Source organism: Calidris pugnax, unplaced genomic scaffold (genome assembly GCF_001431845.1).
Source record: "Calidris pugnax isolate Ruff unplaced genomic scaffold, ASM143184v1 scaffold79, whole genome shotgun sequence".
NCBI lineage: Eukaryota > Metazoa > Chordata > Aves > Charadriiformes > Scolopacidae > Calidris > Calidris pugnax.
This window is the reverse complement of record NW_015090817.1, coordinates 503,781-565,154: the sequence shown is the minus strand read 5'-3', so window position 1 is coordinate 565,154 and position 61,374 is coordinate 503,781. Positions and strand designations below refer to the sequence as shown.

Here is a 61,374-nt window from a genome sequence, read left to right as displayed (position 1 = left end):
TCCCTCCCGGGGGTGAGCTGCTGTTGACCCACCCGGGCTCGGTGGGAACGGTGTTCCTCCTCTGCCACAGCAGTCAATGTTTCAAGTGGCCTCATTATATTTTATTAGAGAAGGAGCTCGTTAAGAAACGTGCTCAACCTTCCTGGGAGTGCTGCAACGCTGGCTGTTGGGATGACTCAAGGAAGGAGGAGGGTTTGGATCTGAGCACCCTTGTTGTGTTGCCGCGGCCGGAGCCCCCGAGACCTTCAACTTCAGAGTTTAAAAAAGAAATGTTTTTAAAAATGAATTATTATTGCAAATTCTCTGTAAGCTTTGTGAAGTGAAACCAGGTTTTTGCATTTTTCCACTGTGAGCCCCGAACCAGGTGCTCCTTAAAGTGATCTTTATCATCCCTCTGACCTTAATTGGCTCTGGATCCTTCCAATGTGCCAAGGAGCAGCCGGGATGGAGCTGGAAACCGGTGGCTTTCGAGACGGAGGCGCTGGGTTCAGAGCCACGCGGCCGACACTGGATGTCACCATTGCACAGCACAAACCCAGCCCAAGGTGCTCGGGGCTTCCTTCTCCCTGCTTGAGAGAGAGAGAAAACAAAAAAAAAAGCCTTATTTTACATTTTAGGTTTTTTTTTCTTAGAGTTACGATATCATTCAGGCTTTGTGCTGCTTCTGGCATCTCAGCAGGATGGGGATAATCCTCCTGAAGCCCATTAAAACCAGTTCTGCTCCGGTGGAGTCGCTGGGAGCTCTGCTCCGGGCAGAGCCGAGCGTGGAGTGAATTCCCCGGCGTTGGGGGGAAAAATGGGAGTTTAATTTAGTGACTTGGCAGGTGGATGGCAAAAGTCTTGGTTTGTTCTTAAACTGCGTATGTTGTTGTGTGTGAATTACTCCCTGATTTTTCTGCCTGGGAACCTCTGGCCACGTGTTTTCTGAAATAGCAGAGGGTGGGGGTGTAGGTTGTTAGTAAAAATTGAAATCTTCAGTGAAAATAGTGTGTGAAAGCATCTCTCTTCCCATCTATTAAAAAAAGATAATAATCAGGGGGTTTGATTTTATTTTAATTTGGCAGGGGGTTGAATTTGATGAGTTCTGAAGGTCCCTTCCAACCCCTATGAGTCTGTGATTTATTTATTTTTTGAAGTGCTCCTTACTGTTCGGTGCTTTAAGCTGGTTCCGGCGTGTCCCTAAAGCTGAGATGGAATTAAAGGGGCTGGAATAATGGGATTATCCTCCATCCCTGGGTAATGAAACCAGCCCTTCTCTCTCCTCTCGCCCACACAGAGCAGCGAAAGACGCGTATCGTGATGACCACCCTGCTCCTCACCGAGCAGATCACAAGGGAAGACCACGGCTCGGAGGGAAACTATGTCCTTTATGGCTCCTCCTGCTCCCAAATCACCGAGGAAGCCGAGTACGTGAGAAAGGTATTTCTGCAGCCACCACTCTTCTGTTCCTTCCTTTGCTCCAGCAGGAAAGGGAGGGAGGAAAACTCATGACTGAAGGAGAAACGGGTGACAACACACGCTTGGGAAACCTTTTTTGATTTGCACATGGGTTCCAGAAATGCTATTTACTCCCCAGCAATGATTTAATTATAGCATGTGCCACCTTAGGTTGGGTGAAAGCACTTAAAAACCAGTGAGGTTTTCTCACCCCTCGCTTAAGAGTGTTGCAAGAGTGCATGTCCCCACCCAAAGTCACCGCTCCTGGGTGGCAGAGATGTTTGATGTGAGGAGGAGGATGATGAAGGAGCCTGGCCCTGGGCAGTGTTGATGCTGGGAAGGGCTCTGAGATGCCACCGAGATAAATGTGTCCACATCGGGAAGTGAAAGGGGTGGCTGGTAGAACAGCTGATGAGGAGATTGATGTTGGGCTAATGGTTGCCCTTGACCCACCCGGGCTCGGTGGGAACGGTGTTCCTCCTCTGCCACAGCAGTCAATGTTTCAAGTGGCCTCATTATATTTTATTAGAGAAGGAGCTCGTTAAGAAACGTGCTCAACCTTCCTGGGAGTGCTGCAACGCTGGCTGTTGGGATGACTCAAGGAAGGAGGAGGGTTTGGATCTGAGCACCCTTGTTGTGTTGCCGCGGCCGGAGCCCCCGAGACCTTCAACTTCAGAGTTTAAAAAAGAAATGTTTTTAAAAATGAATTATTATTGCAAATTCTCTGTAAGCTTTGTGAAGTGAAACCAGGTTTTTGCATTTTTCCACTGTGAGCCCCGAACCAGGTGCTCCTTAAAGTGATCTTTATCATCCCTCTGACCTTAATTGGCTCCGGATCCTTCCAATGTGCCAAGGAGCAGCCGGGATGGAGCTGGAAACCGGTGGCTTTCGAGACGGAGGCGCTGGGTTCAGAGCCACGCGGCCGACACTGGATGTCACCATTGCACAGCACAAACCCAGCCCAAGGTGCTCGGGGCTTCCTTCTCCCTGCTTGAGAGAGAGAGAAAACAAAAAAAAAAGCCTTATTTTACATTTTAGGTTTTTTTTTCTTAGAGTTACGATATCATTCAGGCTTTGTGCTGCTTCTGGCATCTCAGCAGGATGGGGATAATCCTCCTGAAGCCCATTAAAACCAGTTCTGCTCCGGTGGAGTCGCTGGGAGCTCTGCTCCGGGCAGAGCCGAGCGTGGAGTGAATTCCCCGGCGTTGGGGGGAAAAATGGGAGTTTAATTTAGTGACTTGGCAGGTGGATGGCAAAAGTCTTGGTTTGTTCTTAAACTGCGTATGTTGTTGTGTGTGAATTACTCCCTGATTTTTCTGCCTGGGAACCTCTGGCCACGTGTTTTCTGAAATAGCAGAGGGTGGGGGTGTAGGTTGTTAGTAAAAATTGAAATCTTCAGTGAAAATAGTGTGTGAAAGCATCTCTCTTCCCATCTATTAAAAAAAGATAATAATCAGGGGGTTTGATTTTATTTTAATTTGGCAGGGGGTTGAATTTGATGAGTTCTGAAGGTCCCTTCCAACCCCTATGAGTCTGTGATTTATTTATTTTTTGAAGTGCTCCTTACTGTTCGGTGCTTTAAGCTGGTTCCGGCGTGTCCCTAAAGCTGAGATGGAATTAAAGGGGCTGGAATAATGGGATTATCCTCCATCCCTGGGTAATGAAACCAGCCCTTCTCTCTCCTCTCGCCCACACAGAGCAGCGAAAGACGCGTATCGTGATGACCACCCTGCTCCTCACCGAGCAGATCACAAGGGAAGACCACGGCTCGGAGGGAAACTATGTCCTTTATGGCTCCTCCTGCTCCCAAATCACCGAGGAAGCCGAGTACGTGAGAAAGGTATTTCTGCAGCCACCACTCTTCTGTTCCTTCCTTTGCTCCAGCAGGAAAGGGAGGGAGGAAAACTCATGACTGAAGGAGAAACGGGTGACAACACACGCTTGGGAAACCTTTTTTGATTTGCACATGGGTTCCAGAAATGCTATTTACTCCCCAGCAATGATTTAATTATAGCATGTGCCACCTTAGGTTGGGTGAAAGCACTTAAAAACCAGTGAGGTTTTCTCACCCCTCGCTTAAGAGTGTTGCAAGAGTGCATGTCCCCACCCAAAGTCACCGCTCCTGGGTGGCAGAGATGTTTGATGTGAGGAGGAGGATGATGAAGGAGCCTGGCCCTGGGCAGTGTTGATGCTGGGAAGGGCTCTGAGATGCCGCAGAGATAAACGTGTCCACAGTGAAAGGGGTGGCTGGTAGCACAGCTGATGAGGAGATTGATGTTGGGCTAATGGTTGCCCTGGGTCCACCAAAGGTTTATCAGAAATTGTGGAAAAAGATGGGAAGCTGGAAAAGAGCAGGGATGAATGTGGCCCTGGGTCCACCAAAGGTTTATCAGAAATTGGCCGTCCAGAAGGAGCTCGTTAAGAAACGTGCTCAACCTTCCTGGGAGTGCTGCAACGCTGGCTGTTGGGATGACTCAAGGAAGGAGGAGGGTTTGGATCTGAGCACCCTTGTTGTGTTGCCGCGGCCGGAGCCCCCGAGACCTTCAACTTCAGAGTTTAAAAAAGAAATGTTTTTAAAAATGAATTATTATTGCAAATTCTCTGTAAGCTTTGTGAAGTGAAACCAGGTTTTTGCATTTTTCCACTGTGAGCCCCGAACCAGGTGCTCCTTAAAGTGATCTTTATCATCCCTCTGACCTTAATTGGCTCCGGATCCTTCCAATGTGCCAAGGAGCAGCCGGGATGGAGCTGGAAACCGGTGGCTTTCGAGACGGAGGCGCTGGGTTCAGAGCCACGCGGCCGACACTGGATGTCACCATTGCACAGCACAAACCCAGCCCAAGGTGCTCGGGGCTTCCTTCTCCCTGCTTGAGAGAGAGAGAAAACAAAAAAAAAAGCCTTATTTTACATTTTAGGTTTTTTTTTCTTAGAGTTACGATATCATTCAGGCTTTGTGCTGCTTCTGGCATCTCAGCAGGATGGGGATAATCCTCCTGAAGCCCATTAAAACCAGTTCTGCTCCGGTGGAGTCGCTGGGAGCTCTGCTCCGGGCAGAGCCGAGCGTGGAGTGAATTCCCCGGCGTTGGGGGGAAAAATGGGAGTTTAATTTAGTGACTTGGCAGGTGGATGGCAAAAGTCTTGGTTTGTTCTTAAACTGCGTATGTTGTTGTGTGTGAATTACTCCCTGATTTTTCTGCCTGGGAACCTCTGGCCACGTGTTTTCTGAAATAGCAGAGGGTGGGGGTGTAGGTTGTTAGTAAAAATTGAAATCTTCAGTGAAAATAGTGTGTGAAAGCATCTCTCTTCCCATCTATTAAAAAAAGATAATAATCAGGGGGTTTGATTTTATTTTAATTTGGCAGGGGGTTGAATTTGATGAGTTCTGAAGGTCCCTTCCAACCCCTATGAGTCTGTGATTTATTTATTTTTTGAAGTGCTCCTTACTGTTCGGTGCTTTAAGCTGGTTCCGGCGTGTCCCTAAAGCTGAGATGGAATTAAAGGGGCTGGAATAATGGGATTATCCTCCATCCCTGGGTAATGAAACCAGCCCTTCTCTCTCCTCTCGCCCACACAGAGCAGCGAAAGACGCGTATCGTGATGACCACCCTGCTCCTCACCGAGCAGATCACAAGGGAAGACCACGGCTCGGAGGGAAACTATGTCCTTTATGGCTCCTCCTGCTCCCAAATCACCGAGGAAGCCGAGTACGTGAGAAAGGTATTTCTGCAGCCACCACTCTTCTGTTCCTTCCTTTGCTCCAGCAGGAAAGGGAGGGAGGAAAACTCATGACTGAAGGAGAAACGGGTGACAACACACGCTTGGGAAACCTTTTTTGATTTGCACATGGGTTCCAGAAATGCTATTTACTCCCCAGCAATGATTTAATTATAGCATGTGCCACCTTAGGTTGGGTGAAAGCACTTAAAAACCAGTGAGGTTTTCTCACCCCTCGCTTAAGAGTGTTGCAAGAGTGCATGTCCCCACCCAAAGTCACCGCTCCTGGGTGGCAGAGATGTTTGATGTGAGGAGGAGGATGATGAAGGAGCCTGGCCCTGGGCAGTGTTGATGCTGGGAAGGGCTCTGAGATGCCACCGAGATAAATGTGTCCACATCGGGAAGTGAAAGGGGTGGCTGGTAGAACAGCTGATGAGGAGATTGATGTTGGGCTAATGGTTGCCCTGGGTCCACCAAAGGTTTATCAGAAATTGGCCGTCCTGTGGAAAAAGATGGGAAGCTGGAAAAGAGCAGGGATGAACGTGTGGTTGGAGCTTCTTTGCTTGCTTGGTTGGAGCTTCTTTGCTTGCTTGGTTGGAGCTTCTTTGCTTGCTTTGCAGACAAAACCAGTGCCTAAGCAGTTAGAAAGGGCAGGATGGACACATTATACTTTAAAAACAATAGGAATAATGTGAGATATGATTCATTAAAGAAAAAAAAAATATATATATATGTATTTAAGGCTGCTGTTCCACCTGCTAGCCAGTTTGAACATCATGCTGGTACCTGAAAGTTTTTATGTGAAGCCATTTGTGATATGGCATGGATGCTGAGTTGAGCTGCACAGCTAGGCTTGGTCCTTGGAAGAGCCAAGGAAACTCTGGAGCAGTGAGAAGCTTTATATGAAGCAGAAATGTTGGTCTGGGGTACCTGGAGGACCAGTATCTCAGGGTGGAAGAATGACTTGTGGGTCAGGCAGATCCTGGGCCATGAAGATGCTGGGAGGGCTGGAGCCCCTCTGCTGGGAGATCAGGCTGAGAGAGGTGGTGGGTTCAGCCTGGAGAAGAGAAGGCTCCAGGGAGACCTCAGAGCCCCTTCCAGTCCCTCAGGGGGCTCCAGGAAAGCTGGGGAGGGACTCTGGATCAGGGAGGGTTTGACACTGAAAGTGGGGGGATTGAGATGAGATGTGGGGAAGAACTTGTTTGGTGTGAGGGTGGTGAGAGCCTGGCCCAGGTTGCCCAGAGAAGCTGTGGCTGCCCCATCCCTGGAGGGGTTCAAGGCCGAGTTTGATGGGGCTTGGAGCAACCTGGTCTGGGGGGAGGTGTCCCTGCCCAGGGCAGGGGGTGGCACTGGATGGTCTTTGAGGTCTCTTCCAACCCAAACCATTCTGTGATCCTGGAGGTGTCACTCAACAAAGCAAGGGCGCCTTGGAGATCACAATGTGCAGTAGTTTGAAATAGTTTTGAGTTGTTCCTTTCCTGAATTCCAGAGGAAATGCAGGAATAATAGAATTTAATGAATGGATTTAATTTGTTCTCGTCTGTAATGAGAGAAGACCACAAACTTTTGATTTAAGTGAAAAGAAATAAGATTTCTTCATTCCCTTTGTAATGACATTTATGAAGTTGCAGTTTCTTTCCGCATCCTGGAATGAGGTTGAAGAAAAGCCTCTGCAGTGAAAAGAAAAGTGATTTATGGTGTAAAACCCTTTTAAAAAGGTACAGAGTGCCCTTTGTTTGGGGTAGTTTATTTTTAACAAATGAACTTGGCGTAACGGACGCGGGGCCCTATACACGGCCAGCACGTTCTGGCAGAAATCAGAGTAGTGGCTGCCCCATCCCTGGAGGGGTTCAAGGCCGAGTTGGATGGGGCTTGGAGCAACCTGGTCTGGTGGGAGGTGTCCCTGCCCAGGGCAGGGGGTGGCACTGGATGGTCTTTGAGGTCTCTTCCAACCCAAACCATTCTGTGATCCTGGAGGTGTCACTCAACAAAGCAAGGGCGCCTTGGAGATCACAATGTGCAGTAGTTTGAAATAGTTTTGAGTTGTTCCTTTCCTGAATTCCAGAGGAAATGCAGGAATAATAGAATTTAATGAATGGATTTAATTTGTTCTCGTCTGTAATGAGAGAAGACCACAAACTTTTGATTTAAGTGAAAAGAAATAAGATTTCTTCATTCCCTTTGTAATGACATTTATGAAGTTGCAGTTTCTTTCCGCATCCTGGAATGAGGTTGAAGAAAAGCCTCTGTAGTGAAAAGAAAAGTGATTTATGGTGTAAAACCCTTTTAAAAAGGTACAGAGTGCCCTTTGTTTGGGGTAGTTTATTTTTAACAAATGAACTTGGCGTAACGGACGCGGGGCCCTATACATGGCCAGCACGTTCTGCCAGAAATCGGAGCCGTTGTAGGTCGTGTTCCTTGCATGTCCCAGCTCTCAAACCTGAACACCTCGGAGAGTTGGAGAAAAAATGGTTTAAGCAACTTAAAATCACTTTAAACACGTGGTTTTGTGCAAAGAGGCAGCCCCTGGGAAGCAAGGAGATTTGGAAATTGGAATTATTCAAACAGTTAAAATAGGCTGGAGCGAGGAGGAGTTCTTTTAAGGGGAAATGTTGGGTTGTGATATCGTAAAAGCTAATTAATCTGTGGAATAACCACTCCAGGGAGTGGGAGAGAGTTATTCATCGGAATCGCCCCGCAAATCATTTCCCATGTAAAGCCCTGGAGAGTGGAACACACAGAACATTTCAATCCCAGTTCTCCGGAGAGACCTTTATAAGAAACCAGATCTTCTAGAGTCAGTTTGATCACTCAAGCTGTTTTTCTGTTATTTTTATAATTAATTTCCATCCTTTAGCAGCATCCTCAAGTCTCAGGCAATAGAGAGGAGGCAGAGAGCTGGAGCCGCAGCCCCGTTGCGACCACCATGAAGGAGACAGAAGAGCAGCTGCTGGTGGTGAGCAGGGAGAATCAAGTGCTGAAGATCAAGGTGCGTTTGTGGTTTTTGGTTTTTTTTGTTGTTTATTTTTTAAGGTTTCAGCTGAATCTGTGTGCCTGGCTGCCCAGTTAGAGTCAGGTCCCAGCTGGTGCAGCCCCATCCCGTGCTGGAGCCTTTCCTTTGGGAAAGAGGCCGATTCTGCTGCGCTTTCCTGGCTGCTGCAAAACTCTGGTGTTCCAGCAGGCAACAAAATTGATGTCAAAAATCTGCGTTTTGGGGACACATCCCATTTGGGGCTAGAGAGACAGCAGGGTGGGCTCTCTCGGTAGTTGACATCTTGTAGAGAGGGCTTATTCTTCAGCAGGTGGTTATAAAATCACACAATATATACCATTACTCTTTCTAGCTGGAAGCCACACGAGAAGCAGGTGTCCAGGCTCTCCGATCCGCTTCCCAGAAACTCTATGAGAGTTACCAGGCTCGCTCAGAAGAACTGAAAAAAAGCCAGGAGAGTGAGAAGAAGCAAATACAGGTACAAATCTTTCCATGACCATCCTGTTCATCAAAATATTTCTGTGGGCTATGCCCCTCTGTGCTGCAAACTCAACCTAGGACCTGCTGAGCGTCTTCTGGTAGCCCAGTGGAGAAGTAAAATAGGGGAATTAAAAATATTTTGGTTTTATTCCTGATTGTTGGTCGACTGTGGGCTGAACATGAGCCAGCAGTGTGCCCAGGTGGCCAAGAAAGCCACCAGCATCCTGGCTTGTATCAGGAACAGCGTGGGGAGTAGGACCCGAGAGGTGATTGTCCCCCTGTACTGGGCACTGGTGAGGCCTCACCTTGAGTACTGTGTCCAGTTTTGGGCCCCCTACCATAAAAAAGACATTGAGGTGCTGGAGCAGGTCCAGAGAAGGGCGACAAAGATGGTGAGGGGTCTGGAGAATAAGTCTTATGAGGAGAGGCTGAGGGAGCTGGGGGTGTTCAGCCTGGAGAAGAGGAGGCTGAGGGGAGACCTTCTTGCTCTCTACAACTCCCTGAAAGGAGGGTGTAGAGAGGTGGGGGTCGGTCTCTTCTCCCAAGTCACAGGCGACAGGACAAGAGGAAATGGCCTCAAGTTGCGCCAGGGGAGGTTCAGGCTGGATATTAGGAAAAATTTTTTTACTGAAAGGGTTCTCAGGCATTGGAATGGGCTGCCCAGGGAGGTGGTTGAGGCCCCATCCCTGGAGGTGTTCAAAAGACGGGTTGATGTAGTGCTGGGAGGTATGGTTTAGTGATGATGCTCCTTGTTTGTTGTGTGGGTGTCTATTTTTGTCAGTTGGGTTGACGGTTGGACAAGATGATCTTTAAGGTCCCTTCCAACCTAGAAGATTCTGTGTTTCTGTGATTTTTGGATTGGGTTTGGCTTGGAATTCCTTGAGCCCTATCTCTGTCCATCTGCTGCGTTGCTGTCTCCCAGCACAGCTCCATTAATGCCCTTTTTTTTGGTCCCAGGCCTACAACCTCCAACAGGAAGAGAAGCTCCGGCAAAGCTCGGAAGATGCCAACCACCTTGCTGAAGGCATCAGGGAAAAATGCACCCGCATCACGGAGATGGAGCAACGCCTGCAAAGGATGGAGGAGGTATGTCCATCCCTTCCTCCTGTCTGTCTGTCTGGGCACCAGGAGTTGGCACAGGCTCTTGGGAAGGGAAGTCATTTGCTTTCAGGGTTTGGGGAATCACAACAGTTGGGAATTGGGACTAAAAAGGACCAAATTGAGAACCTTGAGCTGTAGCAATTTGAGCTCTTTTGCTTATTTTAGAACTTGCTTAAAACCTGTAGAGCATCAGGGGGAAAGAATTTGTCACTGTTGATTTCTACTCCTGAAGACTTGCTCTTTTGCTTTTGCCCATCGGCGTGCTTTGAAATGTAAAATGTAGCCATCCTAGCACTAAAAATTGCTCCTTAACTCTCAGAAAAATGCCACTGTAAGCACCCAAAACCCTGAAGACTTGCTCTTTTGCTTTTGCCCATCGACGTGCTTTGAAATGTAAAATGTAACCATCCTAGTACTAAAAACTGCTCCTTAACTCTCAGAAAAATGCCACTGTAAGCACCCAAAACCCTGGGCAGGCAAATGACTGCGGCAGCCACCCGACGTCTGCCTGCACAGAAACTTGCAGAAAATTTCTTTTTCCTCACTGGGAATTTTCTTCGGTGGTTTTGGTTGAGTTGGAAGACCCCACGTACGGTATTTTCTCCCAGAAATGGCTCCATACATGGTATTTTCTTATTTATGTGCTCAGCTGGGGTGGGAATTCCTCTAGAAGTGCCACTTTAAATCTAAGTTTTCCCTGTCCTGGGATTGCTGCAAATACAGGGTCAATGAATATCTTCCTATCACATGCAAGTAATATTTCTGATACTGAGAGTTTTTATCAGTTTTATTCAGATTTTTGCCCTCTGTGGCCAAGGTTATGAGAGGTGGACGTAACAGTCATGCAGTATCCCCCGGCCACTGGGCATGGAGTCCCACCTAAGAATTTTGGCTAATTTAATTAAAGAAGTGCTGTTTTAATAGAGTTGGACTGTTTCCCATGGTAAATCAGTACTGCCACCCCTTCAGGATTTGATTCCAAGTGGTCAGAGCGGTTGGTATCTCCAGCTGATGGTGACGTGGGTGGTTATTGCTGAATTCTGTCTGTTTTCAGAGTGGAATTGTTGAATGTACAGCCAAAATTATCTTGCTAATCAAACGGTAGGAATCGTAATTCAACTTTTCTATTACTTTGCTTCCTCAGGAAAAGAAAACTCTGATGGAGAAGAAGATGTCCTTTGAAAAGATGCTTCAACAGATGATGTCAAGGAACGAAGATGGCAAACGGTGATTAAATGCATGTGATAAAAGTGGTTTTCTTTCTTTCTGGGGGATTATTTCACGTAAAATACTAAACAATCCCTCACGCAAGTTGCTTCTGGTAGTAAACTTATTCATGATGAAAGCAACTGGTTCAAAACTGGATTTACTGTGGTTGCCTAAAGTCACCAAGACAGATGTTGATGTCCTGCAGCTCTTAGATGGTGATTCTACTCAAATTCCTTGTACTTTTCCTTTCACCTTGTATTCCCTTTCCTGACTTTTATATCCTCAGGAGCACCTAAGCTCTTGTGCTGACTCCGAGGTGGGATGGGAAGGTGGCTGGGTGGGTCAGCGATCCCTTGGGATTGATTCAACCCCGGGGTGCTCTGCTCTTGCCCACAGGTGCCTGGATCTCCAGAGGAAGATCTCCACATTGCAGGAGCAGATCTGCCACCTCCAGGGCGTGATCCAGGCACAGCACCAGGGCCTGAGGGGCGTGATACAGGAGGTCAGAACTGGGAGATGCTGGGCGCTCCTCTTCACTGTGTGTCCCAGAAAGTCCCCCACATCCCAGGCTGCATCCCCCCCAGCGTGGCCAGTAGGGCAAGACAGGGATCCTGCCCCTCTGCTCTGGGGAGATGCCTTTCCTGACTTTTATATCCTCAGGAGCACCTAAGCTCTTGTGCTGACTCCGAGGTGGGATGGGAAGGTGGCTGGGTGGGTCAGCGATCCCTTGGGATTGATTCAACCCCGGGGTGCTCTGCTCTTGCCCACAGGTGCCTGGATCTCCAGAGGAAGATCTCCACATTGCAGGAGCAGATCTGCCACCTCCAGGGCGTGATCCAGGCACAGCACCAGGGCCTGAGGGGCGTGATACAGGAGGTCAGAACTGGGAGATGCTGGGCGCTCCTCTTCACTGTGTGTCCCAGAAAGTCCCCCACATCCCAGGCTGCATCCCCCCCAGCGTGGCCAGTAGGGCAAGACAGGGATCCTGCCCCTCTGCTCTGGGGAGATGCCCCCCCAAGTGCTGCCTCCAGCTTTGGGGCCACCAACATCAGAAGGGCATGGACCTGTTGGAGCAGGACCAGAGGAGGCCACAGAGATGATCCATGGATGGAGCCCCTCTGCTGTGAGGACAGGCTGAGAAAGTTTGGGGGGTTCAGCCCAGAGAAGAGAAGGCTCCAGGGAGACTTTAGAGCCCCTTCCAGTCCCTCAAGGGGCTCCAGGAAAGCTGGGGAGGAGACTAAGGATGTGAATGATCTGTGATTCCCCTGGTGTGGTGAGATGTTTCACTCTGTGGTTTTGTTCAACACAGAGATGTTTTTGATATATTAAGGTTCCAAATCTCTTACAAACTTTATTTCCTCCCTCTCAGGCAGAGGAACTGAACAACAAACTCAGAAGCCAAGATGAAAAAATCGAGAACCTGACAGAGAAGCTGACTGTGCTGGAAGCACAGGTAAAGTCCAAAAATAGAAAGATATATTGAAGGGAGAGAGCAAAAGTAGTTCTCTGCAGTCAGGGACCCCTTCACCCTGCTGGGCTTGTGTAAGTAGGACACTGTTGGGGTGATATTTTTTTGCACTGCATCTTTTAATCATTTTCTTCTTAAAAATCCCAACAAAAACTACAAAAAGAATCCACCCAAGCCCCCAAAAAACCTTTCTGGAGGAGCTGGCATCCAGGCTTGTCCCTTGTCTGCCACGTTATGCTGAGAGGGGTTTATTTTATTCTTATTTTTTTCCTTGCAGAATAAAGAGCTGAAGGACAGAGTGGAGTTCTGGTCCGGCCGACCCAAAGCTAAAGTTTCCAGAGCTGTGTGGACAGAGTGAGTTATCTGAGGAGGGTCCATGGGGACAGCTGAGCCCACGGCTCTTGCAGGGAGCAAGCAAACTTTATCCTCCAGTGATTACCTTCTCTATAGAGGAGAGGAAAAACTGAAGCTCTGCTTCCAACTTAGGAGCTGGTGGTGGGATGGTGGTAGCCCAAGGTCCTGACTCCCATGTGGCCATCCATCTGAGATTGGGGCATGCTCAGCGCATCAACCAAGGGTATCTGCAGAAGCCTGGGCATGGTTATAGATGATCTGGAGGAGGAAATTTTTTTGGGGGGATAAAGTCCTTTGCTGGAGTAGATCTGGACACCAGTTTCTGCTCTCAGTCAGCTCCTCCATAGCCAGGGCCATAGTTATAAACCTCTGATTGAATTTGTATGTGGTTGTGGTGGGTTTAAGCCAGGTCTAAGTGATCTCTACCTCCTTGTGCTTCACCCTGCAGCGCCCCAAGAGATGTTGGAGCTTTAGGAGCACCATCCCCTTACGTGATGCTCAGCAGGCTGAGGAAGCAAAAGAGCTAAAGGCACGACTGGACGTTTGTCTCCTACCTTTGTCATAAGGACTTTGTGCTGCAAACTGTGACTCCTCCAGCCTCTTTGTTACTGCGAAGCACCTTCAGCAGGTGTTGCCTCTCTCCGAAACGTGGCACAGGAGGGGCCCTGCGGAGCTGCCCTTGGAAGAATAAACCTGGAAAAGAAGAGGAGAACTGATGAGAGGTGGTGAGCTCAGCCCAGATGGCAAAGGCAGCCCTGGCCGTGCCTGGAGGGCGTTGTGTGGCCGGATGGGCTCAGCCAGACCTGCCCCCGTGCAGAGACTCAGCTTAACGTGACTCTCATTTAGGTTAAGATTATAAAATAAACCTTTGGCTACCTGGCACGTTGGTACAGTTGCCACTTCCTCAGCTGCAGTTGGAGCCACGGTCCTGCCCTTTCAGGTGGTCACACAGTATGTTTCAGGTATGGGACAGAGGGAAGGGCCACTTCCCTGGTCTGGCTTCTAACTCCCGACGTGCAGGCGGAGCAGCCTGTGGAGGAAAAAAAGAGAAATAAAGAACAGTGTTGATACATCAATAAGGCATAAAGGTACTGTTTCAGTTTGTTCCTTTTCTTACCAAACTGGAGGTAAATTCTTCACACATGGTGTCACTCCAGGATGAAGGTGCAAATAAAAGCTTGGCACCCGTTAAACAGCGGGGCGAGGCAGGTTATTCTCACCATTTAAGAGGGTGAGTTTTGTAAATTGTACCTTTTCCTCCTCAAGGAGCTGGTGGCCAGTCCTCTCCCATCCCTCTTTCAGTGGAAACCAGCTCAATTTGAAGTCAGGGTGCCACCACTGAGCTGCCACGGGGCAGGATGGGTGTTGATGCCAGCCTGTAAGATCCCTGCTCCTCCACTTCTTCTCCTCAGCTGCCTAATTAGGCTGTGCCCCAAAAACCAGCTGAGAGGCCAGCTTTAAAAATGTACTTTTATTCTGGAAAATAACAGTGCAGAAACTGAGTCACAGGATACATTCCTCAGCTGTTTTACACAAACCCAGACACCAGTGACACCGGTTTGACAGTATGTTTGAAAGCCACGGGTACTTTGGTACAACAGAGTGACATTAACACCGGGGAAGCAAGCGCCACGCTCCGATCGAGGGGCATCTATCATAATAATAATAATTAATAATAATAACAATTTAAAAAAAGGCTTATTTGTGTTCAAGATAGTTTCAAATCACACTCAGAGCACTAGGCATAGCACAGATCTGTTGAAGACAAACGAAAAACATGCTTTACAGTAGCGGAACAAAAGGAAAACACTTAAAAAGTCATTGATACAGGATGCTTAGTGTTTATCCAGAAGGTGAAATCTACCTTAAGAAAACCAAAAAAAAAGAACCATTTAACTTCCATAAGTAAATTGAGTCAAATACAACAGGCTTCTTTTAATACACAGTTTGTCCATTAAAGCCCTATTTGCACGATGAGGATGGACAACTTGAGGGTCTATTTTCTAAAGTTCTATTTTAACCAGGTAACCGTAGGGAACAAAAGCACGTAGCAAAGAATCATTTCCTCTGTTGCCTTTAACTAGTTCAGATAGAAATAATAATAATACTACTAATAAATCAGAAACAGATCTGCCCAGCATCTAAGAGAACAGGCCCAAGTCAACAGCATCCTCTGGGACAAAAAAAACCCAACACAAAACTTATTCTATAAGGAGTCATGGGGAAAATTTATGTCTAAAATAGAAGAATTAAGATGGGAAAGAAGCTGGGAAAAATTTAGCTTTCTCTTTAAAGATGCCTCAAGCCAGGTCTCCTAGCAGTCAGGTAAAAAAATTATTCATTTTAACAGCTTGACATCAGTTCCAACACTTTTTTTTTTTTCTTTGTAAGAAAGATCAGAGCATGGTCTGAAACTCCTACAGTGTTCACACCCGTATAAAAATAGCAGTCACTTGAGGTTATTTTTACACTTGCTACTTTTCTTCAATTATAGTGCCAAGAATACAAATTTTAAAATAACAGCTCCAGATTGTTATATATATATATATTACTTTTTTTTTTTTTAAACCTTAGGCTGAAAACTTTAATTATATCCGTGGGATTGAAATAGTTCTAGGAGATAAAACTTCTTACCTTGAAAGAGTCCCTACGGAGCAGGTATCAAAGTCATATCTTAAAACAGCTTTTAATAAACATTCTCACATGACCCAGTCCTCGAAAATGTAAACGTATGTATGAGAACCCTTCACATCCAGCATGTTAAAGAAGATGTAGCCTTCAGAAAACAGTTAAGGCAATCAGGTTTTAGAAAATTACCAAGACAACGAGGAAATATTTCAAATTATCTTTTGCTACATCATACCCACTGCCAGTCACAGTCGGCAAATCACCTGTTCTTGCCTTATGTTTCCTCCTTTTAAAAAAAACCAAAAAATAAACACGTTTCAGGCACCTAAACCCCCCTTTTAAATTATTTTTTTAGAGAAGCAAACACCTTCCCTCTTGCAATCGCCTGTAAAAAGCCACAGAAGGCAAAGGCTATAGAAAAGATGAGAGTTAACTTAAGATTGGTACCTGCCAGGGTAGAGCTGGCTCCTGCCAAATGCTTCGATTTGGAAGTGAGTCACTAGAACAAGGGAAAAAAAAAACCCACACGGTACTAGCTGATGACAGATAAAAATACCTCATAAAAAGAAAGCAGCTTAAATGATGGTGAAGCCTAAAATAGATGATGTGCCACACGCTACCTCCTGGCCCCCGGCCGTTTCAAACACTCTGGTGGCTCTGGACATGTATTGCTACGTGTCACCAACACACCCTCTAAGGAGAGGATCTACTTTAGCATCTAAAAACCATGCCCTAAAGAACAGTTATTAATACTCTTCTGGCCTTTTGCAGTTGATGGCATAATTTTCTTCATGGCTGGACAAGATTTAAAATAAAATAATAAACCCAAGCTCACTCACCTCTGTACATCCATGGAGTTGGTACTTCTGTGCAGGGATATTTTTTTTTTTTTTTCCTCATTTTACACCATTTTAGCTGTAGTGGTTTTGCCTTGGCAATAGCTCCTGTCTTTGAAGAGACCCAGTTCAACCATTACACACAAGCTTAAGTAACTTTGCAAACTGGGCTCTCTGGTAAACACTACGTTTAAGAGCATTTCTCTTATCTAAACCTTTAGCACCACTTCTATCCTGCAATTTCCAGCCAGCCCACCCCTCTGCCCATCTCCTGTTTTATTCCCAAGGATGGAAAACAGCGCAGGACCCTACCCTGGCACTGCCCAGCACTTCCCATTGCCCAACTGGTGGCAGGGCTGGCCGAGGCACCACAGCGGCGTAACGTAAAGGCAGGCAGCATAAATTCAATTTCAATGCATGCATCAAAAAAAATCATCATAATAATCCCATTTGACAACAGCACATTTCCCTTCTTGCCCTCCTCTAAAAGGTCTTGATTCTGCTACTCCAACAGAGGCCGGGGAAGGTGAGGCAGGGTGAGCAGAGGATGCTCGAATGGCAAAGTAAAGAGCAGCAGCATCAGTTTAAGGACATTCCCTGCTGACCCTGAGCTGCTTCCCTCCTCCGAGGATGACCCCCAGGCTCTAAAGTCACTAAGTTTGGCAGTTTGGAACCAGAGCAGCAACCCCAAACTGGGAAGAGCAAAAATACCTGCGGATCAGGACGAAGGAGGGACTACGCTGAGCTCTACGCTGGGTACAGGAGGTAACTGGGAGACGCCAAGAGGATGAAGGGAAGGGATTCAACAAGAAGTCGGGTAACTTGAATGGCTGCTGGTGACAAGGAAGGCAAGGAGAGAGAAAACGAAACCAAAATTAATTCTTCTCAGCGTTAAGATCCCCCAAGTCACGCCTCGGAAGGATGGGGAAACACACAGCACTGTTCAGGTCAGGAATTACCCCACACGCTGCCCCACAAAGGCTGCAGAGAGAGCACTGTACTGGAGGGATGCTGGAAAACTGAAATAAGGGATTTCTAAAAGGACACAAAAAGAGAAACCGGTGCCTGGACCGAAATTCAAGACAAAAAGCCCACAGAGTTAGAATAACTGCGCTGACATTTAATTTTCAGTATCACCCCGGATAAAGCATCACAGGACCTTCTCTCCCTCTCCAGCCCTGATGTGGGATATCGAGCAGGCTTGCAAACAAGCTGTATCTGTGCTCAAAATGCTTAACTTCTAATTCAAACAAGTTTAAACCCCATTTCCCAACAGCAGAATGTGGCCTCAAGTCCTAGTGGGATGGATGGGACGAGGCTATATCCTACCAGAGACGTTGAGGGAAAGCAAATCGATTTCCCAGGGTTGTGACCTGGAAGAATCACATCCAAGTGAAATGTTTGGAGCAAGAGGAGAGCAAAGGATGAGAACTGTAGGATACGTGGCTCCAGAGAGGGATACATTCAGGAGCTCCCAGTGCAGCCAGAGGAGCTGTGCCACCACACTGCATCTCACTGGGGTCACAGCAGCCTGTACGGGATGGCACTACCCACCCTAGGGGTGGCTTAGCACCAAAAAATCCATCCCAGAGCTACAGCAGAAGCAGAAGAAAGCCCTTCAAACCAGTAAGGAGGCCCTGGATAGAACAGAGAGAGGGTCTTCCTGCTCATGGGATAGAAAAATTCCTTTCCATACAAGCACGGCTCTGTAAGACTGTGAGTAGCCCCCTGTAGCGTTTGTTCTTTGCTGGAAAGATCATTATTTCCTGGAAATGACACAGAATTTGTGAAGCTTAGCATTACTATCACTTTCAGTTCCTACCAGGGCAGCAAGGAGTGGCCCTGAGTCACCTCTGCAGGGCTGCAGTTGCTCGAGGGGGGAGGTTCGCAAGAGCCGCGACGCTGCAGGAAGACAAAGCGGATGTAGGAGAATGAGAACCTGCTGGTGGGCATGAGAAACCCAAAAAGAAGAGTTCTGAGGAAAAAAAGGAACAAGAGTCAAACTATGACAGAGTTCTTATCTAGTTTTTCGCAGAGAGTTACCCTGATAAACCACAAAGCTGTCAGTAACCATTTAGAATCGCTTACCGTGTTCCTCTTTTCCGAATTTAATAATCCAGAGCTACTAAACCACCTACCAGAAAAGGACGTTTCAACTTCTCTTCCTTTCCTCCAAAGTTCTGATGGTCAAATCCTTTGGGGATAATAGTTTCACGTGCATTAACAGGCTGGGGCTTTGAGCAACCTGGTCTGGTAGGAGGCGTCCCTGCCCATCGGCGTATGGGGCTTTGAGCAACCTGGTCTGGTGGGAGGCATCCCTGCCCGTCGGCGCTGGGGAATGTCGGAGGCTGTATCCTTATGGATCGCAGATAAATCAAGGCAACTGGGCTTCAGTGAGGTGCTTTGAAATAGTGTCAGGCTTGGGATTTCACAAGCGCAGATAAATCAAGGCAACTGGGCTTCAGCGAGGTGCTTTGAAATAATATCAGGCTCCCATCGGCGTTGGGGAATGTCGGAGGCTGTATCCTTATGGAGCGCAGATAAATCAAGGCAACTGGGCTTCAGCGAGGTGCTTTGAAATAATATCAGGCTTGGGATTTCACACACCTTCTGCATCAATCACCTGCCTGCTACTTCCAGCTCTGGAACATCGTTCAGACAAGCAGTATTTCAGCTGCATTGGGGAACAGCTGTGGGTAATTTACTGTTCTTAGCAACTTCTTTCACCCCCTGCTCAACAGAGGATTCGGATTCAACAGCGAAAATCCAAGGCCACAAAACGAGGGATTTTTTTGCAAGCAAGACAGGGAGCTCCTCAGATCATCATCTTCAGGAATTTGAAACACACTACAATCTTTTTTTTTTTTTTAAATTACATGTACATTTCACGCTACATATTAAAAAGCAACACGACTTCAAAGAAAACCCTGAATTTCCAGTCTCTGTATCTCAGGTAACGGAGGAATCTATCTGAGTATCAGCCTATTTACACTTTCTACCTGCAAAATCACCTGTTGGCCACCACAACAGCTTTTCCACCCCTTGAGACTGTTTATAGCCTATAAAAGGACCTGTGTCATACCTGTTGTAGACTATACATTACATATCGCCTTTAGATACAGTCCATCACTTATAGAAACTTCACAGCCTGCAAGTTAGATCTCTAATGGTCATCCCAGCTATTTGGTAACTCACCCAATGGGTCTGCTCCTACAGATGTACCATCTGCCCCATTAAAAACCAAATCATCGAGTAAACATCAGTTTAGGAGCCGGACAGAAAAACCTGATATTTTTTCAGCAGCAAATCTGGTAAATTCTCCATTTTTGGGAAGCACCGAAATGCTTTACAAGCTTGCCATTCACAAAAGTTTGCCATTTTCAATCATCAATCAAAGCTGGAAAGAGCTTGCCATTCACAAAAGTTTGCCATTTTGAATCAATCAAAGCTGGAACTATTTAAATAAATGAAAGCCTGCAATCCTGCCAACCCAACTTAAGCAGCTTGACTCGTAAAGAGATCTGTTCCTTCCCCCCCAAGGCAATCTGTACCCTCCCAAAGGATTTTGAAGTAGCTTAAAGCACAATAAACACCAATAGACCTTTAACTATCACCTGTATCAAAACAGAACGGTTATTCTACCAAAAAAAAAGGACAGGGAAAACTAATAAATATGCTGTAACTTGGCTTAGAAAATGAGCTATGCTTATAAATATAGTATTTATCTTTTTCCTGTATTGGTCTCTGTGATAAGTGACTTGTTATTTCACTAGAAGAAGGTGCATTGCACCCCTCTCCTGCAGCACAGGGTGAGCAACCTACCCTTGGCACCAAGACACCTACAAACTTCTAAAATTCCCTCCTAATCCCTCACATATTCCAGACTCCCATCATTCCAAGTCCCCACCTCACATTTTCTCCACGTCCAGCCTGAGAAAGCTCTCCTCTGGTGAAAACCTAAGTGTCCAGAAGACCCCACAAAGACACAGCACGGGGGACTTTACAGTTCCCTTCCAGGCATCGCCAACAGCCGCAGGTTCTTCCCTATGTCCTACCTGCCATATGCAGTTATCAGAGAAAAAGGAGAAAAAAAAAGTTTTCTTAAGGTAAAGGGGGTTAAAATATTCTTTGCTAATGGTAAGAAGTTATTTCATAAAATATAGTTTATCTCTGTTCCCATACATTATACTCTCTTCTTTATAAACTGTCCCCGCAGCGTGACAATATCCCTCTCCATACTTTTACCCCCCTAATGCTCCAATTCCTGCTTGGATTATTTGCAACACAAGCAATGCTGTGCAATTCCCTGATAATTTTTATATATATTGTTATTTTTTTAAATTAAATGCCCTACTTCCTGCCCCCTAACCCAAACCACACACACGACCCACCACCCCCCCCCCCCCCCCCCCCCCACCACTTCGATTAAATATTATAAAGAAACAGGATTCTGTGGAAAAATGGCCTAGAAAACCACCCACCTCCATTTTAATTTCAGTATCCAGTGTATGCAGACAATAGGGTCTTTCCCTCCTTTTTTTACAAAAATAAAGCTACTTTCCTCTATTCAGTATCCTGAACCCATGAAAAATAAAGATGAGGGCTGGGGGGGAAAAGGAAGGGGGGAAGAAGAGGTGGGAGAGCTTTCCGTGATTGATGGCACCGTATCAGGAAGAATCATTTCAGCACAAGAGCCTCACCGCAACACAGCGCGAAGTTTGAAACCAGTTCTTTGGAGAGAGGAGAAAAAAAAAACAACAAACCGCACAATCCCGATAAAACGAGGGTAACTTTGCTTCCGTGAGGGGCTCCAGAGAGCCCGGTTGGAATGTGGTGGTAGGTCAGAACTGTTTTCCCTTGATTTTCACAGTTTAAGAGGGTGATGTTTAGCAGGCACACTTCTTCTCCTCCGGTTTTGCCGAATCCAGTTTCCCCGAGCTGCCCCCGTTGGCTGTGTCGGAGCCCTGTGTCTTGTCCACACACTGCTCCATACGCTTCATTATCAAGTCCAGGAGCGTGTCCACGGCCTTCTCCACGTTCTGCCCCGTAGCAGCGCTCGTTTCGAAGTAGGGAATGCTGCAGGGAAAAGGAAAAGGGTGGTTGGAGAGGCTTTTAAAGACAACCGAGACTCAATTCTTTCCAACACTCTCCGTGCAACGAAAAAGCAAATAATTCTGGTTTTTTGCGACTCTATTTCCCTGCTGGGCAGAACCCAAACGCCAGTTCCAAGCACAAATTGGGGTGATGACACCAGCACAAAAATGCCCCATTAATTTACAAAGCGTGTCCTGGCATTTTCACTTCAAATTGAGGTAACATCAGAACAAACCTTGGCTGAAAAAGCCTTTCAGAAAGTCTATTTTAAGAAAAACCTAGGTCTGGATTATAGAAAATTACAGAACATACCAGAAAACTTTTTTTGGGGGGCAGGCACTTCAACTATTGCTATTTAGCAGTCCCTGCAAGTGCCATCTCCCTCCCCTCTCAGCACAACTGAGAGGTTTCCATTCTGAAATCCTCTTTGAGTCCAGAATATTGCCTTCCAAATCCTCTTTTTCAGAAGAGAGGATTATCGATTGCTCCAGCACTTCCATCTTATGGAATCTGGCAGGAGCTACCTTCTCCTCAGTATCACTGTTCTCCTCACCTGCCTGCACACAACTCTTATATATTCTTTTAATTCTTTTAATATTTTTAAGTCTGATTTGCTTATCACTCCTTACAGTCTCTCAACCCAATTCTCTTTGAAAATCTAAGAGTATACATTCTTTTTGCCCGTGTAAGGGCACAGCACTCTTTGCTAACTGTATTATACAGCCAATTTATCCAGTTGCAGGAGATTTTGCAGGTATTAGTGAAAAGAAGTGTGGAAGCCAGGCTTATTAGGAAAACAACCATTAACAGCTTTACTACCCATCAGGAAAAAATAGAACAAATTCAGCTGGACCATACACCTAGAACCTGATGAAAATCCACAGGTGTCTCTACTTGAAAACTAACTAGAAAAGCAAATTATAAATATTGTTAGTTATTTACTACATGACAGCGTTCATCTGCCTTTGGTGTACCCTGTCCTGAACTCTCAGGACAAGCCAACATCCCAGCGTTTCGAAGTAGGGAATGCTGCAGGGAAAAGGAAAAAGTTGGTTGGAGAGGCTTTTAAAGACATCCGAGACTCAATTCTTTCCAACACTCTCCGTGCAACGAAAAAGCAAATAATTCTGGTTTTTTGCGACTCTATTTCCCTGCTGGGCAGAACCCAAACGCCAGTTCCAAGCACAAATTGGGGTGATGACACCAGCACAAAAATGCCCCATTAATTTACAAAGCGTGTCCTGGCATTTTCACTTCAAATTGAGGTAACATCAGAACAAACCTTGGCTGAAAAAGCCTTTCAGAAAGTCTATTTTAAGAAAAACCTAGGTCTGGATTATAGAAAATTACAGAACATACCAGAAAACTTTTTTTGGGGGGCAGGCACTTCAACTATTGCTATTTAGCAGTCCCTGCAAGTGCCATCTCCCTCCCCTCTCAGCACAACTGAGAGGTTTCCATTCTGAAATCCTCTTTGAGTCCAGAATATTGCCTTCCAAATCCTCTTTTTCAGAAGAGAGGATTATCGATTGCTCCAGCACTTCCATCTTATGGAATCTGGCAGGAGCTACCTTCTCCTCAGTATCACTGTTCTCCTCACCTGCCTGCACACAACTCTTATATATTCTTTTAATATTTTTAAGTCTGATTTGCTTATCACTCCTTACGGTCTCTCAGCCCAATTCTCTTTGAAAACCTAAGAATACACATTCTTTTTGCCCATGTAAGGGCACAGCACTCTTTGCTAACTATATTATACAGCCAATTTATCCAGTTGCAGGAGGTTCTGCAGGTATTATTAGTGCAAAGAAGTGTGGAAGCCCAGCTTATTAGGAAAACAACCATTAACAGCTTTACTACCCATCAGGAAAAAATAGAACAAATTCAGCTGGACCATACACCTAGAACCTGATGAAAATCCACAGGTGTCTCTACTTGAAAACTAACTAGAAAAGCAAATTCTAAATATTGTTAGTTATTTCCTACATGACAGCGTTCATCTGCCTTTGGTGTACTCTGCCCTGAACTCTCAGGACAAGCAAACATCCCAAGAATGCAGTTTCCCAGTCAGATTTTTCCATTCCAGCTTTACTTTTCATGTTGTGATGTTTTGGCTGAACTACAACAACACTGTGGTTCCTTCTATCTATTTCCTACGCAAACAGGTCGCTCTGAAAGTGTGACAAGTTGGGTATCACTCTAGATGCCTCAACTACACATACCACACAGTTAGAGACTAAATTTAGCTTCTCTCATAATTTGCTTACCCGTATTTGTCTGCCAGATCTTTTGCTTGCCTTTCGTTTACCTCCCTTTGGTCTGATAAATCAGCTTTATTGCCAATTAAGACTATATCTGGGTTCTCACAATATGCATTGGCTTGTAGCTGACCTAGAAACAAAAATAAACAGGAGTTAAGAGAAGGCTGGAAGCACCTTAGAGGCCAAGATTGTTGACAAAATAATTCAAAGCATCTTTTTTGCTCCTCACCTCAAAATATCCTGGACTAACCAGCCAACCACCACATGCCAAACACATTTCCTTGCCATAAATTTACTTGCTAAGGGGAATTTTTCAAAATAGGAAGGAGAAATGGCACCAGAAAATTATCTGCAGTATTTATTTTACCAACATACAACAAGAATTAACCACAACGAGGTGCACTGAACACAGTGCTTTGGAAAGCAGCGGCAGATTGTGGTGATGGGGATTGTTTAGTGGGAGGATGGAATCTCTGATGAAGAAACGTCGCTGCTAGATACGATCTGATGGAGCTGTTTTCACAAAGCTGTCTGGATTCTTACATTATTCTCACTTCAGCTTGTTTGCTGGCAAAACAGCTGGAAACGTCCTGGCCTGTGTTCCTCCAGGACTCTAAATACCCTCAATTAAAAACAAATTTTAAGACCTTAACTTCTGTTTCACTTTTAGTCTACTTGAAGGAAAACCAACACCAGCAAACACTACGCATTTTCAAACCAAACCCTCAAAGCCCAATCTGAATTTTAATTTCAACCTCAAAAGGAGACAGGAAGGAATCACGTGCTGCTTTACAAATAGAAACCACACCATAAAGATAACAGCAATAAGCAAAGCACACTTTCCAAACCCCTGTGTATCACCTAAAACATGGGGTATGGCCAAGGAAGTCCCAAATGCCACGAATTTTCAAGAGGCAACAGAATCAAATTGTACCAAATCCAAACAAGATTATCAAGAATATGCCCCAAACCAGTCTACTGTGCAAAAAAAAAAAGAGCATGTATCTTTCCAATTTGCTGAAGCTTTCACCCCAAATTACAGGCTGCAAGGACCCCACTTATGGCAGCACTAGACATAACTGCTTTCTTTAAGCACTTTCCAGCTCACAAACAATGACGCCCGTGAAGCCTCGAAGGCCAAAATACCCAAGAAAGCTTCAAGTCAACCGATAAACGCGAGCACCACGCTTCTACTTACTCATCCAATTTCTGACATTTAAGAAGCTCTGTTGGCTGGTGAGATCAAACATCAGCAAAAAGCCCATGGCATCTCTGAAAAACGCCGTGGTGAGACTTCGAAACCTGAAGGTGGAAGGAAAAAAGACGTGGCTCTATTAATACAAAGCGATCTCGAAGGTAAGCACTTTTCTGGCGAGCCTGAACTGAGTAAAGGAAAAAGCCATAAAATAAACCTTTTATGAATTGCTTGTGGAAAAATTCTATTTAAAACATACCTTGAAATCTGAAGAGCCTGCAAGATTTAGTGAACGTACGCTCCCTTGGAAGTAAAAACTAAATAAAGTAATCTTTGACTTTCATTTTAGCCATGATGCATCACACCAGACAACATTTATTAATCAGTGTGTTAGTAATTTACCAGAGGAAGCTTATATGTGAGAATATAAACATTGTCAGTGACTAATCTATTAGTTCAAATTCTGCCTGATTTAACCCAGAGTGAGATGGAGAGAGGAAGGTTGGTTAAAAAAAAAAAACCACACAAAAACAAGACACTGAAGCATTTACTGTTTCACAGATCACAGGGATAGAAATGCATTCACCCACTGAGATTACACACACTTAAATCAATGAATGTGCACTACTCCACAAAGCCAATATTAAAGAAAATAAAGGAAATTAGGCATTTGTTTACATGCTTTTGGCTGTTGGATGTGACTGTCTGCTGGGAAGCTCAGCTAAAAGGCAGAGGTAACTTCTCCTTGGTCACAAGTTTCCTGCAAAGCCATGGAGCTGGATGAAACTACAAACTGGGAAATGTCCCCCCTGTTTGTCACCAAAAGGTCACAGCCTGGTCAAACCACACACATAAAGAAAGCCCAAACAACATTAAAACCTTTGGAGCCTGCTGGGCAACTGTGCAATGACCCTCAGGTGTTCTGTATTCAGCACTAATCAGCAGTAATCAGCAGTAAACCAGCAGTACCAGAAATGGTAACTGGTATTTTATCCCACACATCCACGACAATTTAAAGAAAGCTCCCACAGAATCATGTCAGACGCTACTTTTAGGGATTCTTTTCAGGGAGAAAAAAAAAAAAAAAAGCCTCAAAATGTTCAGCCTCTTGCAGAGTTTTTGAGAGAAAGGGTTTGAGAGTAAGGATAAGAGATGCAGACACAAAATTCCAGCTTTCTTCTGCTTTTCATCCAGCAGCAATCCTTCCCATGGCAAAAAGCCTACGGGATCTGCACTGCTCACTCCGAAAACCTGAAATGTGCCTCATCACGACTTTTTTTCCTCCCCACTGGGCAAAGAAGACAAAAGTCCGCTCCAGTCGGCTGCGCTTCAGTCACTATGACACAGCAAATAGGGGTGAGTCACATTTTCATCCCTCGTTGACAGATGACAGCAGTAGTCACACCGAGGGCAACCTCAAGCACTTTATGAGTGAAAACCAGCGCACGTAACGAGCCAGGGGAAGCTTAAGAAAGCAGTATGCACACCTCTCCCTTTAAAAACCAAAAATGGGATGAAATTTAATGGTGCCAAGCCTTTGGGAAGAACAAACAACTGGGCACACAAAGGTAGGGAACAACTGGTTGGGTAAAAGAATCCTTCTCCAAGGAGGATTCTGCTCAGTCATGAACTTGAAACACCAACCATGGTTATGTTGCTGCAAAGAAGGCAACCAACACAAACCATAAAGGTAAGATAAGAAGCAATTCTTCCATGCTACTCAGCACTAAGACTTAAACTAGAATTCTCCATCCCGTTTGCATGAGAGAGGCTGGAACAGGCCTGGGGCAGGATGGAACAGGGAGCTTGCTCATCACAGAAAAGTCTGAGCAAGCCCGGGACACGTCAACTGGAGAGGATTTAAGGGTATTTCTCTGCCTCCTGACCTGTTCTAACACCACCCCACGGGACTTCAGTTTATCAGTAAAAAGTATTTGGCACTGGGTTTCCCAAAAATGGAAAGAGAATTCCAGATGTGGCCCCAGAAGTGCTGCATGAAAAGGAATAATGGCTGCCCTCAGCCTGATGGCTACATGCATGCCAGTGCGCTCCTGTACGCTGGGCACCTCCAACAGAACAGGCCTCACCATCCAATCTAGCAGAAAACATGTGAAATACAAGCACAAGACACTTAGCTAGTTTATAGGGCATCTTCCAGAGGAGATGTGGAACGTGTTATGAAGCCAAAATAACAGCAGAAACCCAAAAAGCTAACCTAGGAACCAATAACCCACGTGTGGCAGAAATGAGGCCACGTCCTGTCCACCCTCAGTTCCTCCAGGCCTGTTTTCTGAGATCCTCCAATCACTGCATCAAAGCAGTGTCAGAAAAAGCTTTATTTCTGGAAGATCTTTTTCTTGGCCTAAAATACAAGGATTTCTGCTATTTTTCACCTGCACGGACTGATGGTTTACCCAAAAAAACATGTAAAAGTGCTTTGCGATGAGCCGAACTCTGTTACCTTTCCTGGCCGGCCGTGTCCCAAAGCTGGAGATGGACTTTGAAGGCTTTTCCTGGAGATCCATTTGCTCCTCTGCTGTTGTATACCTAAAAAAAAAAAAGAAAAAAAAGATTCAAATCGTTACTGCCCACACCAAAATCCATCCCCCGGGTCACAGACCGTTATAGGAGCAAGGAGTAAAATCCTTCAGTAAAAGCCGACTCTTACCTCTAAAAGCCACTTCAGAGGCTGCTTATAATAATATTTAAAAACCCAGGAGGCACATGAAACGCCTCTGAAAGCTGCACTTTAAAGATAATTTGGTCATATTTAGTAACTTCAAATTAGATAGCAATTCTTTAAAGCTTAGCATAGCACTCTGCTGAGCCAGCTTGGTCTGCGTTCTATTCCACTGCCGTTCTTACAAACTTTACAGCTGGCTGACAGAATTAACCACTATTATAAAAAGCTTTTTTTTCTTCATTAACTTGTGTTGGACATTAAGGACTTCCTTACTGACTGCGACTGCAAACTCCCAGCGCTTGAAAAAAAAAATAAATAAAAATCACTGTGACCTTTCGCCAGGGCTCAATTCTTTCTTAAACAGAAAGAGGGTGTAAATTAGCTGTTGCAGTAAAAGGCAGAAGGAGAAAATGAGGTGTCTTTGTTATCTGAGATACTTTAGCAGACTCTCAGCAATTTTAATATGGCTTTTACACAAGAGCAAACCACCACCTATTTAACCTTTTGGACCTCTTCTCGAAGAAGACAATTTATTAGATGGCACCTTCAAGACATTTCAAAGCTGGTAATTTCATGTAAGATGTAGTTTTGTTCCACGCTTATAAACTATCTTACCCCAAAAAACATACAGTAATGGAAAATCACAGAAGAAATCTGGCTGCAACCTTTAGCAGAGAAGTTCAACCTTCTGGAAAGAATCCAGCGCCCGTGTTCAAAACATTTTAATGAGTGTCTGACCAGCCAGGAGAAGAATATCCTGGCAATTTGCATGTTCAGACATTTCCTTGCAATAAAACTGTAGGTTTTTCAACCTTTAGCAGAGAAGTTCAACCTTCTGGAAAGAATCCAGCGCCCGTGTTCAAAACATTTTAATGAGTGTCTGACCAGCCAGGAGAAGAATATCCTGGCAATTTGCATGTTCAGACATTTCCTTGCAATAAAACTGGAGGTTTTTTTAATATTTTGCTCTTATTAATATCGGTGTGATTCCACAGCGGAGAGAAGGAACCCAGCTCTACTCTGTCCTTATTACGGAAATGACTAAAGTAATTGGTTTTAATATTTTGCTCTTATTAATATCGGTGCGATTCCACAGCGCAGAGGAGGAGCCCGGCTCTACTCCAACCTGAGCATCGTGTTTAAATGAATTTGCATAGTGTGGATTATGAGAAAGTGAAGATGTGATCCAGATCCACGGTTCTTTTATTCAGGGGGACCCCTGAACCCCTGTCACCAGGGCAAAACTGACCTCCCAGCAGCAACCACAAGTACTGGCATCAAAAAGTCACCAGGGAAGATGAAGGTGAACGAGGGAGCGATGCCCATCGTTTTATGGAGTTCTACTGAAATAATTGGAGCTTTAAATGTTAAATTTAAAAAGAAGCTAATTTAAAGAGGTCTCCATCTTTTCACTGGGCAAGTATTTACATTTTTTTTTATTAAGGAAATGACTAAAGTAATTGCCCAGGGTCTAATATCTTGTATTGGTCATGTTTTTAGTGTTCAAGCAAGCTAGGAGGATTCCTATTAGAAAGCTGAATTTGTGCCCTGTATTTAGCCCCTATCAGTTGTCAGGATCTCTGAACGGATACATTAGTCACATTCAATTAACACAAAACGACTGCGCTCTCTTAGCCTCAAAAAGCATCCGACTGACACTACAGAAGACTCTCATCTTTTTATTTAACACCAAAGACCCAAAAGCATGGCAGAGTAGGCTCACCCACTGTGCATTAAGGGGAACATCGACCCTAAGCTACGAGGAGGACTCTGATGACTGAACTGTACAGCTGGCAGCGACCCTGAGGAGCAGCGTGGTTCTGCTGGTGGAACCACTTCTTGTGCCTTCACTAGTTTCCTGGGTGGTGTGGAACGAGCTGAAACTTCTGTGCTTCTCTAAATTTCCATATTTCTATTTAGACTCTAAGTTTGGGGACCAGAGATACTCCTAGTCAGAAACACACCTCGTTCACTAGCACTATGGAAACCTCCTCTTGGAAACATCCTTTTATACCAACGTGCAATAAACCACTTGACGATCCAACATCAGGATAAGGATAATGGCATTTTCCCCCTCTCCTCTTGGAAACATCCTTTTATACCAACGGGCAATAAACCGGTTTACGATCCAGCATCAGGATAAGGATAATGGCATTTTTCCCCTTTATCCAGTTCCTAATTATGATTTCTTTCAGCCAAAACTAGACCAGGAAAAGCATTACCAACCCGTGCTACACCCTGCAGTAAGAGAGGCAGTACACATTTACAGAAAACTTGTTCTCAGCAGAAATGAATAAAGAAAAAAAAGAATGTCTCATTCGTATGAGACAACTTACCACTCGTTTTTCCCGAAAATCTATCCCTACTGTCGTGATGAATTTGGGGTTGAATTTGTTATCGGTGTATCTGTACAGGAACGTTGTTTTTCCAACCCCAGAGTCTCCAAGGGCCAGGAGTTTGATCAGATAATCATAGTCTCCATCAGTCATAGTGCTAATTTTGAGGAACCTACGTAAAGAGGAAGAAAAAAAAAATAATTTAATGATAACAAAACCCTTTTTCTGTTTGTTTTTACTTCACTTCTATTTTTGTTCATCGAAATGCCACTGCCTGTGCTCGGAGTTGAAAGTTGTGTTTGTGTCTTTTAATGCAAAGCAACAGCAAAACTCGCAGTTTCGGTTCAGGTGCGAGGAGAGAATACAACTTACACTTTCAATTTTCTAAATAAATACAACTGAAGCTTAGAATGATAGAATTTGGGCCAAAGTGATTAGTTTTCTTCTGAGTAAGGCCTACAATGAAGATACGTATGAAACCTAGGGGTAAATCCTTCTGCTCAGAGGATTTTTATGACGATCTTGAAGAAGGGCAGTGCAGAAAGAGGAGTCAAAAGGAACCTCAGACACGGCAGGGACCATTCTCAGGGCTCAGTATTAAATGACATTATCAGGGCTATGTATTTTTATCTTGAAAGAAATATTTCCCCCCCTAAGCTCACAGGCCTCGACAGGCTTTTTTCTATACGTAGCAGTGAACCAGACCAGCAAAGCCCACTTCATTAAGCATTTGTAAAACAAATACATGTGTCAAAAAGAATAAAATCTTGCTAATCTACTGGCAAATACTCCTGGCAGTGTTTGCTGTGAAGCCTACAGGGGAAGGAAAGAGGACCTACGTAAGAAATAGACCTACAACGTATTTATCCACATGTATGAAATACCCTGATGATAAGAAAACTGGAATAATATGAAACACCACCTCCTCAACATCCTCTCTTACCTTGTTCTCAATATAATCTAAGCCTTCTCTCTTTTTCCAACATCTCATTAATCCTTAGCAGGGACGAACATCCGGTCCATTTGGATTTCTAATTACTGTGGTATCAGAGCAGGAGACCCTGGGCCATACCCCATTCATAAAAACTACTGCTCGTTTCAGTACAAGACCTTCATTTCCATCAGAATAAAAATCTACCTTTCTGAGCGTTCAAATTAGCAAGCACTGACCTGCTTTGATTAAAATAGCAACCTAAGCCCGTTTTGATTATCCTGTATTTCAACAGCTTTAAGGACAAAAAAAGCTGGCAGCGTACTGAGCAGTTTCATTGTAGGAGATTTATACCTTTGACAGATGTAGAGCCACCCAGAGAGGCGGGACAAGCTTTTGAGAAATTAATCTTCTGATGATAAAGGTTTAATGAATCTAGAGAGAAAAAAAAAAAAGCCCCTGATTCCACAGCGCTGCTCTGCCTTTGGTCTGTACCGGGCAGGGGAAGGCCAGAGCACCAACACAGAAATTAATTCAATGCTTTTAATCCTTTCCAGAATATCCCAAATTTACCACGAGGCTCCAGTGAGCAAGAGTAATTTCTCCCCAGAAGCTGGAGGATTACCAAAATCAAAGTATTTCTGATCAACGCAATAACTGTTCTTTGGGTATTTCAGCCAACAAATCAGAAAAAGAAAGGCATCTTGGGAGGTGATACCTGGTAATATAAAGTATTAATTTGGGATTAGACACTATCCCCAAATATCCATGTTCTCCAGGAGCTGAAGTTCAGCATCTCCTCGCTATGCAAACATGCCAAGCAGAAATACTCAGAATTTACCAGACCTGGAAACATTGAGCAAAATATACATCAGACGAGGATGATTAAAAACCTATTTTTATGAGCGTGTCACGAGCAGGCAGCTGGCACTCCTAGTCCCTGGCTGCTTTTCCAGAAATTCCTGCCCATTTGCAGCCTCTCCCAGCCCGGCGCTAGCCAAGGAGGTCACCCCGGCCACCACGGCACGGAGACAGCCTGGGAACTGGTGGCTTTTGGCAAGGTGACTTTGCTCTCCTCCTCCTCATCATCCTCCTCCTCCTCTGCACCTCATGGGAAAAGAAAATAGCAATTTTTGGTGGGAGGACCAGGCTTCATAGAAACCCGGGTGTGGGGAATTTCCCAGCCCAGAGCGATCCACTGCCATCACTCTTTTACCACTTCCAACATGGTGTGGTGCAGGAAACTAAGGTCTTGTTCCCCAGGAAATATCCACGTTAAGATTTTAACATCATTTAGAATGAAACAGTTAAAATTATTAATAAATAATAATTATAAATAATAATTATAATAAATAAATAATTACTAATAATTACTTTTAAACGTGTCTAGAATTAACTGGGTTCGGAAATTCTGACTGTTTCATTCTGTTTCATGATAAATGTTTAATGAAATAGTACATACAACTGGAGTATAAAAATCATACTCCATGATCTCTGAAACAAAACAAGTTTCTTCAGTGGAAGTGGTTTATAGCTCTTGAAGAAGAAAAGATTTCATTTCAAGATAGTTTCCTCTAGCAAAAAAAATGTGAAAAACACTTCATAAATTTCTATTAGGAGATTATTAACAAGGCATTTTAATAAAAGTGCAATATAGTTCATTCAGCTCTTAATTTTAAACGGCTCAATATATTGAGTTACTGAAAAGAAACACCCCTGGGGCTGTAACGTGAAAATCTTATATGGTAGAAACAAAGCAGCTCAACTCATGGTTTTCCATGATGACATTCAAAAAAAACCCCTGTGCCTGGAACCTTAACTTTCTTACCATCCTGAAGAGCACCTAAACGGACGTGAAGTTGTAATACCAGGGCCAGTGACTCACTTTGCTGTGATGGTGTCTCCACCACAGACCACCTGCAGCCAGCCCCAGTGAGGTCTCCCCCACCGTCTGTCCTGCAGGGCTCGCTCAACCCACGAGCGTCCACGTGGACCAAAACCCAACTTTTTCCCCCCAGGAACACAATCTCACTCTCCTGTTCCATCTCTCTAACACCACGTTACCAATTAAGCTTTAGAAAAACCCAAACAGGCCTCTGGACCGTCCCTCCCAACCCTCTCTGCCAACGTGGCCAAGAGCCAGAGGCTGATCAATGTGACGTTTTGATGCTCTGTTCTTCCAGGCTGTGCATCCAGACGGAGTCTGATTTAAAAAACACTTGTCTGCTTTCTTGGCAGGCAAGATTCCCTTCTAGACCAGAAACGGCATCTTGTTTCTTGATTGATTATTTTGTTCCACCACTATTTAATGTTCTCTAACGACAGCGTGAGAGATCATTTAAAATCTGGCACTTGTCAGCAGATGCTCCAGAGAAGATCTTCTCGATAGAGAGATATGGCTTCACAGAAACCAATCAAACCTTAAAACATTCAGTTAGAGCCTACAGGGAGAGGAAAATTGACTCCTCAGGCATCATGTTTTTGCTCTGCAGCTCTCCTTGAAGTAAAACTCAACTTTGCTCCAGTGCACAGAACCCTTTCTGCAGAGGAGAAAAGTTCCTAAGTCTGGTTTTCTTCTTCCATCAGTAGCATCTCCCATAAATACTGGGAGAGAGGCAATTCACTGAAATCTAAACTGCTAAAAAATCTACTTTTGGCTGTGAGCAAACTTGGCAGTAAGATGGTTTCAACTCAGAAACTCTTTTTCATCTCAAGATGTTTATATGTACGGCAAAAACAAATTAAGCAGGCTAAAATTCTGATGAACTTAACCTAAAAAACCACCGCCTGTCAGTCACACTTTCAGTCTCTCAGAATTGGGAAAGATTGAAAAGCTTTAAAGCTTCTAGATTTCAAACTTTGCAGATTTTTAAATTTTAAAAGACTTTCCTAATCAAATAGACTATCTACTATCTCATAACATATTTTCTCATTAATGGAGAGAGTTGTTGAAAGCAGTTCAACAATTAGGTACGTAGTTAATGGGAATATCAACAGGGAGAAGTTATGTGAGCAATGAGAGAAAACTCAGCTCTGGAAAGTAAGATTTTATTTCCCTTGACACGCTACTAGTTAGGAGTCGAACAAACAAAAATGTTGTATAAATAGCATTAGCTCTAAAAAGTGCAGGATATAAAATCAGAGTGCACATATTGTACCGGCAGCTGGTCGGCAAGAGAGCTGTTCCCTCTGCAGCAAAATAAATCAGTGCCACTACCATTCATCCAAGCTTTTTTATATTTGGGTTTTTTTTTTAATTGTAAAAACAATAACAAGGAAAAAAAATAAATCACTGCTGAGTCCTGAGAGCTAGCTCAGGGCTGACTGTAGCAGAGGCACAGCACACGTACGCCGTAACCGTTGCTTACTCAAATCAGCAAACCCTGAGCCGACCAGGGGAAGGCTTCGTGGGCAAGCTCTTGTGGTCCCCACCCAGTTGGTACTGGGGAACCTACTGCAGTGATGCTGGAGCCCAACTTCTCCAGCACCACGAAGACCTTCACCACTTTCCCCTTCTTTTGACAACCTCTGACGCTTAGAAGTGTCATCACAGAATCACAGAATCACAGAATCTTCTAGGTTGGAAGGGACCTTAAAGATCATCTTGTCCAACCGTCAACCGAACTGACAAAAATAGACACCCACACAACAAACAAGGAGCATCATCACTAAACCAGACCTCCCAGCACTACATCACCCCCTCTTTTGAACACCTCCAGGGATGGGGCCTCAACCACCTCCCTGGGCAGCCCATTCCAATGGCTGAGAACCCTTTCAGGGAAAAAATTTTTCCTAATATCCAGCCTGAACCTCCCCTGGTGCAACTTGAGGCCATTTCCTCTTGTCCTGTCGCCTGTGACTTGAGAAAAGAGACCTATCAGCTGATACAAATTTGATAAGTAAACTGTGATGTTGTTCTAAGCGCCCAGCAACAGCCTAACAGACCCAACAGCACCAAAAACCTACAAACTGACCCCATTCAACTTTTTTTGGTATGTGGCACAAGCCATCGTGCCCTGGGTCTGGGGGTGACATGCCACGGCGCAGGCGAAGGTATTGGACCACATGAAGATGACCTGCAGGATCCTCTAGAATGATCCTACTCCTGGACCTGGACTCTCAGGCATTGGAATAGGCTGCCCAGGGAGGTGGTTGAGTCACCATCCCTGGCTGTGTTTAAGAACCATTTAGATGTGGTGTTGGGGGATATGGTGTAGGGGAGAACTTTAGAGTAGGGTAGATGGTTGGACTTGATGATCCCGAGGGTCTCTTCCAGCCTAGATGATTCTGTGACCTCTTTGGGGTCAGCAATTAGATATAGGTGATGAAGGAACTCATGACCGACACATGGCACGGAGAGAAGATGACCCCAATACCAACACCTCATTTAAAAACACTTTGCAAAGGCCATGAGAGGAAGGTGGGCACCGACCAAGTTGAGCACGGTACCACCAAGAAGACCCCTTCTCACCCCCAAGCACTCCACAGACATACCATGAACCTTCTGATAAATAAAGAGCTGCATGGAGCCTTCCAAGGAAGAAAAGAGCAGAGAGCTAGACAAGGCTGATCTGTGGGAGGACAGGCTGCCTGCTAGGTTTCCTGTTAAAGTCACTTCTAGGAGATGAAAAACGCTTGACGGCAGCAGGTTCCTGTTGGAAATCAGAGTCACCACGTAAAGAGAGTTTTGAAATGCATTATTTCTAGCTCTGTCTATCCTCCTAAAGAAATCACACAGGCTGTAGCAGAAAGACATCCCAAAATCGACCTGGATGTGGCCTGTCTTTGAAGTCCTTTAGCTATGATCTTTGAACAGAAATGGAAAACTCTGCCATGTGAAGAGAAAGCCTCCCCTTGGTCTCTTGCAGGAACACCAGAAAACTTCCTTTTCTTTCATCCTCAAGATTCTGACTGGTGTTAACTCTATCCCAGCCACAACCAGTACAGAAAAGTACCAAAGTCTAGTCCCCTGTCGCCCTCAAACCCCCACAACCTGTTACTCTCCTGCTCTAGGACATCTCTCACTGATGGAGCATCCAAGAACCCCACACCGACCAGATCATTAACACCAAACTCATTAACACAGCCACGTTAGACACCTCTTCCCTCCCAGGGAGAACACACAGGAACGTTCTGCAATGCAAACTGGAACGGCCGAGAGAATTAAATTTAAGAGTGCATTATCAGAAAGTGGCCTCACAAGTCCTTCCTGAGTGGGAGAAAGAGACAGGATGTAAGGAAGATAAGATAAAACTCCGTCCAGTCATCCCAGCATCACGCTATAATTTGTCTGCAATCATCTGCCAAAAAAGCAGAGCCTCACAGCTGCCAAGTAAATGGCCCACAATGAGCCAGACGTTTTTCCCCCCCCCCCCCAAAAAAAATAATATAAATCAAACAACTCACTGGAGCTACGCTGAGACGAAATTAAATCTGGCTGCTTCTCTGCTCAAAATCAGGCACCCACAATAATTTCCATACAGGAGCTGCGAGCAACGATACGTTACAGAGGCAGGGTTAGTGCAAAAGAAATGATCTTTCCTCATTTTCTGGAAAACCCCGGCGGACCAGACGGAGGCTTTCTGGCACGGATGCCTCGCAGCATTTGAGAGCAGACAGCTTCAGGCTTCAGTATGTAAAAGACTCCTGGCAAGCCACAGCCGCACGCTACTGTCTTTTAGTCAGCCAGGATACCCTTTTTAATAGAGAAAGGAATATATACACAACGTACTCCATTTTAGAAGTCCTTTAAATAGATGGATTTTCAGCTTTCACCCATCTGAGCCCAGGCTGAACATAACTCCACAAGTAATAAGGTGAGTTCATTACCGCGCTGCTCACTGCTACCTGTGCCTTGCGAAGACACCATCAAGGTTTGCACTTGAAAATCAAGATTTCCACTTTAACTCATGAGAAGCTCACAGCGCGCATTCACACACGCAAAAAAACCCAGTAAAACCTCCAAATACTGCTTTCTAAATAGCTGGATAAACACCAGACATTTCCTAAGCTAGAACTGATTCGTATCACCGCACGTCCCGTGGGTATTATTCAGAATAAACCAAGCAGCAGAACAAACCCACCATATCCCTCTAGCTTTTCTATTCCCATACCCGCACCTTTTGGGGGTCCTTTTTTAGGTCCTTTTCTCACAGGACGTGCTCTCCTGCCCCAAGTCCTACTTAAAAATCAGTGCTGAAGCCCTTCCCTTCCAGCCGACACGGTGTGGCTGCCTGAAAAACTCTCTCACTACACAAACACACAGCAAATAGATATTTACATTTGTGTGGGCATGGGAGAGGGGTGACTAATTCAGTCATTTTCAGTACCAATCAATATGAAAAAAGACATGTAATACGAGAAATCAAAAAGGCAAAGACAAGGACCGCGCCCAACCGTTACCAGAAGCTGTTATCACGACATTTCCCCGCTGCTTTTCTTCCTCCAGGCCAAACATGGAGTACCAGGTGAGTTATAACTCACTGTACACATTATCCTCTATTTCACCATTTCAAAAACCTGCTTGGTAAGTACAGGAATTGTTGACCAGGCCACAGTAGGTCTGTATTTAGCACGTAATCCGGTCTATCACACTTGATTGACTACACAAATATAACCGCGCTACTGACCGGAAAATAATGATGATTTACCAAATACCTGCAAAACGCACACGCCGGAAAAGGGATTTTGCAAAAGGCAGCAGAATTCTGCCACTGTAAAATAAGCCAGACGGCAAATACTCTACCCTCTAATTCACATTTCAAAAAGGAAAGCAAGCACAGGCATTAATGACATTTACAGGAAAGCATTTAAGAAGGAAGAAAGCCAGCATGAGGAAGTTTCAGTGGCTCATTGAGAAAAAAAAAATCTCATAAAATATATATAAGTCATGTTAACTCCCTTTGAAGTCCAAAAGCTGGACGTGCAGAGGGAAGTACCCCCAGCTAAAGGGCAGAGAAGGGGGTATGGGGGCTGTTGTCACAAGTGAAGGGTCAGTTGTCACAAGTGCAGGGTCAGTTGTCACCCTGACACAGCCCAACACGCCGCAGGTTCCAGGGGAGACGCCGAGTAGCTCCCTGCTGACTTGCTGCTCAAACTCTCCTGCTCTTTTGAAGGCAAGCGAAAGCCGCCATTCATTATGTTAATTAGCTGTCTGCATGTCAGGGGAAAAAAAAAAAAACAAACCAACATAAATTCTATGAAAATTTATGAGCTAATATAGTTATCCGAAAGACACGAAGTGGGCTAGACTTCCCTTTCAGCTGCAGAAGCACGGTATCATTATCCGCACTTCATCTCTCCCTGACCTTATCAAACTCATGCTTTGAAGCCAAAAGGCATCAGAAAATCTTTTGTAAAACTCCGGTGACAAAGCCCAGCCTTTGCCACCCAACACGTGACTGTTAACACTGTTTTTGTTTTTTTTTTTTTTTCCTGCAGATCTCCATTTCAATTTAGGAACCCTGATATGCTGATGAAGCCTCCAAACTGGAGAATTACATCTCAAAGACCTGAACGTTTGCCAGCTACTCCTGTTTTTTTTTATAACACCCCCCCTTCTTCCTGCCTACATGAATCAATATGCGCAACGAACAGCTACCAAGGGAGTGAAGAGCCAGAGGGTGAGGGGAGGAAAATCGAGTTCACAGCTTAAAAAGTCTGTCCTGATAGTTGGGGCCATCCTCCGACGTTAGAAACGGCACCGCTCCACTCCCCAGTTTGCTGGTTTACGGTTAGTTTGGCCAATAAAGCTTGATTTTGTTACCATGGATCCTTTTTCGTCTCCTTCCAAAAATATTTTTGGAAGCAGCAGGGGAACAGAGGGCTGACCACGATCGTTAGCCCTCTAATTCATCCCCGAATCAATCCAAACCATATCAAGGGACCCACTCTCTGCCACTTCTGCTGGGCTCCAGCTGCAGCCGGGGAGATCTCGGTCACACCTGACAAAGGAGAACAGCTTTTTGGTGACCAAAAAGCAAAGCTGCTCTTACAGTAGTTTGAGCTACTGGTTGGCTGCACCCTTGACAGGTCTGTGTTTCTTTACATCACTGCTTTTCCCAAAGATTTTGGGGGCCCAGGGGCTTATCTGGAAACACGGAGGCTTTTCTGTGTGAAATGCAGCTTCACATGTTCTTCCAAACCCTGAAGGGCCAGCTCCTACCTGATCCCAGGGAATGCTATACAGGTAAACTCATTGAATTCCACTTCATCAAAAGCCCTTCTATAATCCTCAAAGCAATTTCCCTTCTGCTGTCAGAAAAGTAAAGAAGATTTTTGGCATAACTGAAAATTTATGTCTTTTGTTCCGTATCTCCAGGCCTGGAAAGCTCTAACAGTTCCCTCTACACCTCCCTCCATGCAGATTTCCACTCCCCGCGCCGTTCTGTTTAAATAAAAACCTACAACAGCCATCAAAATGCTCTGCCTTGTCAAATAATCTGATCCCTTTTTATCGTGGCTCTCTGAGGACTGCGAGTTGTAAAGAAGGTTCCTCCAGATAGAAAGTCATTAGTTCTAACAAGCTAATGGCCATTATCCATTTAAATCACTGCTTTTGAAAACAGTTCATCATTTCTTCTTTCTACAGCAGACAATCTTTTGTGAACGCTGAAGCAATCTGATTATTCCATGAAAGGTTTTAGGAATTGAAGTCGATTGTACTTGCCCAGGCACAAATTGATTATCCCAGAAGTTTTAACCCCTTAAAGCTGCAGAGAGAACAGATATTTCTCTCTTTTGAAGATGTACCAGAAGAGGGAAAAGGTCTTCTCATGCCCATCCTCTCAACTCCCCGTGATATCGCTCATGCCTGTGACCATGCCAAGCTTCCCTGGGCTTGCTCCTCCTCCCTGTGGGCCAGTGGCCTTCTGCTTGGAGGAATACACCAGGAATCCCACCTCCAAAGTTCTCACATGAGCTGGTTCTCCTCCTGTCTCTCAAGAAACAGCCATGCCCACCTCACCCCAGTTAACACCAGCCCTGCCTGGCCCAGGCCGATGGCACCGGGAGCGGACACAGGGGTTTAGGGGCAGACAAGTCAATGAAAGGTTTTGAGGGCAAGAATGAGGAATGAATTATGAGCTGCCACAAGCAAGATCAGCAATGAGTTTTATCTAACTTATGGGAATTAGCCAGTTCTTCGAGATTCAAAAGGAAATATAAATCTCCAAGCTCCCTTCCCGACAGGAAATATCAAGATTACATGCTCCCCTCTCCAGCAGTCATTCCAGGGAATTATCCACTGCTCGATAAACCTGCTGTGCTTTAGATCACAGAAACTGCCTATTTCCATGCTGTCTGGCCATTTCCTAACGCTGCACTCACTGGAGCGGAGCGCAGGGAATATCATAGAATCATAGAAATGCCCAGGCCAGAAGGGACCTCCAAAGGCCATCTAGTCCGACCCCCCCGCAGTCAGCAGGGACACCCCCAACTAGACCAGGTTGCCCAGGGCCTCGTTGAGCCTCTCCTTGAATATCTCCAGGGATGGGGCCTCAACCACCTCCCTGGGCAACCTGTTCCAGTGCTCCACCACCCTCACAGTGAAGAACCCTCTCCTCATCTCCAGTCTAAAGCTGTTCCCCTCCAGCTTGAAGCCATTGCCCCTCGTCCTGTCACTGCAGGCCTTTCTAAACAGGTTCTCCCCAGCCTTCCTGTAGGCTCCCTTCAGGTACTGGAAGGCTGCTATTAGGTCTCCCCGGAGCCTCCTCTTCTCCAGGCTGAACAACCCCAGCTCCCTCAGCCTGTCCTCGTAGCAGAGGTGCTCCATCCCCCTGATCATCCTCGTGGCCCTCCTCTGGACCCTCTCCATCAGGTCCATGTCCTTCTTCTATTGAGGGCTCCAGACCTGCACACAATACTCCAGGTGAGGTCTCACCAGAGCAGAGTAAAGTGGCAGAATCCCCTCTCTGGACCTGCTGGCAACGCAGCTTTTGATGCAGCCCAGGATGGGATTGGCCTTCTGGGCTGCAGCTGCCCACTGCCTGCTCATGTCCAGCTTCTCCTCCACCAGCACCCCCAAGTCCCTTTCCTCAGGGCTGCTTTCCAATCCCTCACCCCCTAGTTTGTATTGGTGGTGAGGATTGTTCCAGCCCAGGTGCAGAACCTTGCATTTGCTCTTGTTGAACCTCATGAGGTTCACCTGTGCCCACCTCTCCAGCCTGTCCAGGTCCTTTTGGATGGCATCCCGTCCCTCTGGTGTATCGACAACACCACACAGCTTGGTATTGTCCGCAAACTTGCTGATGGTGCCTTTAATCTCCCTGTCTATATCATTGATCAAAATGTTAAACAGTATTGGCCCCAGCACGGACCCTTGAGGAACACCACTTGTGACTGGTTTCCATCTGGACTTTGAGCCATTAATATCGCAGCAGGGAGGGCTCGGCTGCAGGCATGGGGGTCACGCTTCATCTCACCTGTCCCTGATGACACACGGGTACCCCCACCCAGGCCACCAACCTCACCTGGCAGACAGGGGAGAAGGCCCGACCGCCAGGCTCAAACTTTCTCCTCATGCCACCCAAATCAAACCCAGACCCGCTCTATTAAGCTGCCAACAACCCTGCCTCCCCATGCCACGTTTCGACGCACAACATGTAAAACACAGACGTTGCTGAATTACTCTCGGCTATTTTGTTCCTCGAGGAAAGAAAGAGCAACCAAAGCTTTCATGGGAACCAGCACAACGTATACTTATAGTCGCCTATGCAGCAGTTCTGAGACCAAATACCTGCCACACACTAACAGGAAAATCAGCTTGGAAGAATCGAGGCTGCAACGCATGAGCAGTGAGAAAAGAACAGCTTCTCCCAGGAAGAGAAAAACACAAAAACACAACTATCCGGCTTTCCCAAATGCAAATTTGGGACTTTCAGCTCACAGATAGACAGGTAAGCAGCACAGGGCTGTATTTTATGACGTGTTCTCAAGGGCAGTGTGTTTCACAAGACGCTATTATCCAGGCTTTAAACAGTGACAGCATGTATTTCAGTAATGACCAGGTTGTGGTATGTCAGCCTTCACAGTTTCCAGGCACGCTCTGCCGGGAGCGTGTTGCTACTCCCCAGTTCACACATTTTAGCAGGCTGTAATATATTGCTGCTTCTCTGAAGGCAAAAATAAGCGCCGCACCGTGAGAGCTGTCGCTTTGCTCTGCAGCTGTTCAAACTTCCCCGGCACCATGTTTTAACAGAGCTTTCCAACGACGCCGTGTTGCAGAAACTGCCAACAGTGCCTTCTTGCGCATTTACTTGTAACACCCCAGCTTGAGAACTTCACGCGCAGCCAAAACCCACCAGATTTTGTTGAGAAGAGTTTTTCAGCACGGGAAAAAACTGTTTCCCCCTTCAAGTCAAAGTCTGATGAAAGAGCTGGAAGGGGAGTCACACTCTCTCTCACTGGTGTTAATTAGCATAACTCCAAGACTCAGGCCTTTTTTCCCCCCCCCCATATGCCTACAAGTATGCAATTCATTTTACCTTTGGCTTTTTTTTTTTTCCCACCTGCAGCCCACGGCACAGAGCTACTTTAAAAGACGTTTTATAGTAAGAGTTCAGAAGAGGCAAAGTATTTCTCTGCTAATCTGTGTACCTGCCTTCCTCCTCTTGCCACAGGCACTCGCAAAGACGCTTGCTTCAGTTAAACTCTGCCGAAGTTGTGTTGGCTACGAACTTAAGGACCAAATCTGTTTCCATGATCCCTGCAAAGTGCACAGAACTGCATGAAAGAGCCCTCTCCACAATAATCTCCTAATAGGTATAAAAGAGTATTAACCATACATTGGCACAGCAATACTGTTCATGGTATTTTATTTCTGAACCGGCTTTTTTTTTTTTTAATGAAAAAGCACAATCTGCTTCAGTCTCAGCTGATCTTTTTATATACTTCATATTGTATTCTTATCTCATTCCTCCACCCTGATTAAGGGGAGTGACGGCAGACACCGAGCCGTAAAAATATAGCAATAAAAAAACCCCACCCGTGTCTGCTCGCCGAGGAAACTATTTCAGCCTAAACTATATTCGGACAATTCTGCAATCATTCATTTACCAATCCCCACTTTATGCTCCGCACGCACCACTCCTTGACACCCACCATTCGCTACAGGCTTTCTGCCGCCCTTCCCTTCCCTACCAGCCAGCTCTTTTTTACCTCCACAAACTGGAAAGGCAGGAGATGACAGAAATCTATAACCCCTCCCCAGACCCCTTCTACACCTTTCCCGGGCTGTCGTGAGGGGAACAGAGTCGCGATAGTGGTCGCAGAAGCCGCCCCGGGCCCCGGGCTGGAGCGGGGCGGCTGCTCGGTCTCCATGCTCCCCCCTTCTCCAAGCGATTTCAAAGCACCCCGCAAACCGGCTCCTCACCCCCGGTCTCCATTTTCCCCTCCCTTCGCACACACCAAGTCCCAGCGCCGCCCCGCCGCCGGCCTGGCCCACCCGCCTCCCCGGCGGCCCTCGGCTCCACCGTTACCGCGGCCCCGGCTGAGGGTGGGGGGGGAGGCGGGAAGGGTCGGCCCCGCTTCCCTCCCGGCTTCTTCCTTCCCTCCCTCCCTTCTCAGAGACCTGTTCTCCGGGAGCGCCGAGCCGCCGTCGCCTCTCTCCCCTGGCTGTCGGCGGCAATGGAGAAGGAGGCGGAGGAGGGGGGGGGGAAGAACGGGGACGGACGAGCGAGGCGCGGAGCACCTCCCTCTGCGGGAGCCCGGCGCCGAGGCTGAGGCGGAGGCGTCGCTGCCGGGGGGCGGAGGGGGGAGGACGGCGCACGGATGTGGGCGCTCGGGGTTTCTCCTGAGGGAAAACACCCTCCGCCCTGCCTGGCGAAGGGGAGGTGGTCGTTCCCTCAGCGGGGGAACGGGGAAGAAGGGGTCTCATGGTAGAACCCCCGCCTCCTGCCCCTGTTTTCCCCTCAGGCGAACCAGCCCGACTCCAGTGGAGGGCTTAGAGCTTTCCCCCTGAGGAAACTGGGGGCCTGAGCCACGTCTTTGAGGGAGAATCCCTGCCCCAAGTGGGATCCAGTCATGGCCTTCCTTGGCCCAGTCATGGCCTTACTTGTCCTGGCCATTGACCTTCCTTGGACCAGCCATGGCTTTCCTCAGCCCGGCCATCGGCCTTCCTCGGCCCAGCCACAGCTTTCCTCAGCCCAGCCATTGACCTTCCTTGGACCAGCCATGGTCTTCCTCAGTCTGGCCATCAGCCTTCCTCGGCCTAACCATGGCCTTCCTCGGCCTGGCCATCAGCCTTCCTTGGCCCAGCCATGGCCTTCCTCGGCCTGGCCATCAGCCTTCCTTGGCCCAGCCCTGGCCTTCCTCAGCCTGGCCTTTGGCCTTCTTTGGCCCAGCCATCGGCCTTCCAGGAAGGAGGAGGAGGAAGAACCAAGTCCCACCACCCGTTCAGTCCCAACTTGTGCCCTGCCATGGCTTTGATGGGGTTTTACTGGCAGTTCCCCAGGCTCTGGTCCAGAGCAAAGAATAGCTGTAACCTGTTACTCATCATCCCCCTGAATCTTGAGGGGAGGAAACTTAAAGGGCTTCTTTCCACAACCTCACAAGCTCAAGTTGCCTCAAATTTTCCTGTTAATCCATCTCCTAGTTCCCAAAACTCAACCCAAAGTGGTTGGCCAGTTGGGAAGTGTTTCTAACCCAGTATCTCGATGCCATGGGGATGGAGCCGTGCAGCTGCAAGAGCTCATCCATTGCTAATTCAGTCACTGCTGAGCCAAGCACTTGCTGCTAATAAAAAAAAAAACAGTATTTTATTTAGCCTGGAAAAAAAGAGGCTGAGGGGAGACCTTCTCACTCTCTACAACTCCCTGAAAGGAGGGTGTAGCCAGGGGAGGTTGGTCTCTTCTCTCAAGTCACAGGCCATGGGAAAGAGGAAACAGCCTCAAGTTGTGCCAGGGGAGGTTCAGGGTGGATATTGGGAAAAATTTCTTCATGGAAAGGGTTGTCAAGCCTTGGAAGAGGCTGCCCAGGGTACTGGTGGAGTCACCATCCCTGGAGTGATTTAAAAGCCAGGTAGATATGGTGCTGAGGGACATGGGTTAGTGGTGGGTTTGTCAGTGTTGGGTTGATGGTTGGACTTGATGATCTTCCAAGGTCTCTTCCAACCTCAACAATTCCATGATTCTAAGTGTACTTCCACACTGGACTGGAGCACATTCAGTGAGCTCAAACAGCCCAACAGCGCGATTATAATCATTCCTGCTAGAGATTTATCATTACGTGAGGGTAACTCTTTACCCCAACTTGAAACGAATTTGGTGTCTCCATCGCAGAGCACTCGAGATGCCTCAGGGGACTGGGAGAGCTGCATTCTCTCTCCAGTACTGCGCGTTGGTAGTCGTGTGGAAAACAATAACAACATTTTGTGCTACGCTGCTGGTAACTGGCACGTAGTACTAGCATAGCTTGGCCCCAAAATATCTGCTTTAAAAATAAAAATGCAATATCCAGGAGAGAGAGAGAGAGCTGAGTGAGAACAGCACGGAAAAATCAGGGCCGGTGTTACCCTGTGTACATATTTTGGCAAGATTATAGCACATTGCAAAGTCCTTGGGTGGCAGAACCGCGTGTTCAGAGTGAATTCTAATGATTTCACTCGAATCCTTGGGCTTGTTGTAGTTTCTGCAGAGCGTAATGTGAAGTTGTAACTTGCAATTCCTCTTTTGTAGGTCATTTTTGGGGGTGTGAGGTCACTGGTGAGATGCGATGGGGAATGCTGAAGTATCATGCTGATCAAGGAGGTTGATAGAAAACATCATCGGTTGAGGAACTTCAACATATAGAAACCCTCTGCCATTAGTTTTATTATTAATTTCTGTGTGTCCGGAGAAACCTGCAAAACTGGAATAGCTGCAGGTAACCTTTCGTGATCCCGGGAGGATGATGCAGCTGCGGATCCTCCACTTGGTCCCACTTCCTAGCACTTAGAGCCACTTCGAGCTCTGTTTCAATGGTGTCTGCCCTTCCCTGGGGTTTGTTACTAGCAACGTCTCCAAACAGCGCCATCGCTACCAGGAGAAAAAGGAGTTTCTGTTTTGTTCTTAGGGCTGCACAGCAGACAAATAAACCTTCTTACCCGTGGCCCACACATCCTTTTGGGAAAATCCTTTGGGTGCAGCTCAGCTGGGAGCAGCAATCGTTCAGTGGGAGATCAGTTACCCGCCGTGACACCCATAAAACGGGTTATCCCTGGTCCGGTCACCCCTTTTCCCCGCCGGCAAATGCCCGGTAAATGGTAGGCAGAGGAGATCAAATTGTTGGCAAACATTTCTCGGAGGCCTCGCGGCTCAGAACTTCGCACCCACACAGCATCCCACAAATTGGCTCGCCATCAGCAGTGATTCAGCGCGGCCACGCAGGCAATTAGTGACTCTGCTGGGTGCCAGCTCTTTTTATGTAACTGGAAATGTTTTGCTGTGACGGATGGTTTCAGACAGAAGCATTTCTCCGCAGCCCTTGCAGCTTCTAGATAAGTTTCCTCTTTATCTCCTCTCGGCTGCTAAATGTTAAATAAAACTATCAGTTATGTTACTTTGGGGTCTCTTAAATTGAAGGCAAATGTCTTACTCGGTAACCTCCATTTCCTGCTTATTCCTCTAACAATTAAAATTCGGCGTTATTCACAAGAACAGGAAATGTGCGTGGATCCTGTTCTGTCCAGATAGAGAAGCAGCCGGACTAAACGAGTCCTTTACAGAATGATGAGACAAAATCATCCTGAATTAATAATGAAAGTGTGGCATTTCCTGATACACCTTTTTTTTTTTCTTTTTCGTTCTTTTTTTTCCCCTTTTTTAAAAAGAGGGCTGGATCTGCTTTGGGAGCAGTAGCAGGATGTGGTATTTACCTTCCCTGGTAACGAACATATTTGCATTAGCTGCGATATTACCCCAGGACGAAGGCAAATATGTTATCTCACCCGCTCTGCCCGTGCCCGCAGCCGGGAGGGAATACCTTCACTCTTCTCCAGCAATAAGGAAGAGCTTGCAGCCAACTCTCTCGCTCCCCTGGTTTTCCTTTAATTATCCCAGCAAGTTATTTCTTATTCAAATTCGTCTTTAAGGCCCGCTCTGCTTGGGAACGACAACAAAAAAGAATAATAATTCGGTTTTAAGCCGTCTTAAACCAGTTCTTGTGGCTCAGTTGTGGTTTTTCGCAGAGTATTAGTAGCGTCAGCCTTCGTCTCACTAATGGGAGCGAAATTAATGTCTATTCAACCTCGTTAAGCTGCTACAGACTTGTCAGGCAAACGCACCCCACCTGCTTTGCTCTTGGCATGACTCGCTGGGTGCAGGTGTGCGAGGGGCTGGGGACACCCCTCTGGCCTCGGGGAGGGTTTTTGTCACCGTGACCTCTTGTGGGGAGCCTCAAGACACATAGACCTGCCCGATGGCCCCCGTGGAGGGTTCTCAGTAGAAATTAGTGAGATTTTAATGAAAGCAATCAGACACGGGTACGTCTGAACTGAGGAATGACCAAGTGTTGCTGCCATATTTCATATTTCTCTTTCTGTTCTTGGCCAAAGCGCTGCCAGGATTCTTCGAGGGGAAACTTTCTGTGTGTTTTAAATAATGTCGAGCGTGGTTTTTGGCCCTCTGTGCAAAAACACCCCACCCAGACTAAACTCACAAGCAATTTGTAAAAGGCTTATTTGGGTTAGAACATAGAAACTAGATGCTTCACCGAGGTGAATCTGGAGCAAACCTTAATTACGTAAGGCCAACAAATTAACGAGATAAGGCTCATATTGTGGATTTATTTAACAAGTCTTAGATGTCCATCCTGCTTTCTCCCCTTCCTCCTCCACTCTGCCACCCTCATCCTCTCCCAGTCATGCTGGGCATCCAGGAAGGGTTCAGCTCCATCCAGTGAGCCATCCACAAGCGGTTCAGGTCCATCAGTTAATGCCAGTTGGGTGTTTAATCCATTCTATCTTTCCTCAACAACAACAATTCAGCAGGATACGCTCATATTTTCTGCGCCACGATGCGATAGCCAGAGGCTAATTAGTTCCAAATAAGAGGAACGAACAAGGTTGGTCGGAAAGCAATATCCTCTTCTGCCCAAAATGATGTTAAAAAGAGAAACCCTGATTATTTGGTTATTTATTGCAAGTAAGTTTTTGGACTAAAATACATTTTTCATCTAGAAGGTTGCCCCATGTTTTTGCAGACCCAGAAAATGTTCTTTTCCTGAAAAAGAACATTGTCAAGGCCAGCAGATAATGACCGTGATCGTTTCTGCCTCGTCAAAGATTCAGTCTGCAACTGCAAGTAACTTGCACCGCTCTTTAAAAATCAGATCCCTGTTATTTAGCTTCAAAACTTGCCCATTTTTCCTCCTTCCCTGCGTTCCAATGCTTTAAATATTTGATGTGCCCGACCATCGGCGCCTAAATAACTGCGTGCATCTGCATTTATTCATTCATTTATTTATTTTATATACCAAAGCCTGTGTTGAACTTCATCAGTTCCTTGGTTTGGACTTGCCTCTCCCGTGACCCTCACTGGCTGCAGAAGCGGCAATTAGTAAATGCTGGCCAGCTGGAAACATAATAATGTTCTTTTTTTTTTCACCACCTGGGGCTGTTGCGATAGGGAAAAACCTCTCTAATTTGAACAGACCCGTCTCATTATCTTAACTTCATTGGAGGCCATTTCTAGCAGCTTATCACAGCTGTCTGGGTTCTTTTTTCCCTAAATTTCCTCTGGACATTTCCACGTTATCTACAGAAACATTACAAAAACCAGAACAAAACACAACAGAAAAATATTTCATGCAGGCCTAAGCTGTATCTCTTTCGAGTGAGCGTCTTCTGCGTTTCAACAGAGCTGCGAATTTGCTTTAAAATTAGGTTTTAAAACTGGCTTTAAAATTAAGACTCACTTTTATGAACTCAGAACAACAGGCTGAAGGAAAACACCCAGCTTCCTGCAGCTCCCTCTCTCCCGCCGTGGTCTCCCCAGGTGCCCAAACGGCAGGATTTTCTATTGATTAGCGTGCTGAGTTAATTAGCAAGATGGGGAAGGAAGCTACTCGTTTGCGGGGTGGGTTGTCAGGGATGATGGGGGGGCATGGCCTCATTGTGCAGGCATGGGCTGGGGTCCCCAGTGTCCTACCAGCCCCATTGGGGAGGCAGGGACTGACCCATGGGGCTGGAGACATAAAACCATAGAATGGTCTGAGTTGGAAGGGACCTTAAAACCATCCAGTGCCACCCCCTGCCCTGGGCAGGGACACCTCCCACCAGACCAGGTTGCTCCAAGCCCCCTCCAACCTGGCCTTGAACCCCTCCAGGGATGGGGCAGCCACAGCTTCTCTGGGCAACCTGGGCCAGGCTCTCACCACCCTCCCACCAAAGAAGTTCTTCCCCACATCTCATCTCAATCTATTTTCTTTTAGTTTAAAACCCTTCCCCCTCGTCCTATGGATTTTGAATTCCGTGTTGAATTGTGGCATCTTTCAGGTCCCTTCCAACCTAAACCGTTCTTCGATTCTGTGAAGTTGCCACTCAAAAAATTAATTGCTTTTGGGTAAAGTACATTACTTTGTCCAATTTACCCAAAGGCAATTAATTTTGAAGAACAGAAGTCCTAGCATGGGATCGGGCTAAATTACTGAATGCTCATCAGAGCAGAATTTGTAATTGGGAGGCCACAGAATAACATACTTTTTGCTGAATAAGGAATCGATCAAACAAGTTGGAGACCGCATTGAAGAGAGAATATCTGCTGAAAAAAATAGCTTTTTCTGTCCAATTCACACAGGGAAGGAAAGGCGAGGTCAAGGGTGCCCACCTGGAAGGAGGACCTGTGGGAGCTGATGACCCTGGAGATCCCATTTTGACCTTCCTGCCCACTGCACATTACCAGCAGAAGATGAAGCGTGTCTGAAAACCAACCCCTACACCCATCTGGCTTTTTTTTAGCTAGAATGGACGTTTAATGCACATTTCTGCCATCCTCCTTTCCATCAAGCTCAAACGTTCCTGAGCAGCTCCAAGTCCTGCTGTGAAGATTTTTAAATTTCTTCCTCGCTTTCACCCAGGCGTTTTCATCCCAGTGGGATGGCGAGAGCTATTCTTGGCCAATGTCCTCCCCGCCCTGCCTGTGAGAGCGGCGGGAGGAGACGTCATTAGGAACCAAAAGAGAGCACCTACCACGGGGTGTGACGAGGAAAAAGTTAATTTAAGCTCGTTTCCCACGTAATTGTGCACCCTGCTCATTAGCCTTCCACTGGAATAAGGACAGTTATTTCTGTTCGCAGAATTACGGACTCATTTTGGTTGGAAGAGAACTTTAAGATCATCAAGTCCAACTGTTAACTCAACGCTGCCAAGTCCACCATGAACCCATGTCCCCGTTCCTTCCACCCAGACCTATCAACCCAGCTTGCTGCAAGAAAAACCACAGCAGAGAAGCAGCACCGAGCTCTCTGGAGACCGGCAGCGGGGAAATTCCGAGGGCTGGGACACGCTGCGAGTCCCACGGAGCTAATTAAGTGCCTTAATCAGGCTTATCAAGAGGCACTTTCCCGTTGTGATCAACAGCCCCGAACCTACTGCTCCTGGTGGCTCAGCCAAGCTCATCTCTTGGGGTTTGGGGTTTGTTCCCTGTTTTTAAAGACAACTGGTGAGGAACCACTCTGGAATTTCTCTGGGAATTCAAGGGGGATTTGGGAAATCTAATATCCATCCTGCCTGCTGCTTAGAAATATTTTTAAACTTGTATTTCCCACCCCTATCACAGAGCTTTCCCCCCGCTGAGCTCAACCTGTTTCAGTTTTTCAACCTCTGCTGGAAAGTGGAGATGCCAGAAAGGACTATTCTTGGTGTCTCAGCCCAGTCCAGGCGTCTCCCCACAAAACAGGAATGGGAAAAAGTCCTCGTCACCGATTAAGACCATTCCATCCTCACTGAAGTTCTTCTTTTGATGATATTAATGAGCTGAGGCAAATCCTAAGCCTCCATGTCATTAGATATCCACTCATCCCACATCTTCAGCACAACTGGGCACCGGTTTGTAACTGCTGACCTCCTGGGACTCACAAAGGATGACTGAGAAAAACCAGGCTGGTGGAAGGAAGCAGAAAGTGATGAAGCCAGAAGTTCCACCAAGAAAAGACTGAGCTGCACAGGTGGTCCCTCAGCCTTTCCTCAGCAGAGAGATGTTCCAGGCCCCTCATCATCTTTGTAGCCCTCTGCTGTCCCCTCTCCAGCAGTTCCCTGTCCTTCTGGAACTGGGGAGCCCAGAACTGGACCCAGTGCTCCAGATGGGGCCTCCCCAGGGCAGAGCAGAGGGGCAGGATGACCTCCCTCCACCTGCTGGTCCCACTCTTCCTCATGCCCCCCAGGATGCCATTGGCCTTCTTGGCCACAAGGGCCCATTGCTGGCTCATGGTCACCCTGTTGTCCACCAGGACTCCCAGGTCTTGTTCCTCAGAGCAGGTCACCCCCAACCTGTCCTGGTGCAGGGGGTTCTTCCTCCCCAGGTGCAGCACCCTACACTTGACCTTGTTGAAGTTCATCAGGTTCCTCTCTGCCCAGCTCTCCAGCCTGTCCTCGCTGGATGGTGGCACAGCCTTCTGGTGTCCCAGTTTCGTATCATCAGCAAACTTGCTGGGAATAGTTCTGCAAATCATGTTTCAGGGGGATTAATCTGCACTGTGGGATGCCAGGATGCAACTTGGGTTCCTTACCCAAGTCTAAATAATAATTATACATTATAATCACATGGAAATACACTTTCAATATCAAAACCTTCTCGTATGAGCAGAAGTTAATATCTTTTACACATCTTAGGGCATGCAACTAAATTAAGAGAAGCAATAATTGCTCTAATGGCATCGGGTTCTTTCAGCTACGCTGTGAAATGCTATCTGGAGTACGCCGCAAAGAACAGCAAAGAGGATTAGCATTTCTATCTCAAAGAACATGGAAGCTCGTTAAATTAAAAGCCGGATAATAGGGGATAGACCTAATAGTGTCGTCTAGAAGAAAAGGGATTGTTTCAAACCAAGTTTTCCAGTTCCACCACCTCCACCTTCCACTCGTCGTCTGCTCGGAGAGGGAAGAGCTGAAGGCAGTTGGCTGCGGCGTTGAGCAGACGGCAAAGTCTGCAGCCTCTGATGAACCGTCTGGGGTAGGTCTCAGTTTTACACATGTGAGAAGAAGTGATTTGGCTGTAATGAAACAGAACTGGTTTCCTGCTGCCTCCCTCTTACTGGCCTTTTCCTTGTTCCCATGAAAATCCAGGTCTGTGTCTCAGGCTCAGGTTCAGTATAACCCCCCCGTAAGCTACGCTTTGCAGCCTCTGTAGAATTTTTGGGTATGTCCAGTGGAATCTACCCATTTTAGACCCATCAGAGAAGCACCCAAGCCTTGCAGAGGAGAAGTGCTGAGCAGCACTAAAAGGCTGAGCTGCAGCAAGCGCCCTCCGGCAACGGCAGGACGGGCCATGGTGCCCTCAAAGCAGAGACAAGACAATAACAATTTGTCCAAAGTATGTCATTAGTGTCTATCAGATGAAGAGTTATTATCATCCTGACATGACTCGAGGGGTGGAGGATGGATGGATGGAGAGCAGCCCTAAGGAGAAGCACTTGGAGATGTTGGTGGATGTAGCCCAGAAAGCGCCCCCGCAGCCTGGGCTGCATCCCCCAGCAGGACGAGGGGTGGATTCTGCCCCTCTGCTCTGCTCTGGGGAGACCTCCTCCCCAGTTCTGCTTCCAGCTTTGGGGCCACCAATATCAGAGGGACACGGAGCCGTTGGAACAAGTCCAGAGGAGGCCATGGAGGTGCTGGGAGGACAGGCTGAGAGAGGTGGGGGGGTTCAGCCTGGAGAAGAGAACGCTCTGGGGAGACCTTAGAGCCCCTTCCAGTCCTTCAAGGGGCTCCAGGAAAGCTGGGGAGGGACTCTTGGTCAGGGAGGGGAGCCAGAGGACAAGGGGGAAGGGTTTGTCACTGAAAGAGGGGAGATGGAGCTGAGATGTGGGGAAGAACTTCTTTGGTGTGCGGGCGGTGAGAGCCTGGCCCACGTTGCCCCAAGAAGCTGTGGCTGCCCCATCCCTGAAGGGGTTCAAGGCCAGGTGGGAGGGGGCTTTGGGCAGCCTGGTCTGGTGGGAGGTGTCCCTGCCCAGGGCAGGGGGTGGGACTGGGTGGTCTTTAAGGTCCCTTCCAACCCAAACCATTCTGTGATTCTATGATTCACAATTAATAATTTTTTCAGATGTTGCACAATAACCAATATTTACCACAACAAACGTGGTCTATAACAAAGTTACTGGATTCAAAATATATCTGAAGAAATTCCAGTAAGGCTGAGGGTAGAACTGCGTACGGAGATGTTGCAAAGAGCCCAAGTCTTCTTCAAAGCAGGAGCCTCCATCCATACAGGAGGGGGGCTGCACCCCATCCATGGTCCCATCCTCTCCTGGGCAGCGTCGGGCTCTCCTCCTCCTCCTCCTCCCCATTAAATCCAGGCCCCCAGTTGCCTGGTTCCACTGGTCCGCCCTGGCCGGCACGTCTGGGTGCCTGGCTGCTGGCAAGGGTTATCTGCCCTGTGAAATAACAGGTCCCCGGGGCAGCATCAGGCAAGAACTATTGATTCCATTAATTATACCTATTTCCTCGGGCAGGTCCTCGAGGGGGAAGCAGGCGAGGTAGCGCCGGGAGACAGCAACCCAGCCTCCATAATTGAAAGAAGCTCTGCAATTAAGGTCGACATCGCTCATTTAGATCGCCCGTGTTTCCCAAGTTAACCCCCCCTGCGCTGCTCCTCGCTTCCTGGACTCACAAATGCCAAACAAAAAGCCAACCCGAACGCAACGACACGAGCAGGTTTGGTAAATAGTCATGATTTTGGGGGATGCGCACGGTGTTGGTACCACTTGGTGGGTGCAAGGGCCATATGGGGTGGTGGGCATCCAACAACTCACTCTTCTTCTTGTTGGGTGATGAGACCCTGGCCCGGGTTGCCCAGAGAAGCTGTGGCTGCCCCATCCCTGGAGGGGTTCAAGGGCAGGTTGGAGGGGGCTTGGAGCAACCTGGTCTAGTGGGAGGGGGCTGGGGGTATAACTGGATGGTCTTTAGATGTCCCTTCCAACCCAAACCATTCTATGGCGCTATGAAAGATGTACAACTCAGGAACCCTGCTCTCACCCTTTCTCTGGAGCTCTGAAGTGGGGTTTTTAGGGGAAGGCAAAGTTGGGCTGGGGGTGCTCAGCACCCTGGATCCAGAAACACAATTATTTGGGACAAGTCTCCATGGCAGGAAGGATTTGTGGTGCGGGGAGGGTGACAAAGGCACCTCGGCCAGTCCATCCAGGTGGAGAGGGGCAGGCTGGGAGGGAAGAACAAGCTACGCTCATTATTCCAACGGCGATTTCAAGTATACACAGCATCCCTTTTCCTTTTCGCTGCGCACCATCTGTCTGGATGTAATTGCCACAAAGAAAGGATTAGCATCTTGGTTTTAAAGTGTTGATCATTTTAACATCTACCACGTAGGAGCTGGCAAGTGATCTGCATCCTCTGAGTCAGCCTGATGGCACCCGTACGGGTTCCTGCTCCCACATCGTACAGAAGAGCAGAAGATTTATCAAGGCAGGACATCACCATCGAGGTCTACAGCAGGTTTCAGATGAGGATGTCTCCTCACTGCTCCACCTCAGGCCGTGGAGACCGGGCACGAGGAGAAGGGCAGCTCCTGCTGCTCCAAAGTAGGTGCCTGCACAAAGCAGATGCGGAAAGCATTTGACTGTTCTAAGAGAATTCCAAAAATCCCAGATTTTCAGCCCAGTTTCAAATGGAGGAGCCTTTAACCGGAGCAGAGAGAACAAAGAGCAGCTCATTAGGCAAACGAAGAGCCGTATGAGACGGGCTGAGAAGCAGAAAACTTTGGGATTCATCTACAAACTAAATAAGCATTTGTTATCTGGAAGGATAAATATTTGTTTACAGCAGCAGTAATTTCTCCCTCCCACTCCAGCGTGAGCTCGGTGCCCGTGGAGCAGAATCGATGGCCCCAACCAGATCCCTTTATTACTTTCCCCGAGTTTCTGTTCTGGAAAGCGCCGGGGAGGAACTTATTAAACAGAAGACATTTGGAAACGAAGCCCAAAGCGGAGCGATGGCGTTAGATAAATGAGTATTTATCCACCATTTCACTTTCTGACGTGCAATATATGTCTGCCTCTATTATTTCAGACAGTAATTTTACAGAGCTGACCCTTACCCATAAATTTACCCAGATGAGAAAGCTCTGTTGAGCGTCTTGGCTTCCAGCAGCCATTGCTAATGGGCTCGTGAATGTCCACTCAGTTCTTCTGTAGGCACCCAACCCATGGGAGGTGGCACCACGAGGGGGTCCAGGGTATCCCCTCGATCTCCACCACCCCCTCTGGGTCCCCCTTGGAGACACCAGCCCCAGTGACATGGGGTGTCCTTCCTCCCCAACACCCCAGGGGGTGTGGGAAGCCTGGCTGAGCTCTTGGCATGTCCAGCCAAGATTTGTGAAGTATCCAGGCTAAAAAGCTGCACGGAAGATCCCAGCTTTGGGAAAAATGTTGCCTTAGCAACTAAGCTGCCTCCCCGTTAACTTCATTCCTGCCACAAAGACCAAACACGATTTACAGTGAAAGGAGAGATACCCAGATACCTTCAGCTGAACCGTGCCCAGCCTGAAGGTGATGGCTCCCGGCAGCCTCAGGGGATGTATCTGCTCCCAGGGTGGTGGCTGGTGGACCTGGAGGTGGTGGAGATGCTGCTTCACGAGTGCAGGAGGCAAAAAAAAAAGAAAATCCCACCCCGTACCTCAGATTTCACTAAATAGTTGGATCATGATTTAGAATCATAGAGTTGTTTAAGTTGGAGAAGACCTTTAAGATCATCAAGTCCAACCATCAACCCACCGCTGCCAAAGCCACCACTAACCTACATCCCTCAGCACCACGTCTGCCCGGCTTTTAAATCCCTCCAGGGATGGTGACTCCACCACTGCCCTGGGCAGCCTCTGCCAAGGCTTGACAACCCTTTTGGTGAAGAATTTTTTCCTAATATCCATCCTGAACCTCCCCTGGTGCAACTTGAGGCCATTTCCTCTTGTCCCATCGCCTGTTCCTTGGGAGAAGAGAAGCTCCTGGGGGCGCCAAATGGTTCTCCTTATTTAGGGGGACACCCCGGGACCCAGTCGGTCCCTTAAATAAATACATGGAGATGGAGAGTGAGGGTGCACGTATTCACCTTGGGGACATGACAAACTCCACTTTTGCCACATCCAGCCCCTGCCTCCCCCAGCCCCCCACCAACGGAGCCGCAGGGGAAATGGGAAACACTGGGAACATGGGGTTTGTGGCATCAAATCTGCTTCTGGTGCTTTTCCTCTTGGAAAACCACCGTTGGAAGCGTGTTCCAGCCCCAACCCAGCATTTTGCCATCAGCCCATACACTGACATGGGATTCATTGGCCTGAATCCCAGATAAACCCGAATTGTGCTCCTCAAACGACCTGAATTCCTCCAAATTAATGATAAAAAGGGATAAGGCTTATTAATAGAGGAGTTTTGCCCATGGATGGATGGTTTCCTAAGTAAAGTTTACTGCCTCCCCTAGGGCTGGGAATAGTTGTGTGTGTATTTGTAGGCGACCAACTCACTCCCTCTGCTCAGGTTTGCCATGATCCCTCATCTGGGATTTGCTTTCTGCTCCTTATTTGAAAAACTTCGCTCTTTTGAGGGGAAACACAAACTTTCCAGGCTTGGGTGAAAAGCGGTGAGGTCGAACCATCGCCCACCTGCGCAGTCCAGATGAATTACCTGTATTTTTTTGAGATGAAATTGAAGAAAAAATGACTCTAGTTCCCCAATTCCCCTTCCGATTCAATTTGATGGGGCAGGAAAAGGCAGATGTAAATATTCAACCTGCGGGAACGGGATTTAAGAGCCCCCCAAGAAGAAGAGGGATGAAGTTAAGACGCCCTGGGGGATGCTGGCCCCCTTGGCACCCTTTGCAGAGAGGGGGGACAGAGAAAAATCAGCGCTGCAACGCGTGACAAAATGGTGATTCAGAGTCACATTCAGCACTGGAGGAGAAAGACGCTATTTTAATACGGTCGCGGACGTCAGATATAGGCTCATTTTTATCCCCGTGCTCCCGGAGGAGTCTGACAAGGGGATTTATCTTCCTGCTCCCCTCTCACTCAAGTTTAAAAACCACAAATATCTGTTGGCTTGGGCAAGCGAGAGGGGAAGGAACCCAAATCACAGAGCATCTCTAGCCCAACGAACACCCCTCCCAGCCCACCCAACACAGCCTGTGCCCCCCCAAAAAGCTCACGCTGCCTCCTACAACAACATTTTTAACCTAATTCAGACACATCTTACAGGGCAGAAGAGAAACAAAAGGTCAAACACCATAAATCACCCAGTCCCATTGTAACGGAACGTTTCCCCCTGTCTCTTTTCTCCGATAAGAAGCTTCCTACTAATCCAAACTAATAAATCAACTATTAAAGCGCCCCGTTAGGAAATGAAATGAATCAACTTACCGGAGGATCTAGCTCAAGTCAGATCCCTCTGCTGCCTTCTGCTGGTTTCCAGCTTTTAAGCAATTGTTTCTTACTGCTCTATAAAATATTAAAGCCAGTGCTTGCAGCGTTGCCCTATTTATTTATTTTTTTAAGGTCTTGAACGGAGCAGTCCCTGATTCCCTCTGGAGCTGCTTTGGGGGTGGATGGGGGATCCCCACATCCCCATCCCCTCCGTGCCTGAGCTCCCAGGCTGGCAGATTCCCTTTCTTGGGAAGAAAATCCCCCCTCCCAGCTACAGCAGAGGATGCTGTTCCTCGAAGGGCTGGTCGGAGGAGCCTCGGGAGATCCCTTTTAACACGAGCGCGACCGCTAATTCCTTGATTGAGGGGCTCATTGATAAACTCTGCTCAGGGGGGAGAGGAGTTAAACGGGCTCGAGCATCTTCACGGCTCCTCTTTTGAAGACGGAGCAAACCCTGCCCCGAATTCCTCCCAGAGGGACTCAAAACCTTGTGTTGAGAGAAGCAGGGAGCGGGGGGGAAAGAAAAACCCATCTCCCTTCTTCTCCAGGTTCTTCTCTTCGCCCTTCTCCGGCAGCAGGGAGGACACAGACCCCAGGGACCCACCAGGGAGGCTGGGGGAGCTGGGTGCCGCTCCCCCCCCACCCCTCTCTCTCCCCATCATGCTGGGGAATGGGTTAAATAAAGCAGATTTTGGGTCAAGGACCAAAGGCAAGTTTGCCTTTACCCCAGGAGGAGCAGCCCCATGTATTGCAAACATCCCATTTGCCCTAAATTTGCCTTTTCTTTCTCTTAAAAGGGGAGACCCAGAAGCGCACGATGGTGCCCCTCGTGTTCCCCACCCTTTTCTTTAACTGGGATTTTTGTCTCTCACCTCCAGGATGTGTTTTTGTCCAGGCTCCCTCTCTCTTCCCACTGGGACACGGGGGGGAACGGGAGAGTTTAAAAAAAAAACCCTTTCATGACAGACAAAACGTCAGGGGATGGAGCAGATGGAGCAGATCCGGGTTCCAGTTATAGCCCCGTGACGCCAGAGCGTCTTTCACCAAAATAGGGAGAACCGGCACGAAAAGAACATTTTCATTCTTTTTCCCTTTAGAAAAAGGGAGGTGGCTGATGTCAGCGCATCCCCGAAATAACCACCCATTTGTCAGCTGAGAGGATTCAGCCCCATCCCAAAAGGGAGGTGGCTGATGTCAGCGCATCCCCAAAATAACCACCCATTTGTCAGCAGAGAGGATCCAGCCCCATCCCAAGGCACAGGCTGCCGGGGGAGCTGGACCGATGGAGCTGGGGGTGTGGGAAGGTGGAAGGCTCCGGATAATTTTGATTTTACCCCAATTCCAGCCTTCAGAGAAGCTCTTTTTCCTGATGGCCCCGTCTGGCACAATCGAGATTTCCCCCAAGGTACCTCGGGGGGTGGGGGGAAGATGCAATCTGCTTCTCCCTGGCATCTCTTCCCCTCTGTCAACTCCGAGGCAGAGCAGCCGTCACATTCCTGCCTTTTGTTTCCATCAATGAAGCAAAAAATTCATCTCAAAGGGAATGGATTTTTGTCCGACTGCTTGGTTTTGGTTTTTTTTTGTTTTAATTTAGTAAAATGCCTCAGAGCCATCATTCTGGCTTAAAATGTTTTTAAGCCATTCTGGTTTAAAACTCCCGCCTCGCGCTCTCAACTCACGCTACAGCTGCATCACCAGAACATAACAAAATGAAGCAAAAAATTCATCTCAAAGGGAATGGATTTTTGTCCGACTGCTTGGTTTTGGGTTTTTTTTGTTTTAATTTAGTAAAATGCCTCAGAGCCATCATTCTGGCTTAAAATGTTTTTAAGCCATTCTGGTTTAAAACTCCCGCCTCGCGCTCTCAACTCACGCTACAGCTGCATCACCAGAACATGACAACACAGAATGCTATGGGGTTGGAAGGGACCTCTGGAGATCATCTCCTCCAACTCCCTGCCAAAGCAGGTCCACCCAGAGCAGGTCCCACAGGAACGTGTCCAGGTGGGGTTTGAATATCTCCAGAGAAGGAGACTCCACCACCTCTATATGGAACTTCTTATATTCAAGTTTGTGCCTCTCCAAGATGGAACTTCTTATGGTCAAGTTTGTGCCTCTCCAGCAGGTTATTCCTCCCCAGGTGCAGCACCCTACGCTTGCCCAACGACACAATACTCAAAGCCAACGACGTTTTTTTGGCATCAGCAACAAAATGAGAGGCAGCTTCTGAAAAAACACCTAACAAACCCAACGAGAAGCAGGAGCGGCGATAGATGAAGCCCAGGAAAAGGAGATTTACATCCCACTGAGGCCATACAAACTCCACCCCGAGAGCCTGGAGGAGTCTCACCAGCACTAACGAACTTATTTTACGTGCCGTGACTAATTACACGAGCCCCCCCCACCCCTGCACTCACCTGCAGGTCGCCAACAGCTTCTGGGACCTTCTGGTGCCCATCTCCAGTGGTCCAGCCATCGCTCTCTCAGCTGTGGACTCCGCTGTTTGTCATTCCTGAGGATTTATAGCTAAATATTTTTACTTATTGAATCAAAAGGCCGCCTTCCAGCGAGAGGTGTTCGTCTCCCACCGGCCCTCCCTTCCCCGTGGAAAGCCTGGTTATTTATTTTCCATTAAAAGGATGCCTTTAATTAGCCAATTCACAAGGAAGAGGATCTCACGCGGCACCTCCGAGGGACTTTCTGACATTTCTTGAGGATTAGCAGCACCTTAATTATTTAAAAGCTGCCATTTACTCCGTGTCCTACATCCCCCGAGTCAATTAAAATGCAGAGAAATGTCGACCAAGGGCGGTTCAAACTGCTCGAGTCACCGAGGACCAGCACAGAAAAGCTTTCTGAACAGAACATGAAAATATATGAATATATTGAAGTTTTGGATAATTTTAATTAAGGAGGGCGGGAAGAAAACTGGGAGAACTGCTCAGTTTTCCTGCCTCCATCTGGGATGGGGGTAGGTCCATCCCACCAGATGGATGTCCTTAAAATAAACCACTCTGGGCTGTAGGAATCCTCCTGAGAGCCAGAATTCCCAGTTTGGGAGCAAAAATCACCTTTTCTGGAGGGACCAGGCAGATGGATCCCAAATGGGGCAGGTTTTGGTGGAAAAGTGGAGCCACAGCTTGCTCTTCACTCATGGGATCTGCTCTTAAACCAGCCCCAAATCTCCAAATATGAGTCAAGAGCTGCCCAAGGGCGGCGTGTGGCTCAAATAATCCATGTCTTTGAGAGCATCACAACGTTTTACCTATTTTTTTGGAAAGAAAGGAAAGATTTGGGGGAATCCTGTGAGCACTGGCACAACATCCACTTTCTAATGCAATAACAACCATCCCTCAGGTCCGCCAGCTTCATTCGAGGGGAAAAGGTATTATTTTAATTTTTTTTTAATAATTCTAGGGTTGGGAAACTCCCAAACAGGTTCCCTTGGGGAGTTTTGGGGGTATCGAAGAGCGTTTTGGGTCGGTGGTGTGACTCAATCTCAGGTCCATCAGAGCCCCCGTGGTGCCCGCTGCGAGGTGGCACTGAAGGTGGCCCGGGGACTCCTGCTGCCGCTCGCCTGCGGCTAAATCAGGAGCTGGTCCCAGTGGGTGCCTTCAGAAGTACCTTCTGCTCCTCTGGAAACAGCCAGCCAGAAATTATTTCCCTGGAGAATCCTTGGTTTGCTTCCTAGCCCTGCAAATTGGCTCCATGACTTGGGCACTGAGGATGTTTACTCCAGCCCTAGCCTTTTGCGCTGCTACGGAAGCGTAAAACCTTAAAAATTTAAAAAAAAAAAGGAATATCAATTTAATCTAAATTAATTAAATCTAAATTTTAAAATTTTAATTAGCACAAATAGACAGTGGAGAACCATCCCACCACGAGAACCACATCCATGAGGTCACCTGATGGCATTTTGTCTTTCCCAGTCTTCCCATAAGGGTCGCACAAGGAGCTGTATTGGGGGGTGGTGGAAAAAACCCCTGATGGGTCCCAAATTTCGCTTGGTGATGAGCAAGTGTGACATTTTAATTGCCAGCAGAGGGAAAAATGGGATCAGAAGTTTGAAACCGGCCTCCACGGCAGAGGTTCGTTGAGCAGAGTGA

At 46.8% G+C, this 61,374-nt stretch overlaps 2 protein-coding genes and 1 long non-coding RNA gene across 17 annotated transcripts; 1 reads left to right on the top strand and 2 right to left on the bottom strand.

The window, feature by feature from the left end:
• Positions 1-835: 835 nt before the first annotated feature.
• Positions 836-13,834, top strand: CCDC68 (coiled-coil domain containing 68). Of its 4 annotated transcripts, none has more exons than XM_014939761.1 (9): positions 836-1,419; positions 8,009-8,140; positions 8,496-8,621; positions 9,581-9,709; positions 10,869-10,951; positions 11,330-11,435; positions 12,303-12,386; positions 12,679-12,755; positions 13,204-13,834. In XM_014939761.1, exons 1-9 carry the CDS (start codon positions 1,240-1,242, stop codon positions 13,280-13,282), a joined length of 996 nt encoding a protein of 331 aa, XP_014795247.1. In that variant the 5' UTR covers positions 836-1,239; the 3' UTR covers positions 13,283-13,834. The 4 variants fall into 4 exon arrangements, with proteins under 4 accessions (XP_014795247.1, XP_014795248.1, XP_014795246.1 ...); XM_014939762.1 differs by lacking the exon at positions 836-1,419 and adding an exon at positions 4,572-5,154 and having other exon boundaries at positions 8,012-8,140; XM_014939760.1 differs by lacking the exon at positions 836-1,419 and adding an exon at positions 4,573-5,154.
• On the bottom strand, positions 4,136-18,647 carry LOC106886654. 10 transcript variants are annotated; one of them, XR_001411709.1, is made up of 5 exons: positions 18,517-18,647; positions 13,632-18,464; positions 13,310-13,448; positions 12,841-13,013; positions 4,136-4,304 (listed from the first exon to the last, which is right to left on the bottom strand). It is a non-coding gene; the product is annotated as an uncharacterized LOC106886654 (long non-coding RNA). The 10 variants fall into 10 exon arrangements; XR_001411707.1 differs by lacking the exon at positions 12,841-13,013 and having other exon boundaries at positions 13,632-13,785; positions 13,873-18,464; XR_001411710.1 differs by lacking the exon at positions 12,841-13,013 and having other exon boundaries at positions 13,632-13,785; positions 14,007-18,464.
• Positions 18,648-20,685: 2,038 nt separating this feature from the next.
• Positions 20,686-43,362, bottom strand: RAB27B (RAB27B, member RAS oncogene family). Of its 3 annotated transcripts, XM_014939758.1 has the most exons (7): positions 43,288-43,338; positions 42,315-42,423; positions 29,789-29,960; positions 27,231-27,316; positions 24,773-24,876; positions 23,581-23,704; positions 20,686-21,295 (listed from the first exon to the last, which is right to left on the bottom strand). In XM_014939758.1, exons 3-7 carry the CDS (start codon positions 29,939-29,941, stop codon positions 21,106-21,108), a joined length of 657 nt encoding a protein of 218 aa, XP_014795244.1. In that variant the 5' UTR covers positions 29,942-29,960; positions 42,315-42,423; positions 43,288-43,338; the 3' UTR covers positions 20,686-21,105. The 3 variants fall into 3 exon arrangements, with proteins under 3 accessions (XP_014795244.1, XP_014795242.1, XP_014795245.1); XM_014939756.1 differs by lacking the exon at positions 42,315-42,423 and having other exon boundaries at positions 43,288-43,362; XM_014939759.1 differs by lacking the exons at positions 42,315-42,423; positions 43,288-43,338 and adding an exon at positions 31,074-31,087.
• Positions 43,363-61,374: the final 18,012 nt, after the last annotated feature.

What these genes read in the sequence shown, in the direction of transcription:
- CCDC68 (XM_014939761.1), top strand. Translation starts at nt 1,240, where the DNA reads ATGAAACCAGCCCTTCTCTCTCCTCTCGCCCACACAGAGCAGCGAAAG. An exon ending in ATCAAGTGCTGAAGATCAAG is followed by an intron (nt 8,141 to 8,495) that starts GTGCGTTTGTGG and finishes TACTCTTTCTAG; the next exon opens with CTGGAAGCCACACGAGAAGC. An exon ending in AGGAACGAAGATGGCAAACG is followed by an intron (nt 10,952 to 11,329) that starts GTGATTAAATGC and finishes TCTTGCCCACAG; the next exon opens with GTGCCTGGATCTCCAGAGGA.
- RAB27B (XM_014939756.1), bottom strand. Translation starts at nt 29,941, where the DNA reads ATGACTGATGGAGACTATGATTATCTGATCAAACTCCTGGCCCTTGGA. An exon ending in ATTTTCGGGAAAAACGAGTG is followed by an intron (nt 27,317 to 29,788) that starts GTAAGTTGTCTC and finishes TTTTTTTTTTAG; the next exon opens with GTATACAACAGCAGAGGAGC. An exon ending in GATCTGGCAGACAAATACGG is followed by an intron (nt 21,296 to 23,580) that starts GTAAGCAAATTA and finishes TTTTCCCTGCAG; the next exon opens with CATTCCCTACTTCGAAACGA.